This window comes from Platalea leucorodia (assembly GCF_965183815.1).
Source record: "Platalea leucorodia genome assembly, chromosome: 10".
Classification (NCBI taxonomy): Eukaryota; Metazoa; Chordata; class Aves; order Pelecaniformes; family Threskiornithidae; genus Platalea; species Platalea leucorodia.
In genome coordinates this window covers 22420295-22492383 of record NC_138832.1, presented here as the reverse complement: position 1 = coordinate 22492383, position 72089 = coordinate 22420295, and the positions used below count along the sequence as shown (strand labels likewise).

Sequence of the window (72089 nt, the reverse complement as noted above, 5' to 3'; positions counted from 1 at the left end):
CGGCCGGAGGGGCTGCCGCGGGGCAGAAGGGACCAGCGAACCGCCGAGGGGAAGCGGAGGAAAACCTCAGGAAAGACTGAAGAACCACAAAACCGTTTTGTTTTCACGCAAGAGGCTCATTCAGGCCCTGGCTCGCACAGGCGCACCGCTCCCCTCCGGCCGCACGCATCCACCCGCGACACCCATCCACGAATTCCCCAAATACGCACCCATCCTGCGCTTGTTCCGAGCGGGAGGCGAAACGCCGGCGAGCATCACGGAGAGAAAACGCGTAACCTTTGCTTTCATCGCCGGTCCCGTTCCAGCTTGTTTGGGTTAATATATCATAAACCGTATCGCTCGCTCGCAGCACAGTTCATTTCGGAGACGAGGATTTCATTATTCCCCCCCCCCCCCCTTCCCCGTCTCAGCATCATCCACGCACACACACAGGTCACATCTTACACTTAGTAAGCAAAACACATTACTGCTGCCACCGCTGCACGGGCGCACAAGCGGTTCAGAAATTAAAGAGACCGGAATAAAAACCGCACGAACCCAATTCTCCGCCGCTCGCTAGACAGATGGTTAATTATATTCACAGCCGCATTTTTCGCTGGGATAGAGTTTCAGACAATGAGCCAGTTTTATTTGATTAGCCAGTTTTCTAGTTTAATACGTGAAATGACAGTTACTTCCAGGGTTGGGGCTTTTTTTTTTTAATTAAAAAAAAATCCCACCCACCCACCCCCCCTTTATTATTTTTTTTGTTCTGGCCGAGGGTGAAGTAAGCGCAGCCCCCCCCGCTGTAAATAACCCCCCGCCGGGGCGTGAGGGGAGGCGCGGGAAGCACCGGCGGCGGCAGCGGAGCCGGGGGGGGGGCACGGGCTCCCCCCGGGGCCCCGCGGGCGGCGCCCCCGCCCAGCGCCGCACCTGCCCGGGGCGGGGGGAGGCGGCACCTTGCCCCGCCGCAGGCCGCTCGCCCCTCACGCACACACACACACGCACACACACGCACACACCGGCCGCCCCGCTCCTTCCGCCGCGCAACTTCCCCGCAGGCCTCCGCGCCCCGCACCGCCGCGCAGGCCGGCGCTGCCATCGGCATCCCCCCCACACTCCTCCTCCTCCTCCTCCTCCTCCTCCTCTCCTCCCCGCCCCGGCCTTCCTCCTCCTCCTCCTCCTCCTCCTCCCCCGCTCGCCTCACGCCGCCTCCCCTGCGGCTCCCGCGGTGTGTGTGTGTGTGTGTGTGTGTGTGTGTGTGGAGGCGGCGCGGGGGGGGGGGAAGCGCCGCCGCGGCGGGACTCACCTCAGCGCCGGGCCCGCGAGGGAGGCGGCCGCGCGGGGCCGGCGGGTCCCCCCGCCCGCCAGCGGCGTCGGTGGCGGCGGCGGCGGCGGCTGCGGCGCTCAGCGCTGCTCCATGCGCCCGGGGCCCCGGCGCGCGCAGGTGGACGCGCCCGCCCCCCCGCCCGCCCCGCGCGCGCCGGCCCCCGCCCCTCCCCCCGCGCGCCGGCCCCCGCCCCTCCTCCTCCTCCTCCTCCTCCCCCGCCGCCGCCGCCGCCGCCGCCGCCGCAGGGCCCTCGGCGGAGCCAGCGCTCCCGGCCCCCGCCGCGCCCGGCCCCGGCGCCCGCCGGATCACGGCCGCCCCCCCCAGCGGCGCGCAGCTCAGCCCCGCGCCCCCCGCCGAGGGAGGGGGGGCGGCTCCCGCCTCGCCCCGCCGCCGCCCCCGCCCCGGCCGGCGGTGCCCATTCAGGAGGTGCCGGCGAGCGCCGCCGCTGCCATTGTTCCTCAGCCGCGGGACCGGCGCCCGTTCGTTGCCCCCCGCACGCCCCCCCCCTCCCCCGCCGCCGCCCCGCCGCTCGGCGGGAGCGCGCACCGCGCCGCCACCGGGCATAAAGGGCGCGCCGCCGCGGCCCCGCAGAGCGGGCCCGGACCCCGGCGGGCGGGGCGGGGCGGGGCGGGGCGGCCTCACCTGCCGCCTCACCTGCCGCCGGGGCCCGGGGCAGGCCCGCCCGCCCCCGCGGGGGCAGCGAGCCGCCGGCGGGGCCGTGAGCCCGCCCGGCCCGGTGGCGGGGGGCAGCGTCCCCCGGGGCGGGGCGGGGGGGCAGCGGCCGCGGTGAGGAGGGAAGATGGGCGGCGGGAGGAAGGCCAGGCTGCGCCCGCGCCCCGCTCGGCGGCCGGCAGGGGATGGAGGGCAGGGGAGGCCGGGCCGCGGCGGCGGGCAGGGGCCGGGCTGGGGGGGGCGGCCCCCGGCCCTGCTCCCTCGGAGCCCGGCGGGGCCACCCGGGAGGCCGCCCCCAGCCCGCGGGGCTCCCGCTAGCGCAAGAGGGGCCAGAAGTGAACGGGGGAGAGGGGTGGGAAATCAGGTCAGGGGCTGCAACAGCTCTTCTGATCCATTTCCATTACCACGTTATTAATACATAGCAGCCGCCAAAACTATGCTTCACTTTCAGCTGTTCGTTAAAAGGAAGATTGCTGAGGTGCCAGGCCCCTGAAGGGGAAGGCAGGGACACACCGGGCGCTGCCTGTTGCAGAACAGGAGGGTGAGAGAAGGAGGCGAGGCCGGAATCTGCATCTATAAAATACATCCCTTCTCCCAGGACCCCCACAACGGCTTTTAGTATTGCGGCCCTATTTCTCCGTGACATCTGCAGCGCTGCCGGCCTCGCGCGTGCACCGTGTCCGGAGTTACTGCACTGGGAACTGGAGGAAAGTTTTGTTATCCTATCTTCTGAATCAACAGAAGTGTTTAGCAAACAGAAAGCAAACCAGACACAAGTATTTTAAGGGCAATTGAAGAAAAGCAAGACGAGCATTAGTCTTTTGGTTTAATTAAATTCACTGTGATATGTAACAGAGGTTCCTATTCTTAAGTTACCACTTGAGCTTACACAAAATTCTGCTGCCTTGTCATCCTAGACAGCACAACGCGTACAGTCTAAAAAGTTGATAAGGTAATACTGTGACTAAAATTTTAAAATATCGAGCACTTTAGTCCTTGTTCTCACAGCATCAGAGAGCCCCATGTGCATACGCAGTAATAAAAGAGGAATAAGCGTATAGCAACGTATGTAACGCTCCCAGAATTCAGAACGCTTTACGCATCAACTTTCACTACTGCAAAATAAGCAACTAATCTCCTGTGTTCTTCGTTAGCAGTGGTAGCCAGGAGATGCCATACATCACATGCAAATAAATTATTCATTCCCACTGCAGCAGGGCACATACTTGAAGCGTTATGCCCTTGCTGTAGAAACAGAGGCGAGCAGTAAGCGATTTGACTAAGGCCACGGAGCGAATCGTTGGCATAGCGGCAGCACCTCCCGGGCCCAGCCTCAGTTACGGTTTTCTCCTCCAGCGTCACCACGTTGCTGTGGAAATCGCAGTTTTGTCCCTACAGCTTTGCACGTTTGTAATCTCTACCACGATGCTGCATTTAATTTTGTAAACCCCCCCATTATTTTCGCGACAGGAAGAGTCAAGTAATATAAATGAGTAATTAATCAAGGTCAGGTGAGACAGCGGCAGCGCTCAGTAAAATAAACGTACACTTGGATGGTGTTCATTAACTGCTTTCAAAATTTCATGAACTCGGGGGAGGTTTTGCCCTCGGTCGCTCTGCCGCCAGCACGCTCGCGCGCAGGCGTGTGCCTTCGAAAGTGCCGCCGAAGGCACACAAGCAAATGCGGCACCCGGCAGCGAGCGGGACGCGCGTGGCTGGAAGCGCCGGGGCACCGACACCGAGTTTGTCAGGCCCACCCAGCTCCTCCTGGGGTCTTTGGAAAGGCGACGGCAGCGGTGCTGTCTGCGGGGAGGCTGGCGGCTACGGCCACCGGCAGAATATAATCACGTCGATAAGATTTGACGCAAGCGTGGGGAGAGCCATCCTGGAGATGAAAAGATATATTCAATTAAATAAGCGTTGCACCTGGATCCAGTTTAGAAGACGACAACCCAAGTATTTATTTAAATGCTGTCTTCCAGAGAGGACACAAACAGAAGGCTCAAAGACTTGTAGCTGCGATACAGTAGAATCCCTTAACTTTCCCTTATCCACACGCTACTCATTTAAGGTTTACTCAATTACAGAACCACCACAATACCAGGTGACCAGCAGCATAAAATTCTGCACAGCATCTTGGGCAATCTTAAAAATTAACAGTCTGTGCACTGCGATCTTTTTATGTACTGCCACAAACAGATGTAAAAAAGTGCGCTGACGTGATGGAAGTGCGCTACCCACCTTGGCTGGGTATTCATTTTCCAGGCTGTCAAATAAAGAGACTCACAGGTGCGAGAACAAGGTGCTAAGAAAACTCCTTTTGGCAGGCAGAGATCAACAAAACCCTGAGCGAGGAGCGATTGCGACGCCAGCCCGCGCCTCGCTCTGCCCCGCCGCACGCCCTCGCCGCTCTCCCGACCTCCCCAGTACGGCGCGGCTGCAACGTGCATCATAATCATTCGCTACAACCTGTAAGACGGAGCAGATCAGACATTTACATCTGTCCCATCCTCCCAGCTGTCTTTGCACAAAATCCGTGTGCCCAGGCACAGAGATGCCGGGAGCCTACGCTGGCTTGCCTGTCTGGGAAGCAGCAGTTGGAGCCTGAAATAGCAGAACCTGGCAATTATGGCAATAGGCCAATGCCACAGTGGTTTCCAGTTCTTCAGGCTCCTATTTCCTCATCGTTCCTGCTTTTCCTGATGCCTATTTTTCCAGAGTCATGGGAGCTTCTCTAAGTCATACCCAATAAAGGTTAAATCCTTCCTTTTGCCTGATTCGTTACGTGATTTTCAAAGATCTCAAATCCTACGCTCTTGGGTAAGCCTGGAAAACCATGGTTCACGCAGAAAGCTGCCCAGACGTTATGAACCTTAAAAAAACAGAGCAAAAGGCAGCGGGATAACAGGAGACATCACCCTCCTATTCCCACCCTGCCACAGAGAGCCAGAGAGGATTTCTTCCCCCTCTCTGTCAGACTTTCCGGACCAACTTCTGAACAAGAAGGTTGTAACGTGGACCACCACGGTGGCAGGACAGGAGGCACTCCATGCCGGGGGGGGCTTTGATTCAGGGGGGTGAGGGACTCACCCCGTCTCCTCCTTCCTTCCTAGGTCCTGATACACGATTCAAAACCGACTCTATGCTGCGGGAAATAACGCTGAGCCTGCAAGCAGGATTCATTCTTACTGAGGCTGAAGCAACTCCTGAAGAAGAAACAAAGCTGGAATCATGAACAGCCACATACGGAATTTCTCCTTTCCCGGCTGTCACACCTGGCAAGCCTTAGAGCTTTGCCAAAAAAACATCAAAACCCTACCCAAAACAGTTGTTCGTTATGAACCCCACTGGTTGCAGAAAGACTCCCTCAACACTCCTGTCTTTTTGCATCCCCCTTCCAGTGTGCTGGCAAAGAGGAGCTGGAGAACCAGCGCTGCTGTTCAGTCCACACCTTCCCTTTGCCCTGACGGGTGATGGTTCAGAAACACTCAGCAGAAACTCAAGGCTGTTGGTGACCTCTCTGGGCAAGACACATTTCCAATGTGCCCGATGGAGCTCCAGAAGAGAGGAAGGAGAGGAGGGTCCCAGATTAGTTTTCCAGGCTTCTCCGTTCCTTGATTTGCTCCTTGCTCCACCGGTCAACCCCCTCCACCCAAAAAAAACCCAACCCTCCCTTGCAACTCCTTCACAGGGCTGGAAAACCTCCTTATTCAGGTCAGAAAGCTCCAGTAAGGTGAACAGCCTCCGAGGGCTCCCATGGCCCAATACAACATTAAAGCTGTGCTGCTAACGGGCTCTGATCTCCCACACTAGTCCATACCTGTTTCTCCATGTCCCCCCACCTTCCTCCCAGCATTTCAACTTCAAATTATAAATCTTTGTTTAAATCATGCATTTGCCTTACCGCGTTTCCACGGCCAAACACCTCATTGTTGGTGGCTTCTGAACAGGAGGAAATGAAAGCTCACATTTGTGCCTTGGCCAAGACGAGTGCTCTGCGGACAGAAGGCTCTGTGTTCTCTCGTTTCCTTGGCAGGACTAACAACCTTGGCCACTTTAGGGGAGGCTACTGTATTAGCGGGGGGGGAAAGAAAAAAAAAAAAAAAAAAAAGAAAAAAGAAAAAAACAAGCAGCAACAACAAAAAAGGCTCCAGAACGGTCTGGTGTATTTGCAGTGAGCCAGAGCACAAGTTAGGACAGAGCCTGGAGAAGGCAAAAGGATCGGGATGTGTCCGAGTAGAGAGCTGAGCCGAAGGGAAGCGGGACCGAGACGCTGAACGACAGCTCCTGAGGCAGCACGGCCAACTGCAGCAGCAGAGCTGCGTTTGGCTCCTGAGAGCCCCCGGGCTGAAGCTCCCAACGCTGTATCACCCTCAGGGTCCCCGAGCCCCCTCCGCACTCCTGCCTCCCTCGGCCCTGGGGGGACGCAGTCGGACAAGGAACACGAAACGGGACGGACAGACGGTGTCGACTCCCTTGGTTGAAGGCTCTTGCGTTCCCGCGCAGAATTTCGGCACGTGTGCAGCGAGCCCCACGCAGCCTGTGCACACCTAATTACTGCTCAGGCATCGGTCCTTGCTCCAGCACACGCCTGGGAAAAAAATCAGACCTGCTGTGGATTCATCATAGATTTGATCTACTCCCGGGCGGTAGGTCTGGTGACCCAGCAGAGGTCTGGACGCCCCTGCTACGTGCGCTAGACTAACGAACTGCTGAGATGCAGTCGATGTTTCTGGATATCCCGCAGTCCAAACCCAGTTGCTGCTTTGGCCAAGCTGGCTGGCATCTAAAACTCCCGGATGAGGATGGCAGAGTGAAAAGAGCTGGCGAGGACCCTCTGTGCCCAGGTGGAAACTCCAATTTTGGTTAGCATTGCCATCTTTCCCATTACGCTGTTGTCTCTGTTTGGGGCGGGCTGCACGACAACAGAAGAAAGTTCAGTCCTGTTTATTGCTGATGGAGTTGTTACTTGTAGCGTTCCAATAAAGTATTTCATTTCTTTAGGAAGCACGAAGCTCCTTGTGCCTGGAGGCACCTTCTGCTTTACGCTCTCGCTTCAAGTGCAGAGGGTGCTCCAGGAGCAAGCGGAGGTTACAGAGAGCAGAGCCGATGGAAACGGTCGCTTTTAACGCGGACAGGGCAGCAACGTAACGCGGCCACGCAGGTCCGGCCATCCCGACAGATGGCTTCAAAACCAAACCCAACCTCAGAGAAATGCGTAAAGGTAAATGCATCTTCCCAGCAAATTGTTCTCTAAAATGAACGTTCATGAAAATGCTCGCTTCCTTTGAACCTAAACATCCTTAAACTATTTTCCCGAAGCGCTGAGAGCTATGAGTTAGCTTGCAATTCACCTCTGCACCAGCCTACAGAACCACGAGAGCTTAGCTCTCACCGCTTTTAAGCCCCGTCTAATTATGCAACTTAACTACAGCGAGAACAACGGTTTTGCTGAATATGCAGCAGTCTCCTCATCCTATTTTGATGTGGGGAGACAGAAGGAAAAGGCTATTCTGTTTAAAGTTCAAGCATTTCTACGGGGCTTGACTGATGTGGAAAAGACAGAGCCCTCTCCGGGATATCTGAAGTCAAATTCCTTTTTCTCCTGTCTCTCGGATGTGCCCACACCTACCTGAACAGAAAGGGATAAATCTTGGAGTCTTTCCTACCCGTTTTTCTTCAGGACCGTAGTTCATTAACCGCAAGAAACGCAGTTTCATTAATGGGCATTACCCAATGACTTCCCTATTACCGCTGCTGCCTCCAATCCAAGAATCATTTATGGAAAACAAGGGCAGAGGGAACAACACGCTTTGGCAGCTTTAAGATTATATGCCCAAAGCTTTATACCCTCTGTCTTATATTTTTATGTTAAAGTATCACGAGAGATTGCCATATTTTTCATTATTATTTGTGGCACTAAATACTGCAGCGCACAGTGCCAGATGGCTAATATTCAGAATAAAAATAATGCAAGGCCAATCTTAGAAAGACTCAATGCGAATGTAACAGCATGTATTCATCCTACTTTCCTAATGCACGGAGTTAAAATATTAGCAGACTTAAAATCTGGTTTTCCAATTTAGAAGAATAGCATATTATAGAATTATATGCATGCATATATACATATATTTAAATATGCATGTATACAAAATTTAAATTCCTTCCATTTTATTTGCATGTTTCAAGGGTCTTAACATAATACACGGGCGCATCTTCTTTCACTATTTAGAAGGTTATTTTGACCGGTAAAGAAAACCAAATAGTTTCGAAATGCATTAGGAGCATAAGCAAAAACCTTTTTCCAGAAACTGTTATTGGTACAAAATACTTTTTTTTTTTTTTTTTTTAATATATAAACAGCTTGAGTCCTAAACTTAACCAGATGGAAACGTGCCTACAAAGAGCTGGATCTAATTCAGAAGAGCCTGACAGCCAACAGATGAGCCAATTTAGACCGTCCTATGCCAAAAATGGTCAATCATGTTATCTTACGTGTGACTCTGCTCTGGCAGATGCCAACTCTATCCAAACAACTTCAAGCATCTTTTTGGAAGACATGATTATTTTACACACACTTTTAAAAAAATCATAATAATGCTTGATTTTTCTGGAAACATTCCACTTCGTTTCAGCATTTTCACAAGAGATTTTTATTAACTTATTTTAAGGATAAAACTTTTTTTTTTTATAGCCTCCTAACAGAATAAATGCTTTCCAATCCAACAAAGACTGATTAAAAAAATACTAAATTGCAGTTCAGTGACAGTCCCCAATTTACTTAAATATTAATAAAAGGAAAGCTTTACACCTGTGCAAACCAATTGAGCTTCTTTCTTAAGGCAAAATGTTTACTTTCAAAACCACAGAGAAACACGACAGTAAGTACAGATTAAACGTACTACCTGCATCCCTCACCATCTTCCCCCAAATTAAGACTGAAGTTAAAATTAAAGGATTTTTTTTTTTTTATGGTGAGTGATTACAACCAAGGCGCTGTTTTTAATTTGTAATTCATAATCTCTCAGTGAATTTTATTTTTTGTTTTTTACCTTCCAGAAGACATATTGACCGATACGCTGTGAATTTGCCTCGGACTGCAAGAGGAAAGGACCTCCTCCTCTGTCTCCGCTGAAACCTAAACACCCCCCTCTAGGGAACACGGCACTGGTACGCTTACGTTTTTTCCTTCTTGCCCCTAATTTGACTAAGAATAGCCAAAAAGGGGAAAAACACTTATTCAGTTATTAGTCCATCCTAACAGCACAGGACCATTCAATTCATTCTCCAATGCATCACCTAACCTGTATTTAAGCCCCGTATCTGCTGTCAGCTTGGCCTCTGTTTAAACTCAGTCTGAATTTTAGCGTCACACTAAAGCCCTAGGAGGTCTGAGGTGATGAGGTTTCTCTCTCTGTTAGACTGAAAGCTGCAGAAACTGGTGTAAACACTTAGTAGATCATCATCTTTCACAGGACACCTTGAAAGGCCACATTTAAGAAGATTAACATCTTCAAATCTATTGTTTCCAGAGAGAATAATGCAAGCTTTTCTTCCAAAGCAGAGGGCAGCAGTTCTGCTAGATAGCCTGTAGTTTGTGTGTCTTCTTGACAATCGCACACAAAGTTGCAATTTCATTTTCCATTTGTATAGCAGGTAATTGCGCTGCCTGTGCGAAGGAACCTTGCTTCGGATGGCGTGAGGGAGCCAGGCAATTATCTATAGGACTTACGGCAAGGTCTCAATTTCCAACCTTTTTATAGCGTCTTTTGAGATGACAGTCCCGAGATTTTGAGATCCACAGACATTAATCTAGACTGAAGGCTAGACATTTGGAAGGTTTTAGAGATCTTCCTTATACGACAAATATATATTCTCTGTTGTGCGATCGTTTTCTTACATTGTTCCTGCTTCTCTTCCAAAAAAAACGGCGTCGAGATGCGTACGACCGGAGAGCGTGACTGCAGATGCGGACTTTGCACTTGAGGCAACTCTCACAGAAAGTTCAGCCACGCTGAAAAGATTCACGCACGCGCTTCCCGGTCACACAACGTGCGTTTTGCGGCCGATGAGAACACCAGGGTTTAGGCAACCACACCCTGCTCACATCCAACTTTTCCCTAACTAGTCCTAGCTCGTTTGTCGATTATATTGTGCTTGTACCTTGGCAGCACGTTGGGCTCCGCTCTAGAACCACTCTAAGATGTTTCAGCTAATCCTTACGGAGCCGTAGCGGTTTTGACACGTCCAGAAGCAGTCCATCACATCAAACGGCGCGATACGCTGCAGGCTGATCCACAGAGATCCCTTCCCAGTCCGCGCCGGGGAGCAGCTTCAAGGTGACTCGTCGGCAGGGTCAGAGATGCTCTGTCCCAGCCTGACCCAAGGCTGGTGGGAAGGTACGGAGCCCTTGGAAAGAACCACAAATTGCTGGAGGAGCTCTTGGAAAGAAGGGAAAGTTAAATTTTATCACCTAGGTGGATTTGGGGTTTTTAATGAATTAGTTCATCTCCTCTGTGCATGGAGAGCTAGTCAATGGGTAAAGAAACGCGTCAGTCAGCCGCGGCCGGGCTGATCACAGCTTTGCTTCAGTTCCAGACAAACATCTGCCCGAACAGCAAGAGGCAGCTTAGCGCCGAGGGCTTCCCTTCACGTATTTGTCACCGTACTCGTAGCTGTTGCCCACCTCTGATCTGAGATTCAAAAACTGTGCTGGGAACAGCTGGGCGATTCAGCAAGTACATTTTTGTCCACGGCCATGTTCTTTTTTGCACCTATTTTAAAGAAGAGCGCTGGCTGAATTTAGTTGGCTACGTTGCCACTACCTGGTAAACCAATGTTTTCTTCAGTTTCTGTGCCGCCATTCCAACAGGTCTTAAAGCAGGCTCAGCGATGAGGACTTTAGGACAAGTGTGTATTCAACCAAGCAGGTGTTGCCTACAAGATATATCATAGAGGAAACTTCAGTCCACCGCGAGGGACCACCTACGTCAGCCACAGGGCACAGCAAACCAATCCAGCAAGGAGCCTTTTCTTGTAGAAAGGCGCAGCTCTTCTACTTGATCGGTCACGCTTCCGCGTCTTGCGCGTTCAAGGCCTTCTACGCTTAGATGACATACGTGCACCTGTGAGTTTACACCTCCTCTACGCTGCCCGTTTCTTTTTAACTTGTTGCCGAGTTGCTTTGAACCATAAAGCCATTAGGCTGCGCTCGCTCCCCACGTAGACAGCGCCGGTCGCGTCAAAGCACTCAGCGGCAAGGACTTCATGAGGTTCCTCTCACCTCCTCCTCTGTTCCCTGCAAAGTTCATAGGCTACCTACGTTCGCTTCATTATCTCCTGCGGTCAGAGAGAAATCATCTGTTGAGTAACTTCTTTTTAATCTGGCTCAAGCGTTAAGAACGCGTCATGGTCATTTATACAGAAATTCACCCCAATGCCACCATGGGTCCTTGAGGAAGGCTTTCGGCTCCCGCTTTGGAACACCACCACGCCATTTCCATGAAATACCACTCGCATCTCACCACAGTCAACGGGAATAAAACCAAGCGTGTTTAACAGATGTCACAGCTTCCAGATTGTCACAGCTTTCCAACATTTTCTAGTTGATTGTTATTACAAGATTCCTGTAAGCCACCAGCATCAATGCAGCCCGACGCTGCTCATCATGTTCCGACTGATGACGTGAGCTGTCAGACTGTAAACGCAAACTTGTCAAATAGCTATAATTTGCAGATTTAGTAAAAGAGCTTAACATTCCTTTGAGCAGAGTACTTAAGAGATGTGCGCAGTGGAATTTCAGGTCTGTGAAAGTCTCTGCAGTTTTCCAGTTAGAACAGGATCTCCGTCGCACAGCTCAAATGTCAGTAAAGCAGCTTTGGTCTAAATCAGAGACTGCCATTAGGCACGAGCTCATATTCCCACCGAATGAATTTCCACAGAGACTTCAATATCCAAGTCTAAAAACATAGCCATTTGTAGGATTTGCTTTTCTAGACACCTATTAGAATCGCTTGGACATTTATTTGCTAGAGCTTGACTACGTTCCAGTGGACTAAATAACAGCAGGGAAGTTTGCGGCCTTAAACTAAAATAAAACAAAACCCACAAAATAACAAAACCCACAAAATAACCAACAGAGAACACTTTTTGTCAGCTTCTGGAGCTGATCCTATATTGAAAAGTAGTTTTCTGTGTTTCCCTTTTGTTTTCACCAGCGTCACTTGCATTTGACTCGCTGTCAGTTACTCCTATGCTGTTTGTATTCGGTAATCCTTGCGGTATCGCGTCCCCCTCCCGTTGCTTCCCGCTCCTCCTTTCGTTAACTGTGGCCTCCGTGTTTATGGTCCGTACACACGTATGTGCTCAGGGCTCGACGGTGGGGCGTGACGCCTTCACCTGTGGGAAAGAGGAGCCGAGAGCGGTACTCCCTTGTGACTCCCATACCCATCTCCTACGGGAAGGTATTAGAAAGTGCTTTAAACCCCCCGCTCCAGGGCACGCTGTACACAAGGCACGCAGCACGGGCTGCTGTGCGGATAAACACTTCCCAGACTGTGGCTGAGAGCCGTCACCTCGCGGCAGCATCCAGCCACGCCTGACAGAATCACGGTAACTGATGTACAAACCTATGGCACAAAACGCACACAACAAAGGAAGTCTTCGAAATCTTTAAGCAACCTACAGCCACTTTTTGGTACAAAAAATACTTTGTGACTTGAGAATCGAACACCAGATGGAAATTCCAACCACCAATTCTGCTGGGAGCACAGCTCAGGCAACAGCAACCGCTTTCCAAAGACCCCATCCGCATGTTCTGCAAGCTGCTAGCACGTGCAGGAGACCTCTTGCTTAGTGACACCTAAATCTTGCCCACGCCGAGATTCAGGAGGTAAAATTTTAGCCGTGGAGCTGTACGTGTGGTGGAGGAGAGTTCTACTTTTGGCGGAGGAAGGTTTCTGTGGTCAGCTGGAGATTTCTAACATCCAAAATTCCAGGGGACTGATAAGAAAGCGTAAGGCTAACGGGGACGGAACTCACTTGCCTCCACGTATGACAGCGCCGCGGCACCCAAACACACATTTCCCCAGGCAGGTACGCTCTCTGCAGCAGCACCGCGGAGAAGCAGAGGGTTCTGGTAAGCAGTAATTTTCGGTGGACGTGACGTTCAACATCATCCTTTCCACACTGCGAGAATTGCGTGCACGTACCGCGCTCTGCAAAGCGCGCTCTGGCCCTTCTGGAAGCCCCGCTACGTAACACGGTCGCACACAGAGATGCTATTGAAAATCAGATGCCTGGACAACCCGAATGATACATAAGCCACAGCGGAGAGCACGGAGCAGGCTGTTGTTATCGGCTTCCTCGTATTTCAGGCTACTTGCCTGCCCGAACTGGCAAGAGCAGATGCTGTGGTGGAGCTCCCCAGGCAGCATTTCATAAAGCAAACCTCTCCCCGCAAGGCAGCCGCTACGGGAGAGGGCCAAAGGGAGCACAAGGGCCTCCGCTGTGCAGCTCCCATCCCCGGTGAGGCCCTCTGCGAGGCCGCGCTCCTCCAGAGCACGCGGGGGAAAAGCCCGGCCCTAAGACAGAAGCTGCTCATGTTCCCTCGAGTTTATAGACAGGAAATATTTTAGGGAGAATTACAGGAGAATTACAGGAGAATTACAGGAGAATTACAGGAGAATTACAGCCCAGATGTGGGGAGAGGGGAGGAAGAAGAGGCAACAGAGCAAAGTAAGGTCATGCCTAAGGAGAAGCGACCAGCTTGCCTCCAAACCTGCAAGGAAAACTTGATTAGCATTCAAAGTTTGCAGTCAAGGGATTGAATTTAGAAAATCTTCCTTCCCCAGCTAACCCAAGTTCACCTCTCCGAATTTCTCTTCCTCTGACATTTATATTTAAATACTGTCAAATATTGTAAAAAAAAAAAAAAAGAAGTCACTGCATTGTACAACTTAAGGTCATGAATTTCTTTTTACCCTAGAAACGTAGGAAACACCGCTTGCTCATGCCGTTTTCGGTACCATCCATGACAGTCACCCTATGGTCCACGCACACCGCACACCACTGAACGTGAACTGCTCCCCCCACGCCCTCAAAGACAACCTGCAGGTGTTCCACGACACCACGGTTCAGGTCACCAATCTTTTCCAATTCCTCCCAGTCTCCACTTGAAACAACGCTCAGACGTGTACACGCACTTTATGCGCGCACAGGAGTCTGGATTCAACCATTAAAAAGTCTAACGTCTGCCAAAAATCTCTCTCTCGTTAATGCTACAGGTATTTGAGATACCCAGCCCGCGGGAGGGCTGGCCAGATACACCAGACATTCATCTGCTTCATACAGCAGCTTCCCCACGTTAGCAGTAGTACGTTACCACTTCGTATTTTAGTTGTTTTGCTTAACTTGCTACCATTTAAGAAGCTGCTCCTGGGAGCTCCCTTCCTACAGGACCGTCAGAAGGCTCGGCCTGGTGCGTATTTCTTTGGCGAGGGCTCGCGACGCCGGGTCCAAACAGGCAAACCCCATCACCAGCGTCGTCCTTACAGAGGCCGTGAGGTTTGCGCAAGGCAGAAGGAACGGCTCCAGCCTCACACACTTCTGCCTCGTGCTCTCCCCCCTCCCTTGTATCCTGCCAAATATCCTAGATTACTCGACCCACGGAACAAGTAACAGTATGAACAAGCCGTGCCGCTCGTTACCTTTCACAAATGCTGCAAACAGCATTTCTTTTCCCCAGGAACCGATCCCTGCTTTTAATTGTGCGTAAGCTCCATCTTTTATCTGTGTTCTTCAAAAGCCAGGAATTTTTTTCACATCACTGAAGAAATACAGATTGGTACAGCCCTGTGTGAAATGACGTGAACATATATTTCCATTTTTTAAAAGCGGCCTAGCCTATTTCATAATTCATGCATCGACTGTACCCGAAATGCTCATTCCAAATTACAGACTGACCTTCACATCCCGTTTTCTCTAACTAGCGTAAAATGGAAACTTTCCACCTCTTCAGCCTCCACTTTTCTAAACATTTGTTGGCGTACGCACAAGGCCAGTGAAACCTTCAGAGGCTTGCAGAGCACTTTACAACGCGTTCAAAGGACACAACCCACGCCGACACACGGCGTTGCACCGCTTCTTCCTCTCCCTAACGGAGGTGAAAAACTTCTCCTTTTCCCCCTCTCCTCCCCAGGATAAGGCTGATACCTTCACAAGACACATCGTAAGTCGGTGTAACATAAATGCTTCACTCGACCATTTTATAAAGAGCTACAAAGCATTGAAAACTGGAAATGAAACGTGGGGGAGCCGAGATGTCACATTAGTCTTTCAGCTTTGGGGATGCTATTTTAAATTCTGCCCTAAGACACTACTAAAAATGCATTTTTCCTCTTTTTCTTTTTTTTTTTAAAGTAATAAATCCACTGTGCAACTTAGTACAAGTGACACTTCTCACCTGCGCGAGCTCCTGCACCGAAGCACTACGGCGGCCGCAGTCGTGACTACGTCGCAGCCGTGGGAAACTCACGCAAGCAGCTCTGCGAGTCGACAGATTTAATGAGGCACACAAACCATACGCCATCAGCCCTACTTTCACAAGTGCCCAGCGACCCAAAAGAAAGTGAATCATACTTTCCCCTCCCGGGAACGCGCCTCAGAGCCGACCCGGGAGGGAGCCTTCAGCCTCGCGGGCAGCCTGCCAGCATACCTAGCAACGCTTCGCCTGAAGCAACGGGGCCGGCCCCGCGTCCACCCCGACGAGCGCTCGGTGACGGACACCGCACACCCGTTTTTAGGCGCTTTCCTTAATCCTCCACGGGACAACACCCAGCAATGCCTCCCCTCGTGTCTATAGCAAGGTACGGCAATGCTGCCCTTGGCCGGCCGAGGCCTGGCTGTGGCAGAGCGTTTCTTGCTTTAGGTGCCGCTGATCGGCTCCGGCAGCGTCCCGGCGGGGGGCAAGGGGGGCTGGAACCTCCTCGGCCCGCAGACCTTCCTCGGTAGCACCGAGCCCTCGAGGCGTCTCGTGCTTGTCCAGGCTGCGTAAATGAAGCTCGTGTCTTTTCCCCCGAGTTTAGCCATAACATCTGCAGAAACTCATCAAAAGTCACATAGCAGGAATTTAAAAGGTATTTTTCAGGGGCTAACCATTTAAGGATTTTCTTAAAAAGAAATCAGGTTTTTACGCTGAAGTCAAGAGGTAGCTGAATTGTAGAATACCCGTTCTACAGGATGCTCGGATACCCACCATTTCCCTCCCTCACCATTTCATCCGTGACACCACCGTTTCATTGACAACTACACACCACAGTGCTGCCGCATCACTTCACAACACTTTTTTTAAAAAAATGTAGTTATTCTTCTGGAAAAACGCCCCGGCTCCTTCCAAGAAACACAGCAAACCCTGGAGCATGCAGTTAAGGACGGACCCACTCGCCATCACATCTCCCGTCCTGCGCACAGGACAAACTGTAAATCTCCAGCAGACGTCGGGACGAGAGGTGGGGAAGGCTGTTTAGATGCCCGACTAACCAAAATAAACCTAATTGGAATTTTTTCACTGGGAAGCAGCAGATAATCGATAGAACACTAAATTGTCACTTCTGCAACCGTTGTTTGAACACAGATGGGATGTTAAATGAGCATGGTAACCTCAAAATGATTCCGAATTTATGTGAAGATTATAAAATGCTGGATTTGTAATTACTGTTTTCCTCGATGCGTACATGCGACTCAAATCGGCACTAACAGAAGTTACACGTATACGTGAAGAAAACCCCCCCATACTCCCATTACAGCTCTTTCCCCTCAAAAATGACTCGCCAGTAAACATTTACGGAGCGCTCCTGCACAGTATCGTCACGACATTTAAAGATACAGCGAACGACCCTTTAGAAAGAAGAGCTGGACGTTCATCCAGCGGCACTTGACGGAACGCCGGCCTGCTCCAGGACCCGGCATTCCAGGATCCAGGACCCGGCATTCCAGGATCCAGGACCCAGGCGTTGGGCGCGCTCCGCGAGGCCGCGCAGGGCTCGGCGACAACCCCGGCGAGACGGCGCGACAGCAGGACCGGCGGCTGGCGCAGCTCGGATCAACACGGTGCAAGCGCGTTAGAAGAACTATCAAAATTACACGTAAATAAAAATAAATTCCCTGCTTTCTCATTTGATAACGAGAAACCAGAGTTACAGCTGCATAAAAAAGAAATCCAGTCAGTAATTAGACGCAACGTCATGTCAAGGGCGGAAACAAATTCTTAAAACGCATCTACTTGTTGTTCCCAAGTTAAGAGCTTACATTTATAAAAATACAGTGTTTTAAAGTAAGAAACAGTCAAGCTTTGAACAAGAATTTTCATTCTCATCAGCAAGATGCCTCTAACGCGAGCGCTCTTCACACGCTTTTGCAGCTCCGTACACGGAAAATGAAGGGGCTGTAAAAGCTGAGTGGGAGCAGAACTCGGGCGCGCTGCATGACCTCACCAGATATAGAATATAACACAGAATAGAATATAATTATCATAATATAATAGTATTATAATAATATAAGGATATAATAATTATATTCTATGATATATACGATACTATCGAGATCGATCACCTGGAATTTGGTTGCCGTACGCTACCCCCCCCCCCCCCCCATCTGTTCGCACCTTCGCTGCCGTGACCCAGCACTGCAAGCAACTGCTTTTCCAAAAAAAGCCAGTTCAGAGCTTCCCTCTGGAGTGGACGAGCCCCGCTCCCATCGCTGCTATTAAAATCACTGCTATTCAGATGCCATGCCAGTGCCTGGCTGCTCCCCCTGGAAATTGCTGCAAAGCTGGAAGAGCCATTTTGACAGGACACCCCTTTCTATTCACAAAGATAAATCCTTTATTGAGTAATAATTATCTATACACAGATGAACAACAGGAGTCAGGGGAAGAAGTCTTCCAGCAGAATGTTTACACAATATGATCTTAAACCAGCTTTTTTTGTTGTTCTTGAACATCCAGCATCTTACTGTACAATGAAAATTTTACATTTCCATTCTGAAAAGAAACTTGACCATAATTTAAAATCTCAGTGTTAAGAGATGTAGGTGACTACTAATCCACACAGCAGAACTGCCGAGTAAACCGAGGGATCACCTGCAAGTAGCAAATGATGAATTTCCATGTGTAAAAAGCAAAACCACCTCCCCGCCAACCACTAATTCAGTTTGCTAACCTGGAGATTAGAATGGCCAACATTTTGTGCGTTGTGTCTTTATATCCTGTGCCTAATAAGCTTCTACATGGGAATTAAAACTAAATTCTCTAAGTCCATAGTTAATAGATGACTAGACACCGCAAGCAGCAGCCCCTTTTTAACGTCCATTTTCCACAAACACATTTCCTTTAAAAACAGAGAAGGGGGGGGGGGGGGGGATTAAATGGCTTTTTCCACTGTAAAATTGCAGACAAAGATTTTATAATGGTAGTAGGTGACTTGAATTTTGAAAAACAACCAGCTAAAAGTCCAGAATATGAAAAGCTGCTGTTTAGAAAAGCGATGTTGCAGATTACAGAAGAGGAGAATTACCAAGATCCAAAAGAGAGCTCCAAAATAAACTCGTTTTCCCTAAGAAACGGTAAGGCTTTCTGAAGAGATGCCATATACGCTGTCTTCAGAGTCCGGGCACTACAGTGAGAGGCTCTCCGAAGCCCTGACTCCCATTCACTGTTTTAAACGCCTGCTTCAAATGGTGACATTTCGGAGTCATAGTATATGAGTAAAAATAAATAAAATAAAACCAAAAAGAAAGAGAGCGCAGGTTTTGCTTTCTAGCAGAGAAGAGACGGGCCAGGCACCGCTGCTGCCTCGCCGAGGAGCCCGCTCAAAGCGACGCGCAACGCTCCGCGTTCGCGCTTGCATCGCTGTGACAGAGCCGCGCCAGGCTGCGGCAGCGGAGGGTCCCGTTCACACCCCTTCGGCTTCGCAGTGCCGACTGCTGCTTTTCTAGGAAGTTCTTTCCATTGAACTTGGGAAAGTAACGGGGGGAGAAAAACCTTTCCGCTCTCGTTAGTACAGACGTTGGTTTTACTTTTTCTTCTTTTCTCCATTTCGTGTGCGTAGCTGCTGAATTCACAGCGGTAAAGCATATTCTTGTAACCTGCGTCCAAGCATGAGACAAGCAGGGAGAGCATTCATTCAAAGCCCCAAAGGAGTCAGGAATGTTTACCTGGCAACTCCATGACACAGGAAATTTTCAGTCATCTCCAAAAACTCACTGCAATTCTTTAAAACAAATATTCCGCTGCACGACTGGCCTCCTTTTTTAGGAAACGCTTTTGTTAAGGGCTCCCTCCCATCCTTCGGTTTGCTTAAAGCTGGACAAAGCTGCAGCACGTCGGCATCAAAACTGAGAGCAGAGATGGGCGACGGCCTCACAGCTACACCAAACCCTTTACAGACTTAAACAAACATCGATCAATTCTGCTATTTACCATCTACAACCCGTCCTCATTCCAAACCTACAGTGCCCGAAACTCTCGGAGTCCTTGCAAAGTCCATCCCCAGCGATAAAACGCATCAGCCTTGTACCATCACTTCTTCATCTGAAAACCTCCCTTCCCAAGCACCATCAAATTTGGCATTAAAACGGCTTTTGGCTTCAGGCATTTAGAAGACAACGCTAGCTTCGGCGCTCTCTGTAGGCAATTACTGGGATGGTCTAAGCCCTGCAACATGGAAAACTCTTCACTGCAAAAAAACCTTGCCTCTTTCAGACCAGTGACATTTCCAATACTTGTGTCAAAGGAAAAAAAAAAAAAATTCAGGGCTGAAATATTACTATTCCCAGCCTTTGCACATTACCTGCTGCATGCAACGGCAGACGTATTATTTAATTCCAAAAAGTAGCTCTGGCGGTGCGGGGAGGGCTTGCGGAGGGACGGCACACGGCTCGGTTTTTTATTAGCCACCATACAGGGAAGGGAGATGCCTCATAAAAAGGACTTTTTAATAAACCTTTGCTAACTGTTTCTGGCAGTTCGGAGATAACTGCACCTTTATAGTCAACCTTACCGCTGTCAGAAACTAAAAAAGGAGACAATTAGTGAAAATAAGAGGACGATTGTAAGCTAGAAGAATTCTGAACTGCCACTACATTAACAAGGCTTCACTTTGCTGCTGCACTCCAAGGATGAAAGTCCTTGCATTCGATATATAAAAATAATTTTTAACTGGAGATTGATGCCAGGTTGGTTTTTTTCACTCATCATTTTAATGGAGAGGAGATGAGTGACTGCAGAAAAGACAGCAAAGGTTTCACTCCCTTTAAGTTACTGTTCCTATATTTAGTTTCAGGGGAGGGTATAACAAAAAAACAAACACTATTTGCAACTAAATTTCCAAAAGCACCAAATTCAGTGCTTTGCTAGTGCCCACACTGAGAAACCTTGCATCTGATTTACAAACATAATTACATCAGTGTAATTATACTGCTATAATTCCCCAGGAAAAAAAAAAAACCAAAAAGGTCCTTTTTCAACATCCAAGATTTTTAAATTCAACACGAAGAATTATACCAGATTAACTGGTGACAAACAGATACGGTAAATCTCCCTGAAGAAGTAAAGCCTACAACTACGATCCAGTTGGGGTGGGTTGACCCTGGCTGGGCACCAGGTGCCCACCAAGCCGCTCTCGCTCCCCTCCTCAGCTGGACAGGGGAGAGAAAATACAACGAAAGGCTCCTGGGTCGAGATAAGGGCAGGGAGATCACTCAGCGATTACCATTCATGGGCAAAACAGACTCCATTTGGGGAAATTAATTTATTGCCAATTAGAAGTCAGAGTAGGGTAACGAGAAATTAAGACCAAATCTTAAACCCCCTTCCCCCCACCCCTCCCTTCTTCCCAGGCTCAACTTCACTCCCGATTTCTCTGCCTCCTCCCCGCCAGCGGCACAGGGGGACGGGGAATGGGGGCTGCGGTCAGTTCATCACGCGCTGTCTCTGCCGCTCCTTCCTCCTCAGCGGGAGGACTCCTCACACTCTTCCTCTGCTCCGGCGTGGGCTTCCCACAGGGTCGCAGCCTCCTTCGGGCATCCGCCTGCTCCGGCGAGGGGTCCTCCACGGGCTGCAGGTGGATCTCTGCCCCAGCGTTACCTCCGTGGCTGCAGGGGACGGCTGCCTCACCACGGGCTTCCCCAGGGGCTGCAGGGCAATCTCTGCTCCGGCGCCTGGAGCACCTCCTCCCCTCCTTCTGCACCGACCTGGCTGTCGGCAGGGCTGCTCCTCTCACGTATTCTCACTCCTCTCTCCGGCTGCAATTGCGCAGGACTGTTTTTCCCCTTCTTAACTATGCTATCCCAGAGGCGCTACCACCATCGCTGATGGGCTCGGCCTTGGCCAGCGGCGGGTCCGTCCTGGAGCCGGCTGGCGTTGGCTCTGTCGGACACGGGGGAAGCTTCGCAGCTTCTCACAGAGGCCACCCCCGTAGCCCCCCGCTACCAAAATCTTGCCACACAAACCCAATACACCTGTAGTGTCCTGCAAACTGCAAAGACTGAGGTTTCTTGACACTGAAAAAGTCTTGACTATTGAAATGAGGAGATTATTCTAGCAACGCTTTCAACATTATCCAGGTCATTTTCTCATACATTAATGACATAATAGAAATTTATGGAAGTCTTTATTGAATCTTAATTGCTCCCTAAGACCATGACTGAAATAGAAAAAGTGACTGCACTCTGCTTTGACTGCTACAGAAGATGTTGAGGATACAGAATCCTGACCTCGGATTTTTTCATTTAAGGGAAACTTCCGATTCTTCATGTTTACATACAGCATTTTGTATGTTTTCTGTAGTCACACAATACTTTGTCAATTCCAGATTTTTGCCAGCTCTTAAAAATACTGTTAGTTTTCTTTTAGAATAATACCGACACATTTCCTGATAGTCCAGTATGAAAGGTGTTTTTGAACAGCGAGATGGATAATTCGAATATTTAGTTTGCTACTGAAAGCCTCTAATACTTTGTTGAGACTTTTCTTATTCTTTACAAGGAAGAACATTTTAAACCAGAACACCACTGAACAATTTAAATTGCATCTTTCTCACTAGCAGATGAGTTCAAATTAGCCCAATTACAATTAAAACATGACATATTTATCAACCATTAATGATGAGAAATAATGTAAATCGAGGACAAATCTGTTTACAATTTAATAATCCACCTCAAGCGACTACCAGGAGAATTTACCAATGCCTAAAAATTGCCATAAATTACACTCTTAGTTGAGAAGTTTGAAGTTTTTGAAAAAGCTCAGCTCTTGAAGATGCCATTGAATATTAGAGATTTCTAAAGATGTAAAAATAGAACTCCTTTGGTTGAAATTATGTCCCTCTGAGAAAATGTAAAACCCAGAAACTGCAAAAGCCAGGAAGTTTTTGAATGCTGACTTAGAAACAAGAGCTGCACTTCATTGTAATCCTGTGCATTTTTAACCTGTTATAGAAGATTAATCCAGGATCATACTTAGCACGAACAGTTTCCACAGCCTTTCACACTATTGATAATTTCTTCTTCTAGTTTCTTCCTTTCCTCCTCTTTGGACATCCGGTTATTTCTCTCTTCCCAACTTGGATTGGTATGACTATTTAGTACTTTGCTGCTCTGTGTATGCCACATTTCATAATACAGATTGCTAGGACTTGCAAGGAGGTCTGCATGTCTACCCCGTTCCACAACTTTACCCTGTAAAAGAAGGGGAGTAAGTCAGTAACCAGTATTACCAGATCTTTAGGAATATAAATGCTGCCAACATATGGGCCACAGTTTTACAGTATAGATTACAGCAATTATTAATGAGGAGGAGCTTGGGCCAGCAATGAAAAACTGAGTATGTGGTGGTGCACTGAATTGTGCGTTACGCTGCAAGCTGAAAACAAGGAGCTGTGTTCTTCTCAGTCTTACATAAATGGGAACGTAGATGCCTTTTGTCCATCTGGACAAAATTTAAAGCCCACCAAAATGGAAAAGTTTTACTGTCTAAACTGCAAGAGCTATTTAAAGTACATGTAGACCTCTACATGAGGAGCAAGGTGTTAAAATACTAGTGCAAAAGTCGCATGAATGTACCAAAACAAACATGTATTTGTCTTTGCTTGGTAACAAACACACTTACGCTAAGAAGCTAAAAGAAAAGAGCATGCAGAGGGATTTGTACTAGATAAGCAAAACATTTACAAATCAAATCCTAAAAACAATTAGTGTAAATTGTGCTTTTCGACGGGTGCTCAGTAACTTGTGTCATTGCAATTGCCGTCATGAAGATCGAGCGAGCAGTTCAGTTCATCTGTGCTGTTCTCAAGAGCAAAGATGATTTATTGACTATCACTGTGGAAATGGGAAGGAAGAGTTGGAGAGAACTCAAATCCTACAGACAGTGAAACAACACCACTCTTCAAAAAAAAAACCACTCATCTTTTTACTTTGAGATATGCATTTACATTCACTGACTCCAAATTAAAATAATGTATTCATTCTCCAGCTAGTCTTTCTTTTGGGAAAAGACAGCAATATACGGACAACTACATGGATTTTATATTAGTTCTAAATTCTGATCTACAATTAAATCTACCACCTTGTGACAGCTGCTGATGAACATGCTGAGAAAAAAATTGGGTCTTGTCACTTCTATTACTAGTCGTGCTGGTGGAATCTGAACAAATATACACTTGACCAACATAACTGCAGAATTTATTTAAAATCTTTCAGCGGTAATTTAGAGACTTCATTGTCGTATAGACTAGGCTTTTGAATTATGGCCTTTTTTAATAACTCTCGAACAATCGTAAAAAATGTAACTTCTCCGTTCAGCTTCACAGCATTAAGATCAATATCATTAATACAGTGTTTGTTTACTCACTCAAGCATTATTCTGATTTTACCTAGGCAAAGGTGCTGAAATGGTGATGCCGTATTTCCATTGCTAAGCAAAACCAGCCACAATCATCTTGTCTCATCTCCGCGACTGAGCCTTATTTATCTGGTTGCTAACACAGCGCTCATCAATCAAGCTGGGATGACAAGAGGCAACTTTCTGCTGAGCAAACGTCAATGATGCCTCACATGAAGCAGTCGGGCACTAGAAGTGATGCACCACGCTGCCTTACTCATTCACAATCTTTATTACACTAACATCATTCATGAAAGTGAGCACCCTAGCTGTTTTACAGTTTTAGGTTGTGCTTTTATTTTTAATTTAACAGTTACACTATAACACAAAACGCACTCTTAGTAAGCTGTGAAAACTTGCATCGAAAACAAAAAGTCGCAGATTGCCTTATAACATGTTAAAAAACATTTGCAAGATGTTTTAACGTGCAGTTACATAAAGGATACACCTTAGGAAATGATTTTTCAGCAAAAGCTGAAAAACAAGCAGTTCAAAAACAAATAAAAACTCCACAGAGCAGTATGAGTGATTTATTCCACTGCCTCATATGAAGCTGAGATTTGTATAGCAAAGATAGTCACGAATGTCACCATTTCATAAAATTTTGTTCTAATTCCCCATGAAATCATTTAACATACTGCAGGAATAATTTATTTTCTTTTAGATACGCATATTTTAGTCACTAAATACACCTATGATCACAAGCATATAAATAGTAACTGAACAAAATGAATGCAGAGATAAATTTAACATCTATTATCAGCAGATTAGAGCACTATATTTTCAGCATTATCAGTTAAAAGAGTAACTACGAAGTTACAGTAAGGACATTTGTTTATTTTAAATCTATAGCCAGATATGGGTAATAGAGAAGAAAATGGACTTAGGATAGACTGAATATGAGGTAACGGCTGAATACTGACATTAGTAAATCAAATGTTGAAACTTTTTTTTTTTCTTCCCAAGAGAAGCATTCAGAAAGGGAATAATCACACTTTTCTACAGGTACAATAGAGAATGGTGTTCAGATTTATAACATAGACTGAACAATCCTACAACAGTTTTATCTGCATGGAAACAGAACATGCTGTCCTCTCTCTTTCCATTGAAAGAAAAAAAACCAATGGATGTATGTGAAAAATAAACACTCGCTGAGTAATGAGAATGAAGCATAAATGGGGGGAACACGTTAGGAAACCTCATCTGACAGAAGCATGTAATAGATTAAAAACATGCAACATCAAGCCAGTCCCAGAGCACGAAGAGACATTTGTCATAATCCATATAAAGAACATGTAACTAAATAAACTATGCAAATGAAGTAAAAATACAACATACAAGAGAGCCACACATGCAAGTTTCTGCAACTGAAAAACTGTTAGCTGCAAAGAAGAGAAATATGTAAAAAGCAAAGCCTGAGCTAGAATTTTCTAACATGGTTCATTTCCAAAGAAAGAACTTTCAGTAGCTCGGTGGGAGTATAATATTTGAAAATGGACACACAGACTCTCTAAAACAAACGCTGACGTTATGTCAAAATTACACATCGTAGGGTGATCACCTCACCTGATCCAGCACAATGATTTCATCTGCATCAACTACTGTTGACAGCCTGTGAGCAATGAAAACTGATGTTCGGTGTTTCACCATGTCCCTCATGGCACTGAGAATATTCTGCAAGATTAAAACAGAGACACACTCTTACACACTCCTAGGTCGTATGAAGAGAAATAAAATGCTGTCTGGAAAGATGCAAATTACTGTAAGTGTTGAGAAACACCTCCAGTACTGCTACAGCTTCACAATAAGAAACGGCTACAAGCATCTACAGAAGTGTCGTGGTTTAACCCCAGCCAGCAACCAAGCACCACACCGCTGCTTGCTCACCCTCCCCCTGCGCAGCAGGATGGGGGAGAGAATCGGGGAAAAAATGTAAAACCTGTGGATTGAGATAAAGACAGTTTAATAGGACAGCAGAAGACAAAATAACATTAACAACAATAAGAGAATATACAAGTGATGCACAATGCAACTGCTCACCACCCGCAGGCTGATGCCCAGCCCGTCGCCGAGCAGCCCCCCTGGCCAACTCCCCCAGTTTCTATACTGGGCATGATGTCGTATGGTGTGGTATAGCCCTCTGGCCAGCCTGGGTCAGCCGTCCTGGCTGTGCCCCCTCCCAGCTCCTCTCTGGCAGGGCATGAGAAGCTGAGAAGTCCTTGACTACTGCAAGCACTGCTCAGCAACAACCAAACCATCAGTGTGTTATCAACATTATTCTCACACTAAATCCAAAACACAGCACTATACCAGCTACTAGGGAGAAAATTAACTCTATCCCAGCCGAAACCAGGACAAGAAGAAACAGAAGAATCCAAGCATGAAATATCTGTGGCTCTGATAAAGTCCTCAAACTGCAAAAAAACCTTTATTCATAGAATAACGCGGCTATCCCAAGGGACAAAGGAAGAGAAATGTTACTTGATTTCAGGAAAAACGTCCCCATGCAGCCATGCTACAAAAGCAACATAAACAGCAGTAAAGGCACGTGAAAATAATGAATCATAATAATATGTTCCAAACAATGAAAGTTAAAGAAAAAATCCCTCTCAGTATCATGCCAATGTGGAACACAAAGTTAAAGCAATCCTGGGAATTGTCTATCCATCCGCTGCCTCCTTTGTGAGCAGTCTCCCACCTTCCCAAACTGCATTCAGATGCAAGCAGCACTAATTGGGAATTTGTACCCTCGCTACAGTAAATGAAACGTCCGCTTTATTTTCCTGAAAAACACTTGCCTTTGTCAAAAACCATTTTGATTACCAGGCATACTTTTGTGGAAAGGAATCATTTTCATTTGCTGTCTTTAAAGCGCAGTTCTGCTGTGAAACTTTCAGCTTTGCTTACGATTCTTGCAATAAATACAGCAAAACAAAAGAGAGAAAGAATCCAAGCAGTGTTCTGTAGAACTGCATGTATTATGAACATTTCTGGTCCAATGAGGAAGCTGTACTATATTTGAATGCTGTACTATATAGATGTACAGTTTGTACTCCGATTTCTCTGTATCTGGAAAATGAAAGCAATTTAGTGATTACAGGTCAATAAATTCGCTCAATAATCTGCATAAGTGAACACAAACATAGCTCCAGCGCTAGGTTTTTTTTTTGACATTAGTTTGTGAAATTACTGCTGGTGCTGAGAGTTTGGTGTTTAAGCAAAGATGTAGTTATGAAGCCTGATGCAGTTACTGTGGTAGTGTCATGACATCTATGTCACAACGCCCTGATGTTTTACAGCCCTTCCTGTGAAATGAATACAAATTAATACCAGCACTGCAGGTTACACCTACCTGATTTGCATCTCAGAAAGATGCTGCACAACAAACGAGACGTTTTCTGTGCTGCATTACATCACAATTATTTATAAGACATTTTTAACGAATGCTAGATGTCATCTAAACACCTTTTAAAGCGGATTGGAAAGCTTCACTCTTCATGAGCACATGAGGTATTTGCAACAGCTTCAAGAGATGAATGTGTAATGGTGAATGGGACCTCAAGAGTGTAAAACAGAAAATACACCCAGAGACGGAGCTGATATTCTTCACTATGTCTCAAGGCAGACAGAGACTCAGTATCTCTGCTCTGGCCTTTAGGAAAAGGGCTTAGCCATAGGATCTCTGAATAATAACATCAGGAAAACACATGATAGCCATCTGGCAAAAAGAATTCTTTCTGAGAGGAAAAGAACAAGGAAAACGTATCAGAACCAGACATCATTACACCACTTAAGTTTTATATTTTTTTATCGCAATTTACCTCTTCCGTAATTGAATCTAAAGATGATGTGGCTTCATCATAGAGAAAAATAAGTGGCTCCTTTAACATCGCTCTAGCAATTGCAACTCTTTGCTTTTCTCCTCCTGAATGGGGGGACAGGGGAAGAGGGGAAGAAAAAAAATGATGAAGTTACAATCGTGATATTCTAAATTCAACAGCAGACCTGACTGTTTGGGGTTTTTTGTTTGTTTGGGTTTTTTTGGTTTTTTGTTTGTTTGTTTATTTAACATACATCATAGTTGCTCCTGATAAAGGTCTGTGTATGTTACAGAAGATATCACACAAGTTCCTGCTCCCTGGTAAATCCAAAGTGATTCAAGATTGCTTATCCTTTTAGAAAAGGAGAGAGGACTATTTTGTATATGCTACAAGGCAAGAGCAGGTAACTGACGATGATGTACAGTAACACTCTCTACACACCAGGGAGTACGAGCTCATTTACCTGGTCTAAACTATGCTCCGTACAGTAACTTCGCATATATACATCCTGTTTTCTCTTGCAAATAAACAATGCTCTGTCCATGCCTGCTGTATTTGATTTCATGCATCTTGCACACACATTTTTTTCTTCCAGGTCTCTCCTTGAAATTCATCTACCTTTCCACTCCATAATGGCCCAGATTTAAAGTGTCCATACCTAACAGCTTTAACCAGCAAATTTCATTAAAGAACACAATTAATATGGTACCGAAACCCACCTTCATTAGGCAATCTACCGCCTGTTGGTTTCTGATGTAACTAAGTTTCAGACTAGTTTCCTTCCTTCACAATTCTTACAGCCAACGTCTGCCCAAGAATAACTTAGGACAACTTTTACAGACAGGAAAAGAGGTGCATTTGAGAACTTAAAATGTGCTAAACATTTGGTATGCAATGCAAACATTTCACATTTGTGCACTCGTCCTCCTTTGTTTTATTCAAGACTTCAAAACATTCCATTTAATACCATTATATTCTTGTTAATTTTCCATTCCTATCAGGAGAGAACATGCTTTAATAAACCATTTAAACGGCTGATAATAATGCCGCAGTTCAAATTTTAAACTGTCTTTGGCAGAACTCAGAAGCAATTAGAACTGTACAATTTACTCAGTCTATTCTAATATACTCTCTCTCCTTTAAAGCACGCTCAAAACTCACAGCTTGACAATATCCATGTTTGAAAGACACACTACAATAACAAAATCCGAGGTCTTTCCTTACATTTGTAACTTATAGACTTGTTTCACATTCTTCTCCATTCATATTCAGGACAGTAGCACGTTAACCATTTCGCTCACAAGTCAGGGTTTTGGGCTGCTACAGCTCTGTCTCTTACACATTTATTAGTAAACACTGAAATGGATTCTACTTGAAAAAGCCAAAATAGCTTGTTTTTCATTATTTACTCTTCATGAATCAATCATTGAAACCAGTAAGAAGTGCACTAAATGCTTACTTCACCATTTCAATTGATAAAGTTCTCATTGCAATTAAGACTTCCTTATGCCCATTTTCGTACCTCACAAGCAAGGAAAACCACCCTAGGGGAGAGAAACTGAGATACTGAGGCTTGTTATCCATGCTACCGTACTGCCATTAGGGAGTTTTGTTTGTGTCAACATTCTTGTCGGCTATAAAAAAAATCCACCCGTTTTAAAATATCAAGACAGCGCTTCCAACATACAGTTTTCCAATGTCAGTCCTCAAAGTAGTAAAACTGTTCAATTACTGGAAGAAAGGAATCCATAATATACCAAATTTTTGCATACAGGGAGAATACAATCTACTTATTATTTTCTAAACTAATCATTTGCTGCACTCAACAGATTTAGCTATTCACAGAACCAGGGCCCCAAATTAAGATCACCGCCTGTACTGGCCCCACACGTTACTACCACTGCTCACGCATTCGGGACCCATGGTAATTGCCGTTCTGCCTTTCGCTGAGACACCCATCACGTCAGTGGTCCCAAAAACTTCGCTATTTCCATCATGCATATAAAACGCCTGGATTTCAAAGGGGACCACTCAAATTCACAGAGCTTTCACTCCCCCCATTTCTCCCACAAAATTATTATTTAAAAAACGCAAAACAAGTCAGGACTTTGTGTTTTTCTTAGACTAGAAGTATAAGAAGCCTCACTCAACTTAAAAAAAAATATTTAACAGATTCAGAAATGAATCTAATATATATCTTTATAACAATTTAGGGAGCCATTCTACTATTCAGAAAACTACAGAAATTCAAAGTAACAGATGCCGTATTTTTACAGAGCTACCGAAGGAACTCGGAGATATGCATTTGACATCTCCAATCCATTAAACAACTAAACCATTTCTGGCCATTACAACTCTCATGATCAATTAAAATATTGATCTAACAAAAGCACATGGGATACAGTGGACACATGAGCTCCACATTTCAACCTAAAACCACAAATTGGCACCTGCAAGCGCAAGCACACAGAATCAAGTTCCCCAAGAGCTGAGCACACACCTGCGTTTAAGATCAATTCAATGCGCAATCTGAGGAAGCCCAAGACGAGCAGACATTTCTGAGAGCGTCAGCCTAAGAATTGTAAAAGTTACTGAAGCTTGTTTATTACTATTGTTTGCCAATGCTCATCTCATTTGTTGAAAATAAGAAACTGAAGCTGCTACTTCAATGGCAGATGCCTACTCTGAGCTTTTTCTATCACCTCAGAAATCCAGTGTCTTTCTCCTGAGAAGTATTTTGCATACTCTTTTTTCTTTAAATACAAACAGAACAGGAAAAGAACACACTTCCCTTCACTTTCTAAGCACCACTTTTGTTAAAGCACTGTTAGATGGGTGCTTATGACCATCACAGTGGTAGCACAAAACGAAGGATGGAGTAAGGCATAACCCATTTTCAGAAAGGACAGAAGGAAACTTCAACACGCCCGCACACACTTCTCCAGATTTAGAACGGGACACAGAATCACAGAATCGTTCGGGTTGGAAAAGACCTTTAAGATCATCGAGTCCAACCGTAAACCTAACACTACCAAGTCCCACTAAACCACGTCCCTGAGCACCACATCTACACATCTATTAAACACCTCCAGGGATGGGGACTCAACCCCTTCCCTGGGCAGTCTGTGCCAGGGCCTGACAACCCTTTTGGTGAATAAATTCTTCCTAACATCCAGTCTAAACCTCCACATAAGGCTAAGGCTTTGAGCAACCTGATCTAGTGAAAGATGCCCCTGCTCACGGCAGGGGGGTTGGACTAGATGATCTTTAGAAGGTCCCTTGTTACCCAAACCATTCCATGCTTCTGTAAAGGCCAAGGCATTTCAAACCTATTGTTAGTCAAATCCTCTTTCTAGAAATTACTAGTTTGGGGAGACAGGCAGCACAAGAGAAATCTTTCATCGTTATCACAGTTCTCTACAGTTCTGCCAGTACTTATTTTGTACCTTCTACTCACTCACCCAGATCTGTGCTTCACATATTTTATTTCCCTTCTAACCTTCTCTGTATTCCCCTTTCGCAAATGTACATGCTTCCTCCTGCACGTACATTCGGGATACAGAATGTAACCTCTGATCCTCTGTTTCAAAGAGACCAGGACTCCCGACTTCAGCAGCTGCATAGTAAGAAATACCACATATAGCTTGCTGTCTTTGCAACAGGCAGCATCTCTGCCTGAACATGCTGCATTCCTGCGCTCCTGCCTCTGGATCCCCACCAGCCCCACAACCCCCGAAGATCTGTACATCTCAGTACCTTCAAGTTTCCAAACTCAAACTTCTCTCCCCTGTAGGGCCCTACCTCAATTCCCAATAGAGCAGGGCAGTCTGCCCTCTGCCACTCCATCCTACATGCAGATGAGAACAGCTGACCGCTTCTTTAGTCTACCAATAAATGGTGTCTTGTACATGGAGTCAGAGGGGAGGAAAATTAAGCTCTGCCACGCATGCTTAGCGTTTGCCAAACAGTAAGGACTTGTGTTCAGGAGAAGTTGTTCAGAAAGACACGTCCTACATGTAACCACAGCGATACGGCCTCTCCTCAAGCAGAAGAGTAGTTAAGCTGTGTATGTATCACAGGTTCTCCACTACTACGCTCCGCACGCAATTCAGCATTTTGCTACCTACCTTGTCAAAATCCTTCCAAATATTTCCAATGAGCTCACACTTACCTAAGCACCTTTAAGACTGTATTAGAAAAAGATACCAAACCAATATGAAAAACTGTGCCCCACCACTGCTCGTATTGGCTAGCAATTTTAAGCAAAACTATAGTGTGTTTTGCTTTTTCAAAGCAGGAGATGGTTTTAATGAACTGTGCAAATACACCTTCTACTTCTCGTAATATCCACCAAGGAGGGGAAACAAACCCATCAGTGAATTAAATGGGGAAACCTCATGAAATGAGTATCCCATTTTATCTTGCATCAAATATCTATTAAAAAAAACTGCAAGAGCTATAAGAAGATAAAGACTTATTTAAAATATAATAAAATAACCTAACAATAATATATCCTTCAACCAAAACAGTAATTTCATTTTTGTTTCATTCAATGTACATTTAGTGTTACATTTATGTGATGGACACCATTATTAGCTTTGCCTCAATGCAACTTCAACCTAAGAGATTTGAGACCGAAAGCATTCCAGTGGAATCTAGCTACTACCTAAAAAGTTATACTTAAACTCTGTATTTTTAAAATCCTATGTCCCCTCAAGAAAAAAAAACAGAAAAAGGGCATGGGAAATGATTTAGACATTTTCCCACTTGCACGTGATCCCTCATCTTACATTGTAACTCTGCCACGGGAAGAATGTTTGCTTTCAAGCATCACCTTCCCTACAAACAAGTCTATGTAATTTTAATATTACAGGCAGCTATAGAGAAGGAGTAAAGGGATTTTTTTTGTAAGAGTGGCCCCAAAAGGCTAGCATGCCCAGCAAAGCCCGCCTAATGCCATGATACGATCCTCCTAGTCTAGAAGAGTTATGCTGTTTTGCAGAGTGCATACCCAAATACGGAGGGACTTCGAGAACCTAAACTCACGCTTTTTTTGTTTCAGTGCCAAGGCTGTGTAATATAAATCCATAGCTTGCAGATACGCAGACACCATTTTGATGTTGTCTCTTACACAATTCGTGGGTAAGCAACATGTAAGACATGAAGGAGCTTTCGTTATGAACAGGGTCCAAAATGACCTCCCTGCAACAACATATCCCATTGCCTTACTTACTATCAACAGCAAAAACAAAACATCACCTAACTTTCAGCCGCTACAAGTTTAGATTTAAGAACTCAAATCTGGAAGGTCTATGCATACATATAAGCCTATCACATCCTACATGCAAAGCACACGTAAATTCCCAATTCTATTCACACGCATTCCACTACCCAAATAGATTACGAGAAAGATCATTGTTACTTAGATGCATCTGCATGCTTATGTATCAACTCATTTAACACTATCCCCTGAAAATACATTCCTTTAAATATCTTGTAGACTACAGTTGCCTTAAACTACAGATCTTCGTATTAATATTTAGCCTTACAATTATGTTATAATGTAAATAAACTAAAAACAAGCCTGACTGAGGAAGAAGCTATGCATTGAGCTTGGAGGTAGCAGAAGGGATACAAAGAACTTGTGCGCTTAAGAACCCACCTGAGAGCTTGAGTCCTCGTTCGCCAACCTGAGTGTTGTAACCATTTGGCATTCGAAGAATAGCGTCGTGGATTCCTGCCAACTTTGCCACTGCGTACACCTCTTCTGGTGTTGCACCAATATTGCCGTAGAGCAGATTGTAATAGATAGTATTATGGAAGAGAACAGCATCCTACATTTATGGAAAGAATATTTTAAACAAGAAACTATGAACAATAGTTTAAAAGCTGCCCCCAATCCATGAAAGAAATCAATATAGACTAGCTTATATTTTTCTACAAAGCCTGAAGGTAAAAGTATTTGGGGAAATGTCTTTTCCCAACAATGAGATTAATACATTTTATGTCCTAAAACATATAATGTCATGCACACTTTTACCACTTTGCTAACTCATTATGGGTGGTAACCATAAAGATAAATCATTTAAAGCTGGAGGCAGTTTCTCATGAAGGGGCTTAAACACATTTCAGAAATTGGATCTATATGATGATGCACGTAAAAACATTATATTTCCTGGGGAGGGGCGGGGGGGGGGAGCAGCATGGTGACTTTCAAAGGAACTAGACAATAGCACTGCATCAGGATCGGCCTTCGCTGAACCACAGTGTCAGACTACTGAGAATTACTATTACGATGGACTGTTTGGGGAGAATGAAACATGGTATACCTGAGGTACGACGCCTATTGCCCTCCTCAGGCTTTCCAAACTGACATCTTGTATGTTCTGTCCAGCAACGTAAATATTTCCTTTCTGAGGTTCATAGAAACGAAATAATAATCTCACAATTGTGCTTTTCCTGAAATTGAAAAGAAGCGAAGCTCATGTTACACTCCTGGTTTGCCATTTACAATCTCCAAACAGAACTGATGTCACAAACAAAAATAATAAAAAGTGAAACACAAGAACAAACACATTTAAGAAACAAAATTCTGCATAGTTGATTGGTGTATTTAGTCCATTTACCCACCCTGACCCACTACCTCCTACAATGGCCACTTTCTTTCCTGCAGGGACTTCAAAAGACACTCCAGCAAGGACTTTCTGCCCCTCAAGATATTCAAAATGCACATTATCAAAGGCGATGGCAGCAGTCTGTGGTGTGATCTGCAGGGGTGGAGCCAGCTCTTTGTCCTATTAAAAGAAGAGTGCCACTTTATATGCTGCCCAGAAAGTATCCCAAGCAGTTCAACAAGCTGAACAGTCCATTTCCTAGCTCAGAAAAAGGCAAATAGACACTCCAGCTTGGATATGTTGAAAATCATTATAATCCGCCACACAAGTGAAATTGGTTTGTTCCTCCTTTTCCCCAAAGAAGGTAAAAATTTCTGCTGTAAACACTCTGCTTCTCAACTTCTTTTGCAGCAATAAATTCTGCATCATTAATTACAAATAAAAATTCAAGCACAAGGCATTAGTACTTAAATAAAAATATCTCAATACAAACACAGCTTCCGTGAAGCAACTTTTGCTGTCACAAAAAGGTTCTGCAAGAAAAAAAAACCAGCTGCTATTGCACTAACTGCACTTAAAGAGGAGGCAGAACAGCATCCTTACACAACATCTCTTTCTTGTATAGAAATTAAACCTAGAAGGTAATAAACAGGGTGAAATGATGGCATTGCCGGAAAACAGCCCTATTAAATACCCAGATACTTTAGGAAAATAAGCTACTACTTACTTTAATTTTGGTATCTACACTGAGAAGTGTAAACAAGGTATTCATATCTATAAGTGCTTGTCTTGTCTCTCTGTATACTGTTCCCAGGAAGTTTAGGGGAAGAGAAAGCTGGAACAGCAATCCATTCACCATTACTAGATCTCCAACAGAAAGGCTGCCTTAAGACAAAATGGATGTGAGAGAAGAAGACTTGAAGGGTTGTCTTGTTAGGAAGCACCAAAAGATTTAAAAAAAAAAAATAATCAAGTCAATCAAGTCTAATTTCTTTTATCCCATTTCTAAACCCAGACGCTTAAATAGTAAACAAAATTAATTCCCAGAAGATCAGATTTTATATAGGAAGGTGCCTGAAACGTATGGCAATGTTTGTGTGGATTTCACATTTAAAAAAAAAAAAAAAAGATATAATAGCACCTGGAAAATAAGACAAGCAGCATATCAGGAAATTCACAGAAAACATCAGATTGTAAAGTTGTGAATTCCAGAGAGAGAAGCATAAAGGGGCCTAAATAAGTTAGAAGGGGAGGAACTAATATATGAAAGCAAGAATCAGGAAAGACAACCTGAAGTACAATTACAGACAAATCCAAATGATAGAATTTGTCACGATCAAGATAGAGGACTTCCATACCATATACAACAGAGCTGCTAAAACATACAGTGAGAACCTCTGGGCAGCTTAATATCAAATACGCTGATCCAGGGAAAACTCAGGATGACACACTAGCTAAAGGTAAGTGCCGGGTCAGTTCAGCTGAAACAGGTCCAGAAAGATGATTTAAAGCTGTATTTCTACCATCCTGCCTAAAGGCTATTCTAAATTTTCTTAGGGACAGCCATAAACTGCACCTACTGACTTCCATTCACAGTGTAACTCTTCCCTGTCCTGGCATCTCTTAAAAAGAGCAAAGCAGAGGCAAGAAAGACAACATGATATAAAGGTCCACCCTTCAAACACATCTGGATGCTAACAGTGTCTAAAGCATCATTACTTTTAGTCTAAAACCACCTTACTTTAGCTGAGCCTCATCCCCATACTACATTCATCTACTGTATCTGAAGCTTTACTGTGTCTTCCTAAACAAGCAGGCTTTACTTTAGGTAGTAAATTAGACAAATAGAGATGAAAAACTGTAACATATGGAAACAATTATTTTAATAATGTGCCCTTATCAATCTAAGGGAAGTGAAGGACACTGGTAATAAAACTACTAGAGACAAAGCACACGGGTATATACGTGTTGGGGAAAAGTTCTGAATCTTGCCAACATGGGAAGGAAGAAGGGTAAAAGGAAAGGACATTTGTAGAAGGTCCACAGAAGTATTTGTATTTATAGAAGTGTCTTTCACAATCCTTCAACAGAAACTTCTCAAAGGTACATTTTCTTAGGCTCTAACTGCTAAACTTTAGTGTTTCTAATAAAATCATACTAATTACTGATATATATATATATATCAGTAAGGTATATAAAATGGATATAAATAAATATATAAATATAATAACTATAATAAATATAATAAATATATAAATATAATATATTATATATAATATAATATATAATATAATATATAATATAATATATAATATAATATATATAATATAATATATAATATTATATATAATAAATATATAAATAATAAATATAATAAATATATAAATAACTATAATAAATATATAAATATATTATAAATAAATGGATATAAATAATTTATATATATATATAATATATATATATATATATAAAACGGAATTAACAATACTCCAAGAAGCAGAAATACCCAAAACTCACAAGCAAAAACTCTCAAAATGAACTATCATATCAACCATAAGTTAATTTTAATTAACACCTCTATTATGGATGAATTAAGGTAAAGGAGAGTCATTTTTAGCTTATAGACAGATGAGTTACCTGCAACAATGCCCTGGCTAGCAAGCACCATGATGGCCGTCAAGCCAATGCTAAATATAGCACTCTGTCCAAAGTTCAGGAGAGCTAAAGTAGAGGTAGTCTTCAGGGAGGCATTTTCATAGATCTTCAAGAACTCATCATACCGTTGGGCTTCGTATTTTTCATTATTGAAATACTGATATACACAAAAATAATAAATGTCATATTCTCAAACATACTAGACGGTATATTTAACTAGTTGTAAAGTTCAGTATAAACATACTACATGCACAGATATACACACAACCCTTCTTCAACACTTCTAACAGCTAAAGAGAAAAGAAGACAACATTAGTGTGTGAAGACAAAAACAATGAGCAAACCCCAGAATGTTCTGCACTGGGAAAGGAGACACTATGGAGATCCCCACCATACTCATATTCTCGTAACACTGGGTGTCTGTCTGGCAGAACTTCTACCCGGTTAACACCAAAACCAAACACCAGCTGCCGCTAGATACTAAAAAGAAGAAAAAGTTACTGTCCTCTATGTACTAGAACATTCTTGTTACTGTGATGATGGCAAATTCGCCAGAACACTACTTCTCACACAATGTCTACTTCTGGGTCCTTCTTCACAGCTAACTTCACTGCTTATCTTTCCAGTTCTAGCTCTCCAATTACAAGAAGCATAAAACAAGCATGAGCCTGGACAATTTCAAAGCTGTCCGCAGGATTTTTTAATAGCGGCAGTAGAAGAGCCAACAGAGACCTGTTCTTTCACGCAAACATTGCAATGGAGTGCTACAAACTGCAACAGGTAATGAAAACAGTACACACGGTCATTTGAGAAGACAATATGTCGCAGGCTGACATTCAGAAGACTTCTTTCAGACTCTAAGTTTCCATTTTCCAGAAACTGATGGTCAAGGTGATTCAGTCATGAAAGAAACTTCTCATTCTTTATTAGCCAATAGATTTTTTCAAGCCCCACCAACAACTTTCATGCTACCCTGTCAATATCATGTAGTACTCTTGAAATGAATAATGTTTTAAAAATATGCTGTTGCTCCAAATACGTAGCTCTATAAAAGATGAATTTTATGACTCACTTTCCTTAGGCTGACAGAACTAAGACAAAGAGCCTAGTAGTAAAGATTGGTCTTACCTTCACAGTCTCATAATTCAGTAAGGAGTCAATTGCAGCATTACCCGCATCATTATCTGCTTTGTTCATTTCTATTCGAAACTTTGTCCTGTAAAATGAAGGCTTAATACAGTCAAGAGTTCAGGCTGAGGCAACGCTAGGTACGACGAATCTGAGGGCATGCCTTACCTCCACTGTGTAATTCCTATTGTGAATGCTGCATAGGCTCCTAGCGTCCCCAGGGTTACTAAAGCAAATTCCGCACCACACTTGTAATACTAGAATATTTAAAAGAAAAAAGAAGTTGTAATCATTTTCAAAACTTCACTGTGGTCTCAAAATTATGATAGCTTAGCCCGAGACAAGAACTCTGAAGGTCCCTCCCAACATACTCCCTGCTCTGAACAGCTTAAGACTAAATACAGGCATAAATTCAAAAGGAAAGTAGCAAGGAAGTTATAGATAAAAAGGCAGGAGGAGATAACCAAGAGCTAGTGCATAAGATAATGCTGGAAAGTTATTTTCGCCATTATAAAACACAAAAGTTGCTGATGTTTGTGCTGTTATCACAAATAAGTATTTGTTTACATGCTTTTTGGGTGCACTTTGAAAGAAAGCTGAAGACTGCAGAAGAAGAAATAAATGGCATTGCAAAACAATTTATGAAGCATTTTCTCTACTTCAGGGTGCATCAGGAGAGAAAAGCCCTAACAGGAAAAATTAAAGCATCACGGCAGGTTGGCGGACAGCCAGCTTGATTTGCAACTTTCAAAAGTTATAAATTTAACTCAGTATCAACAAGGGTTTTAACTCATATTTTTACATTCAGATTTGATTAAGTCCTTCTAAAAAGAAGGGGAATAAACAAAACAAGATTCTTGCTTTTAATTTAGTCTAAGCTACATAACTCAGATTTAGATTTTAGCATATAAATATCCAAAGATCCTGATTTCAAAGACAGTTAAGTGTGATTTATAAAAGAAAAGTTTGAAATTGAGCTTATTAAGCTTAAAACCTGCAAGAAGGAGAAGCCTATTTTCCAAAAGATAATTTTCACTTTTAAGTTCTGGATAAGAAAAGACCAGTATTCAGAAGAGAGCCAATAATCACTCCCTCCTCTGTCCTCAACACACTAAGACACAACATTCCCAGAAATTTGTATTCTGCTTCTTCAGTGTTTACCCAGATGTGTTTGACACTTGTGTGCACAGTTTACTTTTCTGATTTCATTTTTTCAATGCTTCTGAAGAAAAACATTAAAAACTATCCACATAAATACCACTGGCTGAAGACAGGCATTAAATGTGAAATGAATTTCAAATGAGGTGACTTAAAGTAACTAATATTTGAAAATTATGGTTTACTCTCCTATACAGTAGTTGCTTTCCCGACCACCCTGTGAATTCAATTATTACTATTCTTAATACTCAGCAAACTTTGGTAAAAGGAAATCAGTGTATTATTCCTAAATGAGACAATTCCAACTCATGAATAAACAACACTCACCAGAATTCCACTGACTAGTGCCACTTCAAACATCGTAGGTCCCAGATTAAACACTAAAGCGCTAAGAACAAAACTGATGCCTCTTGTTCCTCTGTCGATGGTTTTTGACAGAGCTCCGGTTTGCCTACTTAGATGGAATGCCAAATCCAGGTTATGAAGGTGCAGAAAAACATTCTTCGCTATCCTTCTGATTGAATTTTGAGCTACTTTGCCAAATACTGCATTTCTAGCTTCATTAAATAACGCTGCCCCAGCTCTTGAGATACCATCTAAAAAAGATGAAGAAGTTTACAAATGAAAATAATTATATTTCCAACTTCCCTTCATGCATGAAATTACATTAGACTCATTCTTCATATATTTTCACCATTTTTAGTTCAAAGGTAATTTATACTTCATTGGTCCAAAACTTTATGCTATTTTTCATTTATAAACCATTGCGCACACATTTTAAATCAGTTTCTTTGGCAGCTGGTTATAAGAAAGGGTAGGATTTATAATCAAGAATCATTTCTGTAAGTATTATTTCATTTTTTAGTTGGAATACCAGAAGCAAGGTCACAGAACATTGGAAACGGACGTCAACACAGACGTAACTATGAAATAACCATCCTAGATGCTGAGCAGTGCAAAGAGCAGAAGCTCTGCCATCCCACGCCCTTACTGAATAAAGCTAACGCTTGTCAACAGATTCGGGAATACCACTTACAGCCAATGAGAACGGCAGTTGCCACAGTTGCCACTGTGTTTGGTGTATCACTGAGGTTCAGCATGTTTCCAGATACCTGGTTGAGGTTGTCTACTGCATATTTAAACATGAAGGGAACCAATATATTCATGGCCTAAAAGCGTAAGAACAACAATTAGTCCGTATGCATTAAAACATATACCTGTGTAGCATGACTATTTTTTCTGAAATTGCTCTACTGTTCTATTTAGTTCTTAACCCCTTAGTGCGGGTGAGATGGGTCTCTTGATTCCAAGCACAGTATCCTCCATACTATTAAGTCTTTACTCCTGGGACTGCAGGGTTCATTTCTCTCTCTCACTGGCTCCTTTTAAATATCAATTTCTATCCTAAACAAACTGTACACTGCAAAGGCAACTGAGGTTGAGCACGCAGTACAGCAATGGCAAGACTAGGAAATGAATCAAGTAGCGGACGCTGCATGATGCATACTCACAATGCTACTAAATTATGTCGTCATTACAGGTTGTTTGCTCTTTGTGATACCGGCAATATTCAGTATGAAGAACTACTGCTACAAAAGAAACAACTCACCCATGTATTGCTAACACTGGGCCAATCAAGATGTAGTAAACCAACTGTAGTGAAGTCAAAGGAAAGAAGTTAACCTATCCTTTGTCTCTTCTGACTGTTAATACTACCTTAATATTTAAATAATGCTTTCCATTTACAACATCACTATCAATATTAATTTCATATCTACATTAACGCTAGCGTTTGGCACAGCAGCACAAGACTTTCTGCGCAGTCTAAAAGACACTACAAATTACTTTAACAATATGAGCTTTCAAGCAAAATACTGAAGTCATATCCACAACCTAACACATAGTATGTCACTAGGTGTTTTTCTAAGAGCACCAAAACCCAAGTGCATCTCCTCTAACAGTGGTGTCTCCTCTACATGCAAAAAGCAAGACAGCTAGATATGTAAACAGACCAACTTCAGGATTTTTTATTTGCACAAAAATACTGAAAATCTTAAAGAAAACATAAAATTCTTAAGTCTTGTTAATGTTCCACGGTTGCTTCACTCATTCGTACCAACAAGAAAAAAAATTTACTGTCAAACTTCATATAATTAATACAATTCATTAATTCAAACTGCTTCTAACTGTGAAGATTTGAAAAGAAGGTATACAAGTTTTTTAGCAGTTGAACAAGTATGTTAAGACCTACAATCTTATAATCATAGCAGATATTAAAATACAGTGAGCTGACTTTGCTTAAAGTTGGGGGCTTTTTTCAATATTTGGAAAAAAAGATTGTGGATAAATGACAAATCATTTTACATGAGAAGAAACAAATAACCAAAACAGATTGACAAAGATATTTCAGCGCTCTCCACCAAATGTTTTCTATACCCACTTAGATCTCGACTGTATTTGGGGACGTCTGCCAGAGCTGAAAACCCAGTGAAAAAACTGTAAATTAACTGGAGAAAACTAGGTTTCAAGTGAAAAGAGTGGTGAAGTCTTTCATGACTTCAGTCCAAATTCAAGCTGGAAGACAGGCTTTTAGTAATTATAATAACTATCCCAGTATCAAATATTCCCAGTGTTACAAATTACTGTAGGTAGTGGAAGACAGGTACTTCACCAAGAGGGGAAACGGGAGTTTTGAAAAGACTTCTTTTAAATATAGGATTAAAGAAAAATTTTTAAGTTAATTTTTTGCATCTGTTCTGTTTATTTTTTTTTTAAACACTGTTTTAGGCAAAAGTTTTAAATGCAAATGAGGAAGGAATCCATCTTCTCCTCTTCCCTCCTGTGTCTCCCCTATGAAATACACTAAGCAGGGGGGGGAAGACTACCAAATTCTCAATACAGCACAATCTAGACAGCTCCTGAGAGGGGACAGCTGAGATCTGAGAGCATCTAGTGGAGATTATTACTGGTTAGTTTGGGACCGAAAAAAGAAAACGGCTGAAAGACCAGGTCCTACTTCAAACACATTCTTCTGAAATTTATCCAGTGCAAGCCTGAGAGTCGTTCAGCAACAGCTCCCCTTTTAATAGATCGGAATTGTGGAAAACTCCATTAAAAAACCAAAGACCTGAGGTTAGCATTATCTGCAGAAAGCCAACAAATACCATCAAAGCAGCAGTATACACTAACGTCTCATAACTTCAATTATACACAGCAGACGAACAGGTTACTGCCGTTACATGCTTAAACCTTAAGCACAAAGCCCCACAAAGAACTGAGGATGCGTTAACAGAGATTTTGAATCTTTACAATACTGAAATTCAAATCCCCCCCTCCCTTCCCCGGTATAATAAAAAAACCTGACTTTCCCTTCAGAGTTACTGAAACTCAATTTTTGGGTGGCATTTTGTTCTTAATAAAGACAAATACCCTACCATGTGTGTTACAGTGATGACCAACATGACAAAGTGCAGGTTTTCCTGCGAGGGACTACTCAGTAGAAAATAAGAGTAATGTAATGCAGATTGTCTTGATTTGCTGCAGATTCTCACAAATCCTTCTGCAGGGATTTTATTCTTCAGTAGACTATGCTACACTACTGGTAGTTTAGAAATAGAACTACAGATATATTTTAAAGTCCATTTAAAGAAAAGAGATGTATTCTTTAAACTGCAGTTCTCCACTCACAATTAATTTAACCGGTAACAGCCTACAATTTTGCAGAAATGTCTTCTTTTACATCAATATAATTCCACTCAATAGAGTTTTAAATGAAATTTAAAGCCTGGTCTCAGGTTATAGTTGTTCTGACTCCTGGAGGGTAAAGCCTGAATAAGAACAAGGCAGCATGGTATTGCATTTCATTAGCAATCAAGACAGTCTGCTTTCCAGTAATTTAAAAAAAAAAAAAGTTAATCTTACAAAGTTTATAGCAAGAGAGATGAGAGGCCATTATTAGAAACAGGCCTTTCCCACTCAATTTGTTAAGTCAATGAGATCACGTTCACATTAATGGCAACAAAATTTCAGCCTTCTACATGAACTCACAGCTCTCTCTTTAGTAGCCTAGATTTGCTGGCACAGAACAAAAAGCTTTAAGCACACCTAGGTACACTATGAAAAGCTACCATGCAAAACAATTGTCTTACGCCATATATCTACACAGGTTTCCCTCCTCTTCCTAATGCCTGAAAGCTTGATAACAATTCCCATTAAAAGACCCTTTTAATATAAATTTGTACATTTTCTATTTATAATTTTGATTTAATAGCTTATCCCTGCCTGAATTTATTGGAAAGCAAGCACAGCACCCATGAAGTCATCCCAACTCAATTGCCCACATTTAACAGCACGTTATACTGTAATGCATCATGCTTAAATGAGTTTAAACATTTTTTTAAATGACTGCACTGTTTTAAGCTGACAATGCATCATCATCTCTATTCCCTTGTGGGACTACGCTACTTTTAAGGCAAACAGTCTTATCTTTCATTTTGCTCTTCCCAGTGTTTCTTGTTTAATAAAGATGATGAATTAGTGACAGGCTGAGCCCCAAAAAGATAAAACTGGTCTGCAGTGAACTCTTCTTTTGCCAATAATTCAATGAGAAACGTTGACATGAAGATGACTGAATTTATCTCTGGACCAATACAAACGTACACATCCAACAACTCCATTGGTGGAAATATAAACAGAAAACTCCATCCCTTACGGAGGTAAGGCTGCTAAAGACGCTACAAAATGTGGTCCGAAAGAGGGAAGAAGCATCTGGCTTCATGCCTTCTTCAAATTTAATGATGACCTGAAATCTACTTTTTCCAGTAAGAGGGGAAAAAAAAAAGAAAAATTAAACCCACTTTTCACCTGAAGCTTCTCAAAAAGCTAACAGTTTCTAAAGGTTTATTGAAATTTCTAACTCCATCTGAGCCCCCATAAAGGGCTCAGACACCAAGATCATAGGTGCATACTTAACCGATCAGATAGATATCATTATCTTTGCACGCAGACAAAATTTACAATACTAAACTTGTGTCTTGCCTCCTTAGCCAAACAATTTCTTCGCCTGACACTTACAGAATTAGCAGTCAGCAGAAATACAGATAGTCTGAAAGATTTCTCTGGCTCATGAATAACACATGCTTGGTCTGTGACCAAAAGGCCAAAAACCATTACAGGCTGACAAAGGTGACAAGCGATTTTGTCATATTCATGTGTTTAATCCAGCTTCTCAGAAGCCCGAGCACTTTTTCTTCTTGTGCCACAGAAGGAAAAGGGAAGAAACAGAAAAGTAAAGAAGCATTTACTATACATACCCCAGTAGAGATGACAAAAAATGGGAGAGGGAATGTAGAAGAAGAAAAACCAGGTATGCAGAACCCGAGCAAGCTAACCTGTGTGTAATAATGCCTTGTGTACTCCTCTCGCCTACCTTCCCGTTGCATCTTTCAGATCACACATGTCTAGATAGGCTATAAATATTTAAGATAAAAATTTAAAGCGTGTCATAACACAACAAATCTTCCAAGGAAAAAAAGACCTTACTAGCCCTAGAGCAGACTCCATCCTGTCAGCTCCGAGTCATAAACAGCCATACAAACAGCTCACTTTGAAGGCTAACAATACTACTAGCGGTTATGTGTAGACAAAAAGGAACCAAAAATCACAATAATTTGTTCAATGACAGGCAACTGGGCCCCACAAAAGGAGCCAAGACGGACTGTAACTGCAGGCTCTTCAGTAGCTCCACACAAACTGGCTTTTGTTTTGAAACTGAATTTTACTGAACCTGAGGATTTAAAGAGAGAAATTATTTCTCAGGCAACAGGACAAGCAAGTATGATCTCCAGCTTTTTTGTGTTTTGTGGATAAGTAAGCCCAATCAAACTAGGGGTGAACTCCTAATTTTTTTCCTGTGACTGAGGATTTCATAACCTGCATCCCCTCTGTGATTTCTCTAGAGTTTTCTTAGAATAAAATTGAGGCCACCCTACAGCCTCTGTCTCGGAGAGTCACTGTTTGGATCTCTTCTTCTAACTGGAAACTTAACTTTGTAAGTATAGATGCGTAAAACCTCACCAAACTCTTTTGTCAAACTCAGAAAAAAATTGGCCAAAAGGCTTACAAAAGTATTATTACTGGGGAAGGTGACTGGTGGCAGGCATCACGATCATATAGTTCTCTATGCAAAACCCCTAAGAATGAGCAGTCGTTAGACAAAATCCATAATAAGGATGCAAATCCTTCAGATGCAGACAAGTTCATAGTGAACAAAGAAATCGGGCCAGGACTGCAGCGAGGAGAAAGGTATGCTGACACAACTATATAGCAGAGACACTTGAACAAACTGCTTGTGTGGTCTATCAAGCACATTGTAATTAACCTCAACCTCACAAGCAGCAGAACAAAGGGCTCCCAAATGGGATGATGAGGAAACTGCACAGGATTACACATGGTCCAGGCAAGCTACAGGTTAACTAATTTGTATTTAATTTTCTCTAGGACAAAGTGACCCTTAGTTTACTCTGGAAGAAAAGGAAATGTTCAGGGCTTAAAGATATGACAGACTCACTACAGCTCTGTAACAAACTATTGCATGCCAGTTGTGCCACAATAACTACGTGCATATTTAGCACGTGTAAAGTATGAAGCAATTTAAGAAAATTTACCCCATACACTAAGAGTGAACATACCTCATGATGAGGGGTAACTTATTAAACTGCAGTTATTCAAAAATGTTTGAGTTCTAACACAATTTCGTTATGACAGAAACAGAACAAAACAAAGAACACTAGCAAAGGATAACTAGAAGACATCCGTGGAATTTTTCACCCCAGCCAGTTATAACATATATTCTGTAGAGAGCTTGCTGTGTGTTTTCCCAATGAAATCCTTGTTTGCCAAAACAAACAAACGTTCTCACAAAACACTTCTGCCTTAACAGGCATCTCCTAAAACCTGGGCAAAGCTCAACAGGTTTTCTGCTCTGCTTCTGGGAATCTGCTCTGGACATCAGGGCTTCCAGGCTGCCTTGTACAGAATCTGAAGTAGGAAATTTAAGAGAACGCTTAAGAGAGATCCAAACATCCAGTTACTTCCCCAAAGCGCAATTAAGCATCTGATTTTCTGACAGGGGGAAACATCTCTCTCTCCAGGCAGAAATCGAATAGCTCTGTATTACACCAAAATCAGAGCTATTTGCAAGAGTCAGGCATTCTGGCTATCAATTTTGTTTTCATTACAGCCCAGAAAGCTGCTTAAAACATTAATAGATTTCCTAAAAGCAAGGTACAATGCTGCCACATGCAGGATTAGATTCTGGATTCACATTCTCCATCGTATTCTTGTAACCCTACAAATTAGGAAGCGGGGGGAAGAGCAGAAGAGAAAAAGAAAAAAAATACTTCAAACTTATTTCAAAATTGCCTTCAGATTATTATCCACATTACTAATAAGAGGCTTTAAAAAGAAATTGAGTTAGAAGAATTTTTATATCCGTCTGGTAAATGGGGTATTCTTAAATATACATCACAAACTCTCAATGAACCAAGCATATGATCAGTTAAATATTATTGTAAGGGCAACTGCACAGTATACAAGGCAACATGCTCCTCGCATCCGCATTTTAAGCGGACAGTTTCCCAGATAGTTTTTAAAGTGCCGTCAAAAGCATTGCTGTGTATTTTGCACAGGCATACAAAAAGGCTGGCAGTGTACTTGTACAGACATGCCGTATTCCGCATGCTGTCACCTGCATTATCAGCAGCGTCCTGAACAGCAGCACAAACCAAAATATCTGCTGTCGACAGCAGCAGCTAGCACCTGAGAGATTGCTCGTGAGAAAGAGCTGTAGACCAAATGATTGGCCTTTCCTCTTCAGCTCAAATAAATGAGCACATTTCTCCTCCAAGTACTCTTATCACCTACACAGCCGAAATTTGTTTCTTCTCTCTTTTCATAACATGGCAATGTTGCTGAATGCCAGCAAGTTGCTAGTGCAATTAGCTTAAGTGTTAAAACTCATTGCTAAGTAGTACCTACTTTAGCTTACCCCAGCAAGATACTAATATTAGCTTTATGTCTGGTAAAAATTGCCATACTTAGAAGAAACCCAGTTGAGCGATACGTCTCAATAAAACTTAAAAAATTTACTTCCAATATTTTGCAATCAAATATTTTTTTTTTCCAAAAGCAAAAGATTTTTTGCTAAAGTTAACATTTGCTCTTCTGAACTATTTCTACAAGGTTTGCACAAAATTTGAATTGTATTCTCTGTTAACCTGCAGAAAGCTTTTGCATGCCTATTTCTTTCTAAGAACGAATAAACACTAATTTTGCTGCAGGCAAGAGTACAAGAGATCCTTTCACACAATGAAGTAAAGGTAAGAGCAACCCTCCATTTCACAATCAAAAGACTACAAGAAAAATCATTTGAATGAAAGCATGGTTCAATATAAAAATAAGTTATACAGCTCCTTTCATATTAGGACACCAGAGGAGACCCTGAAACAACAGAAATTCCACTGTCATCTCACAGAGAAATATCAAGAACAGACTGGAGCTCAAACCCCCTTTTCCATAGCACAGCAAGAGCTGTGAGTAGGTACCACCACACTGCTCAAGTTCCAAGTTGAGAACGGGCACAGAGCCTTGAAGAAATCCTGTTTGGCAGATACAGCACCACACAAGAGAAGATCTGTAAGCAACCTTTAACTCACATTTCCTGTAACTTATGATGTAAATGATTAATTGGCATTGGAAAATACTGGACTAAACTAATGTGAGCAATGGAAATAAAAATTCTGGTCATCATCATCGTCTCCCCGACCACACACATGCATATCACATGCATACACACTCCGTTAAAAAAATCCAAGCTATTATTTCTAATACTATACGCTCCTCAAACAGGAAACAGACATCTTAAGATTATAAAAGCCCTTAAATAATAAAAAAAGAAAATTATTCTTTGTACGAACTCCAGATGAATAGTAACTACCACAGTACAGCGAAGCATCTGTTCTTACCTTCGCACTTGCTAAAAACCCCAGAGATATGGCTACTCTGGCTCGCAGGTCTGGTCTGTCTTTGGGCCACACGTAAGACAACATGGCTCTGATAATCTTTTTGGCATCTATCTCTTTCAGCTATTGGAAAGAACAAACAAAGGCATCGCATTATAAAGAGACCCCAGGAAGCAAAATAACAGTATAAATAAGAATGAATTTTATACGTTTGGATCACTTCTGTATTTTATTTGATAAGCAACAGGCATTTCACAATGTTTGAGACTAGGACTGCATATTAAAATTTCAAGTTGTAAGTTTTTAGGTTTATATCCATGACACGCTGTTAAAACAGATGAATTGTTCTTATTTCACATGTCCTCAAGAGTGCAAGTATTTCTAGCTGTAAATGGAATACAGAGAAAGCCACAATTCACTGTAGTTGAAATACTTTGCACAACAAATAAACCGACCCTTCTTTTTCATCTTCTCGAGGTTTCTGTACAAAATGCAAGGGCTTGGTATTTCTTCTTTGGAAGCTGTTTTAACATAGCAGAGAAACAATGGGTGGGAAAATAAAAAAAAAAAAAAAAAAGAAAAAGAAGTAACAAAAAACCAAGGCAAGAAGGACGTCTGAAAGGTCTACAATAAACTTAAGTAGTTTGGAGAACATTCAGTGAGTCACAATAGAATATAGTAGTTAAAAAAAATCGCTAGCATTATAGCAACTCAAATGAATCTCTGAAACGGAACACTTATGCTGATATATAAATTGAACGGAATATAAATTTTAGCTCAGATGATTGGGTTGCATTACTACAAATTTAAGCATTTCCAACAATCACTTTCACAGTTTTTTGGTCATCTTACAACCTTTGCAGAGAAGTGAGAAATACTCTTATTGCTTAACTGATTGCGTCAATCTTTCATGAATTCTTCAAATAGCTTCTCCTTCCCCAAACCTCAAATTTTGCTCTAAACAAGACCACCATTCAGTTAACAAGTCTAATTGACAAATATTAAGGGTTTTGGTTTGGTTTTTTTTGTTTTGTTTTGGTTGGTTGTTTTGTTGGGGTTTTTATTGGTTGCTTCCCCTCCACCCCCCCAAAAACACAGGTTATTTTACAGATGGATAGATGGCTGTATCACTTACACTTGAGATATATTCCACTACACTCCCAAGCTAAATATATTATCTGAAGCCTAAACCCTGCTACACAATTGAGAATAACAGCACATGCAGTAACATACAGCACAAGTATCAACAACTTGTTTTTCTGTGTTGGCTCTCCTGGGGTTAATTGGAAAGACATGCAGGTTATCTAAAGCTGAAGGGAGGGCAGCAAGTAGCAGCTAATCTCTCCATTTCAGGCAATATTTTGTAGTCGGGGAGGAGAGGAAACAAAAAGTTAGTCCACACCTTTTAAAGATGACTTTTCAGTAGAAAGGGGGAGTTTTACAATTTATTTTAATGTTTACCTCACCAGACTGTGTATTTTAAATGCCCCCTCCTCGACTTTGAGGATAAAACAAATTAGAATAGAAATTCTCTGCTAAGGTCCAGTGTGAATGAGCACAGAAAGGAGAGTTCTGTTAAAAGGTAAAAATGCTGAGGCAACCAGGGAAGCCAATCCTATAAATGTAAGCTTTTAAAAGCACTGGAAAATTCATCTCAGTGTTTCTAGTCATAGCTTCAAAGAAAACCAAAGGGTAAGAGATACTGCATTTTGTCAACAATTGCAACTGTATTGGAGCATTACAGAGTATAAGCACATTTCAAATGACTTTTAAAAAATGGATCTATGGAAGATTCGTAAGTGAAAAGAAGATGCAAAACTGTTTCTGTTGTGTCCTACCCAGGCAGGAGACGGAGGTATCTGCTGCAGCATATATGTGAATCTTTCCATTTGAGCCAAGGATACACATAAATAGCAGTTCAAACATTTGGAAAATATCTTTGATCAGCACTTACAGGTTAAAAGGAAGTTAAAAAAAATGGTATCACATTAATAGAAAAGATACTAGTGCAACCAGAGCAGTTCTAATTATATGTTGCTATTGGCTAGTCAGACTTTGCACAGAAAAGCTATTAAAAAGAATGAAATACAGTGGCTGCAAACAAGGAATCTATTTCCGTTTCTCCATGGCTCTGAATGGTGACAGAAGTAAATCCGTTTAAAAAAAAAAAGTCAGAAGGCAGCCAGTCATTTGCCAAAGGCCTTTCAAAGGAACAAGAAGAAATATCAAAGGAGATGCAAAACGCACACATATCACATCAAATTTTACCATGAAATAAATGTTACCGCTGTACAGAAACATGAGTTGAAAATGGCTTAAATATGCAAGCGGCAACATTAAGAATTAAAATGAGCAACCTGTTTAATGGACTTGGGCCCTTTTTTGATTCTCTGTGGTATATAAAAAGGTTAAGAGATGCATTTATTTTACCTCCTTTTAAGTGGCAGTAATGTTTTATATTGTTTTCCAAGGCCTACTTCTGCAGAAATGGAAGGAATGGAAGGAAAAGTATTATAAATCTAATATAGCAGGGAGCAAAGAAGAAAAGCCTTTTCTTCTTTTTGAATGCAGCATGTTTTTAAAACACGCTACCAAATACTGAAGAGTATTTGCAAAGGAATGAGCATTGACCATTTCCCTGTCCCGCCCACCCACCCCATCCAGGTTCTGGACCTTTTAAAATACCTAAAGAGGGGGAAAAAAAAGGAAGTTGTCATTCCCCTTCACAATCTCCAAGATTACTGAGTATTGCAAAGCATTCACTGGGCTGACCCTGTGACTTTATGGATAAAGCCTATGCCAGGATGATGAGCTATCAGACGCATAATGGAAGAAAATGGTAGTTTGACTTGTATTTAAGCTGTCACTGCTGATGGAGAAAAGGAAGACCCAGTTCTGGCTCCCTGTGTACTCACTCACGAAGCTGTGTCCTGCTCTTTATTGTACGGCACAAGTTGTCTTACATCTGCACAAGGTTATTCTGCAAAGCGCTAGCAGCCTGCTTCCTCCCCTGCTTTCTCCTCTCTTTGCAGCACCCAACTGCACAGTCCCAGCCCATTTCTCGCACCACCTCTGGAGCTCATCAAACACCTTGATGAACTGATTCAGCTTATGAAACTGGCAGAAGACTCTTCAGTGTTTGTTGCAGGGTTTCATCTCAGTACAGAGAGTCAGATAACCCTACAAAGTCAGTAGCATGAGATAAAGCATGGCTGAGAACAGAACTCACTTTTTTTTTTTTTTAATAGCAGGAGGCATTTAGATTGTTTCAGTCCATGCAGCTTACTGTGAGCGAAGCAGCAGTAGTTGTTTGGGGAGGAAGGGGGCGTTCCCGCCATTCGGACATGTTATTTTTCAGCTAGAGCACTTCGCACTAGCTCACTATCTGATCACGCAGTGACTTATGCAGCAAAACACCAAGGTGAGGAAAGGCAACTGAAAAAAGAATCTTATCAGCTTAAATAAATGTCAAATGAGGGCCTGAATTTTCCTTCCAAACTTTGGGAAAAAAGTACTTAGTCTTCTGTCTTTGTACTATCCATCCCTCCACAGAAGGCAAGCAATGACTAGCAAACTAAATAGCGACTGAGTGAAATGGTGGTAGGGGAAGGCTAATTATCAGAGCTCCATTGTGACTGTCAGTCTTTCCATAAGAAAGTAATATATGTCTGCTTAGCAACAAGTCAGGCACCGCAGTTTTTATTCCTGTCTATTCTGTGTACAAAAGACTAACAAACAAAAACCCCCAAAGGTGGTAAAGAACAATACTGTTTTCAGTTTCAGTATTCAGCACATCAGCCACTGCTGCAAGTAAAAATTATTTTGTAAAAATACAGATGTGTAAGCTTCTCTCCTAGTTACTTGCGAGATGAAGGTAACGGGCCCTTCATACTCTGTGTTTATCCTTAATATTCAGTTCTGCATCCTCTGAAGCTGCTATAAAAGGGGCAATTTAAAACATCAGTTCCAAAGTCAGTTTCCAGAACGAACAGGCTGGCTTGTCAAAAAAATTTTGGAAGAGAGAAAGGTGTAATATAGCTGACATGTATATCACCCGCGGTTTTCCTAAAAGCATAATCCTAGGGGAAAAAATTCTCATGTGGTAAACTGGGTGCCAGTACTTTTACACACTGAATACAAACGCGTGTATACACAAGTGCAAGAAGTGCACTTGTAACATCAGATTTCCTTCCCTTCATTTTTGCTGAGAACCTCTTGGCTTTCGCACCCAATGTTACTCCTGTTTTTTCCACTCTTCACGCATTTCACCTCATCTACAGCTAGTTCTTGCTGCTTTCCCCTGGACAGTCCTTAACAGCTGACATTTGTTTAGGTAGACAACAGCCTTAACTGACAATGTGCTATATTAATTAAATTATACTCCATTTATTGGAATAAAAAAAGTCAGGGGACTGGCTTAGACAGGAATAGCTGTAAGTAATGGGTGAACAGAGAATGCTACTGGAATATTTACACTGCCTAGCAGACTAAAACAGCATCAGCTGGCATCAAAACTTTTGGCTAACATATTCCTAGTGAGTTGTAATGCTAAAGAACATCCACCATTCCTTAACATTACTAGCGTTTTGGTAAACAGAACCTTCCATTTCCTTTCTGACCAGAGAAAACCCTGAAATTTAAATTTTTGAATGATGCCAAACCATAGATCTTTGAAAAGTAGTTAACTCCAAAGAAAACACATGATGATTAAACAGAAAATACCTACAATGATTAAACAGATTTGTCCTGGAAGTTGCCCATCACATGAGAAGGGGTTCAGCTGAAAAATGTCTGCGTTTCAGGCAATAGCTTTTTAAAGAAAGAATAAACAGCCCCTCGTGGTATTTTTGAAGATAGGTCAGTTCTGAAGCTGAGTCTGTGAAATGGATTTGCGACCAAATCATATGAGGGCGAGTTCATTCTATGCATGTACAAAAAAATCTTTTCCATGGAGTTGTGAAAAACGAAGTTATGACAGCAAACAGGAAACATTCAGCCAATCAACATACCCAGGCGAACAGAAATTCTAGCAGGAAAAAACCCCCAAGAACAAATAATTAAGCCCAACAGATGCATGATCACCAAAGTGACAACACAGGGATAATACCCTCCTCCCATTCGCAGGAGAAATACAATTCACAATAATTAGTTTCTATAACATATATGATCAGGGTAAACACAGAAAAGGATAGTCTGCTAGCTTTAAGTCTGCTTTGCCTAGGAAGTCTTTGAAAGAGCCTATATCTGTTGCAAGGAGGGTCTTAAAATTAGTCTAAAGTTAATGTTACATGCAGAGCCAGTAGTACTACCGACCGAAGACGTCCGATTATTGTTTCCCCTGTGCCTTATGCAGAAACGATGACAGATGTTTGGTAAAACAAGCTGGCTACACTTTAGGTTATGAAATTCCCTCTTACTACCAAAGCATTAATTTTGGTAGCGTCTGTCCTGACTTCTGCCTGTAGCACAAACAGGTTTGGATTCAATGAAGGGATAACTCTCAGATCAAAATTTAAGAGGAAATCCTAGGTTTAACTCTTCAGTTTCTTTACAGATGAGGCTGTAGGAAATACATCGTCAGAACAGTTAAGCACGAGCAAACCAGCCCTGAAAGGTCTGGATTCTGCACTGAAACCTCAGTTTGTCACCAACATGGTTTTCACTAGGTTTAGGAAGATCCCAGCCAAGTTTAACAAGTTATAATCATCACACAGAATCGTTCTGCAAACACACAAAGCATCAGGAATAAGTTTGCACAGGAAGTGAGAAAATGGAAGTTACATAAACTCAAGAGCTCCGATTTCGCAATTTTAATCATGCAAAGTTTATATTATTTTAACCAAAAGCTTGCCTCATTTTCTAACTGTAATCATTTGGTCTAATAAAAGATACTGCTGCTTCTTATATACCTATTATAATTATTTTAACATGCGCTTCCTGAATATAAATACAGTCAAAATATATCAGATACATTAACATTAAATGCAAGTAAAAATACATGCAGTTTAATTACTTCTTTCCCCCCTCCCCACCCTGCTTCAAGTGCAATTTTACCAACTGATGCACTAACTTGTATCCACAAGCTGATCTCTACTATCCTGAATGTCGAACACAGGGAAATACCAGCCACAAACAAGAATAACAAACCACAATAAATTACGATGGAACATACTTACCATGAAAAAACCCTAACATAACGCAGGCCAATTGCAAAGGAGCATGTGACACGAAGGCTGCATTTTTAATAAAACAACTGAAGCACTTCAACACAGTAATTACAAACATTTGGTGATTTAAGAGCTAGTAAGCCTACATTAACAATTGAACAGTAGCTACTCCGCTACAGTATTCACACATCTACCAATACATTTTTTCACAAATTGTTGCTTGGGGTCTTCAGCTTTTTTTTTTTTTGGGGAAGCTGATCACATTTTTTATTTAAAAAGCAATACTAATTAAGCAATTTTTTACCCCTTCCTTTGGATCTGTGTGAAGCCCTCCACCTGCATGACCATGCCAACACATTCTTTTTTCTATCAGTCGCCAACTCGGGAGGATCTGCGTGAAAATGAAAAGTCAATTTGCAAGAACCTCAGGAAACATGCAAGTAAAAGCCAACAAAAAGAACTACTGGTCTGTTTTCCCTCCCTCATCCTCCAACTGTATCAGCTTGCTTTAATAAAAGATATTACCTCTCTCTAAAAACCTTGCCTTGCTTAAGGAAACAATAGTAAGAAAGGGACTATAAATCTAGCAGTATAGTACAAAGCATGTTCCAAGCAGCCAGGAGGTAAAGATAACAGATCCTTAAATATTTCAGTTAAAAGGACACCTAAAAACTGAAAAGTGGACTAAAGAACATAGAAAAGAAATTAAGGTTTTGGAGGATAACCGTACTCGAGCACATTAATAAGTAAAGTGGAACACACTTAAGCAATAATACTCCTTCCATGTACGTAAAGAGTAACTTTACTTGGGGGCAAAATAAATAGATAAATCCGCTTCACAGTTCTCTTTCCTGTCAGGATGAGAATGGCCTACTGGTGCCATACGACAGGTACAAGTTAAGCCGGACCAGAGCCCCTGCTGCAATCCATGTACAGCAGGTACAGGTGCAGTTAGGAAAAGCACCTGCTTTTTAAAAACAAATGCTCACTTCTCTGAGCACACGGTCAAGATTCTCTGCTAAATAAATACAGAGAAAATGTCTGAATTTATACCTACCTCTGAAGCCTCTAATAATGGCCTTGAATAATCTCCCCCCAGACTGTGCCATGATCTCTGCTTGCAGATTGGTGGAATCTACAGAATAAAAAGGGGGAAAAAAAAAAAAGTGAAAATGGAGTCATGCAGAACATGCACTTCACATTCAGAGAATATTCATCTAGTTTATGTAAACAAGCATAACATGAAAACGAGGCAGATGGCTTTTTTTTTTAACAACTGACCACAGAAAAAGAAAACTGGTGGGGAGCAGCTGTAAAATAAATTACATTCAACCATTAAAAATGCTAAGCGACGATGAACCTTTCCCTTCCCTGAATCACCACTCCCATCAGACTTTCTTCTTTTGTACCATGAAAGCCCAAAGTTTTCCCTTTCCTCTCATTTTAATTTTCTCCTAGGTTGTCTTCTGATTTCTTTCAAATATTCTTTTGTTCTGCTTTTCATTATGAATTGTTATTCTTATGCTTATAGGTTCTGCCATTTCCAATTCCTCTTAGCTCCGCTCATGCCACGCTTGTCTCACAGACCACAAGGCTAATGAAAGCTACGGCTCTTGACTGGGAAGCACTGGGACTACCAGAAAGTAGAGCATGGCTGACTACCAGCTTTAGGTAGGCAGGACACAAGATACACAATATTCACACATCCATCAATGCATCGTTAATAGATATACTGCTAGGCACCAACTGTAGCATGCTTTGCATGTTACGTTGAAAGCAATTCATTTTCCAGAAGAGTTTCAAAGGACCATTTATTCTCCTTAGACGGACGAGCTGCCAGTGCTTCCCCAGTGACAAAACAGGGCCCTCTCTTTTGGTTAGCAACCGGTGCCACATCATCTTTGACACATTCAATATTAAATCTTTTACTGCCCTGTTGCAATATTAACCATACACCTCACGCTATATAAAAATCACTACCACAGAGCAAAATAACGAAAGAACTGCTCATCAGCCCAAGGCAAAGGACAAATGTCAAAAAGGAAAAAAAAAGAACTTGATCATAAAAAAGGGTATTTTTAACCTTGACAAACAGCAGCACCGTCATATATTTTATACCTTGCCTTAAACATTCCTTTGCTCTTGTCCTAAGACACATACCATAAGTTACAATTTAGTCAGTCATTTTTAAGAAAATGAAGATCATTCCCCCACAAGTCACCACATGGGACCTGCTCATTTCCAACATTTCCATTATATGACATTACATACAGAGAAAGAGTAAACATTAGAATTATACATTTTACACTTAGTAGAGCTAACTGGCCTGGGTGAACTGCCCTGATGCTTCCAAGACCTGGGTTAAATGAAGGAGCTGAATTTATAAGACACTTCACTGTAGATAAACTCATAACTTTACAGTTTCATGTCAGCACATAGGATTCCATCTAAACTAATGTGCTCGCCATATGAACAGTGACAGTTTCATAAACAGAAAATGCAATGGAAAAAGAAAAGGAGTTCAAGACGCCTCAGCACATTCCGGGTTACTGCAAATTAATGTAACTATTAGAAAGGCATGGTTATTTTGGATAAAAGTTCCCACCAACACGCAGGAGGAGGAGCAAGCACTGCTAGCAGTAACCACTATCGTGGCACCCGGGAAGTACCTAGAATCCAACACCAAATTAAGTTGTACAACCAATACAAAAGGCAGCAGTGTTCTCTAATTCAGCAAAGGCCGTTACATCAATACAACTCCATCTGCTTCACCAGTCAGAGGCCATTCAGGAGTACGGATTAAACTATGACAAGTTAGAATTTATAGCGGAGACATGATCCAGGGTGAGAGGCTTAATACCAACAAGTCCTGCATTCACAGCAACGCCACTGAGTTCCTGTCTCCTACAGCCTCGACTGCAGTCAGTATATTGAAACCTGCCAGCATTTATACTTCTTTAAACACATGATGCTGATAAAAGACTGTTAAGACACCATGCCAAAGAGAGGTTTAGGGGCTGATGAACCGCTGCTCACAACTATGCTTTGGCTTCTCTTAACACAGCTGGAATCTCTCCTGAGCAGTACCATTCTCTCCTGCTTGGCCCTGCAAGAAAAAAAATCTTGAGTACTGTAAGAACTGAAATCCAGATATTTAACTCTGAATGCATTTTTTGTTGTTGTTGCACATTCCTAGTATGTGGGAGTAGACAACTGATGCTCCAACAGCTGTTGGAAAGAAGCTCGTTACTGTTCTAGAGTGTACTGATAGGACATCATAACAATATTTTACTAATAATTCATATCCTTTGACCCCAAAGTTCGCAAAGTTCTCTTCTGACCGACCTATGAGACAAACAACGTGACGGAAACAACTTCTATTGAAACACCAGCAGATCTGGTCTCAATTACTGCATTAGATAGGCTGCTTACTTGACTGAAGCTATAAACTGTCACGGGGTTAAGAGACGAATACAGCAAAAAGATGAAAAGATTTGCACAAGTTACACAGGAAAATTTAAGTTCTTCTTTTCAGTCTTGAGCCTGGAAGACTGGAGGTTTCAATCCTCTCTCAAGCTCCTGCTAAAAACCAAGTCCCAGCAGAGAAATAACGAATTAAACAAGGTGAACAATTTACTTCACTGGTAAGTTCTCCAGCCATCAGAATATTATTAGCAAAGCTGCCCAAATGAGTGAGACTGCAGCTTACCCTGTCACCCGCCGCACATCCTGCCGGCAGACTCGAGACTCCACTTTCCCTCACTACAACTCTTTCCTGATAAATTTAAGACTACAAAGGAAAGGCATACTTGAACCTTATTGCAACAGATCAAAGTAGCAGGTTATTGCTTTAAAGGAGCAGAAGCAAGTCCTGCTTATTTCTGAATTTAAGAAATTATGCAGGGAACTTTAATTCTGGCATTTCCTAACTTTTGAATGCTTGACTCTGCACCATTATGTTCTTTTAATGTCTTTTTGGATATGATTCTATATACTCTAAAGGATGAAACAGATGTCTAGTACTGATTGCACATAAAAGTCATATTGCTGAAGTGTCATGACTGTTGGTAGTAGTTTAAATACTATAAATGCAAACAAACAACAGGGATTAAACACATTTGCGCAAGGTCAAATCCACACTTAGAAGCTTCTCTCTGGAGTATGTTACGTACTGTACTAATCTAACGGGGATTTTTTTTTTTTTTAACTGTAACAGAAAAGATAACTGAAGGTAGGATTCCCTGGGCAGTATTCAAGTCCCACTGTTAATTTTGCTGAGTTTGCAGAGCAAGAAAAGAAGATGAATGGGAAAGAGCGGAGGACGATGAGAGAAAAGGTGAAAATAGTCTGGTATAAATATAGACTAAGCTGTTACCAATATGAACAATATAAACTTAACTGGAGTTCCGTTTCACAATGGCCAACATGTAATTGCTCTGTACACATATCCAGAGCAAATGAAACCAAGAAGGTTAAAATAAAAGATACCTTAAGGAGTTTCCCCCGTCACATCTTACTAATATACCCGCACATCTGGCTTGGTTTGGTAAAACACGCCTCAATGGCAGAACGGAAAACCCACAGAGCATCACAGCAGGCACCCCACCATACAGCACAGCACCCCCTGCTACAGGGAGTGTTGCTTACCCTGCGTCCCCCCCGTATCCCCCAAATGACTTTCAGATCAAGTTCCCATACTTCCATCTCTTCATTATATATCCTTCCTCACAACAATTCTCAGTATTATTAGACGTCCATTTTTACAGATAGACATATGGGATTGGTGATCTGCTCAGCAGCAATACTTCCTCTATAAAGGGATTTTGAAAAGTCAAGGAATTTCAAATACTCTGTTACAAAGCGTGCATCTGTCAGTAAAGACTGCTGACTAACAGAGACCATTGATTAATAGTTCCCATGCATCAAGCTATTCAACTACACCATCAAAGTCTAGAGAAGAGAATTTAGCAATGCACATAAACATGTGAAATGACATCTGGACAATAAACATCAGTATAATTTTACTGAACAGACCAGGCTTCAGGTAAAAAAAAAAAAAAAAGGCAAAATATAAATAAATTTAATGAAAACACCTGAAACTTCTCTTACAACCACTTCCAGAGCAAGGGATATTATTAAATTATGCAGAAGAACACGCTGTTTATCGCATGTTGTGTAGCAGCTGGAAGGGCAAGATAATGCAAGAAAAAAAAAAAAGTATCTTCTATTTTTTACCGTTACACTTGGAATAATTTGCAAAGCCCTGCTTTCCACAACTGCCAAAGTCCTCTCTGAAAGAAACCCCTCAGTGTACTTCTTGACTTATACAGATTCCTAGTAAAATAATTATCCCTAGTTAAAGGCTGTTGGACCTTTTCAGTCAAATGCTATTTTCCTTCCATTCAAGTTTTAGATTGAATAGAATTTGCCATTGCTTTTATTTTGGATGTGGGCAAACCCGTTCTACAAAAAAACCCCAAGCTTCCTAGTAAAAAAATAGTCTTTGGTTACTTTTCAAAGTTTACCAAGCAGGCCACACCCAACATGCCCATTCTCTCTAGTGCTACTCAGCAGAGATCCTAAATTCAAAACACGAGTTTTGACACGATGAACCCCTGCCGACTCCAACCGCAGGAGGGGGAACTGAAGGAGCTACATTTACAGAAATACAAACTGATCTCAATAGCAAGAAATGCAGTCAGAACACAGTTCCACAATATTTTTGACACCTGATTTTCCCCTCCATAAATTTAGCTATTTTCCTCTCCAGGATACGAATGTTACATGTCTTACTACTCAGAAAAGCAAGACTCTAATCAAAACTACTGAAAAATGTTAAATGTGAGGGAAGAAAGACACGGTCTGTAACGCAACAGCACTCAAACAACTCTACTGCATTTGAATCTCATTGTACTAAGTGCCATAGAAAATACATACATTGCATTGTAATATTACTAAGCTTAAAAAAAGCTTACGACTGACATGAAACAATGAAGACGAGGGGTCAAGTACTGCATGGATGCAAAGCAGAGTAGAAGGATGACGAGCAAGCATCTGAAATAATCTTTTTCAAGAAGAATGGTTAGTAATTTTGCTTTTATGGGCATATTTCACCAGAGCTTTTTCCTTCCTTTAACCACGTTTTTCTCATGAATTAAGCTATGGCCACACTGTTCAGCAGTCTGAGCTGTAAAAGGCACAACTCTTGACTGACACAGCTATGCTGTCACAAACCTCTGCTATTTGTGTAGTTATACCAATAAAAGCAGAACTGGGGTCGTACAGTTGATTTTACTCACAAAAGTGATTTCACTACAGCAGCGAGAAGCACTGCGCTGCTGGTACGACCTTCTCGCAGCAGGGGCCCGGGAAGGCCCTTGCTCTTTAGGAACACTTTGGGGAAGACCTGCCATTAAAGCCAACTACCTGGATTTCACAAGTGGTTGGGTCCTGCCAGCCTCCCATCCCATGCGAGATTAAGAGGCTGAATCACAGGCATTTATTTCACATTTACTGCCCTTAGTGATACTCAACAAGCTACTGCAAAACCTAACCCATATTTGATACCTAGAATATAGCAATAAAGGTAATATAAGAGCTTTCCTATGCACTAAAGTATACATACTAAGATGTCTCATCACACAGTAGCCTGCAGGCTTTCACGAGAACACGCGCTATAAAACACTACTTTCATTAAACCTTATTCCCAGATGACTGTGAAGCATGCAGCTCAGGACCACGGCAAACCAGTTTAAGTTGTTTTAAATGCAAAACCAGGTGTGTTTCTTCAATTTTTTAATATACAGAAAAGGTTTCAAAATCAGCCCATTAAAAATATTTACAGTCCTCATTAGTGTATAAACATAGGAAAATAATTAAATAACTGAAACTAAAATAGGTTGCATATACTTGCTCCCAGAAGATTTTTTAATGCTAAATTACCTAATTTATAAAAATCAATGGCTAATCACTCTGAAATACAACCTGCTGAAGCGCCTAGCCAACTTCTGACAGTCACTCCTATTGCTGCAGGCACAATATTTCTTGAACTAGCTGAAAAATGAGAAGAAGAAAAAAGAAAAGGAAATGGAAATGGCAGGACAGTGCATTTTCCTCTGTCAGCAGATTTAATTAAATGTTAAAAAAATAACGTCAACTAGTCCCAAAATTTTAAAGGACATTATAACCAAAAACTCCAGGACACTAAGTTTGAGCCTCCTGCTAGACAATAATCAAATAAATTTGCACAACACACTTACATAAAATGTGTTGCCTATTTGTCATAATGTGGCACAAGGTCTTTATTTAACAAAATATAAGATCTTGCTCGTGCATTTAATGAATTCTAGTTTTCATCCAAATAGAGCTTGATGCAGAAGTAAAGTAAAAATTAATCACCAGACTGTAAAAAAAGAAATGCCTAACTGACCACTTTCTAACGCAGAAATGCCTAGAAACTAGAAGGGCAAGGAGATGAATACATATATATATATACTACAGACATCACTTTAGCTTTATAGTTCTGAAAATCTAGTGCAAATCAACATTTAGCAACATGCGGCAATTAAAACTTGTCAGCAAGAATTGGCATTTCTTACATGAAAATAAAAACATTCAAAAGGAAAACAGGATTAAAATTAATACTTCTATACATCACCATGATAACGTTGTTGTTTATTTACTAACATCTGAAATAAGATTCCAGGAACACTGGACAATACTGAGTACTCGATATATTTTAACGTATCCAAGTATATTTGGTCTGCATCAACTTCAACTCTCAGCTTCTCGTCTTGCACAAGTTTCAAAACTAAAACCCCCCAAAATTTACTACTTCAGTCCTGCCCATCTCATCTACTAAGTAACATGAACTTGACTGTAGTCCATGACAGAATTCTGCCTGTCAGAGGCAACTGGTGAAGGCAGGTGACAATGAGAAGCTACTCATAAATAGCAGTACTCTGAGGTGGGGGAGAAAAGGGTTATTATCCAACAGAAATAATAGCTACCCGAGAGTTTACGGAAAGTTCATTCACTCAATCTTTGATACGCTTCCTCCACTCACTTTGAAAAATGCATATGCATTATTGAAAGCTGGGCTCATTCGAGATACGTACTCAATTCTTTACTTGTAAAAAAAAAATCATTCGCTGGAACATGTTACAGCCTTCCACTGCTGACAGAAAGAGCTCCAATTCCAATTTCCTTTCCCTACATAACGGTGAAATTTGCTGTCAGCATAAATTATTCTCTATACAAATGCTGAGCATCCGTTCAAAGGCATTGGGTTTTAATGTTTAGAGACGTTAAAGAGACGATCAAATGCCCGAACGCACCGTAGACAGACAGAACGGCCACCTAAACACCACCACACCGGAGGGAGAGGTTCAGCCTGAAGTTGCCTGGGCCCAAACTCGCCCAGGACTTTTATCAGTCGCGACCAAACCCCTCTGCGCGCCCGCTGCAAAGCCAGCACCGCGCCGTGCCCCCCCAGCCCCTCTGCAAGGGGCTCCCCCGCCGGGGCGGCTTCCGAGGGCGAGGCGGCGGCCCCGGCCCCCCCGCCGCCCCGCTGCCGGGCGGCGAGCGCTGGCAGCCGGGCAAGGCAAGGACGAAGCAGGCCGTCCCCGGGGGCGGCACCGCGGGGCCCGGCGCCCCTCCTCAGCCCCTCACCGCCCGGCGTCCCCACGCACCTGGCCGCTCCCCGGGGCCGCCTGGGCCCGCTGCCGCCCGCTCCCCGCAAGCCAGCCGTGCGCGCAGGCGGCGGCGGCCGCCGGAGGCCGCAGCAGGGCGAGGGCGAGCAGCCGCCGCTTGCGGAAGGCGGCCGCCGCCAGGCTCCGCGGAGCCCCGAGCAGCGCCATCTTGCGCGGGCAGGAGAAGAGAGGATTGTGGGAGGGCGGCGGACTCGCGGGGCGGGAGGGGCGGCGGGGCGGGCGGAGCCCCGCTCCCGGCCCGGCCGCCCTGAGGGGAAGGCGGGGCACGTCGCCACGGCAGCGCCCCGCTCGGCGCCCGGAGCCCGCCCAGGCCGAGCCCTCGCCCTGCCGCCCGGACCGGTCGGTCTGGCCGGCGGGCAGCGGCGAGGCGGGAGCGCGCCGAGGTTGCCCCCGGCCCTGCCACGGCGCCCCGAGGGGGACGGACCCTGCCCCGCCGGGCCGGGGAGCCGCCGAGCCCTTCCCGAGCCGTCACCTCCTCAAGAGGATTTTTGTTCTGACCGCACCGATAAAGGCGTCCTTTCTGAGAAACCGGACTGTCGAAATATGGGGGTCCTCAAGGCCGAACCACGCTCACATGGGTCACCAGCTCCATTAACACGGCGGTACTTCGTAATAAAGCCTCTCGGGCGTTCTCCACGCGCAGCCGGACACCGATGTCGCCGCCAGACCAGGAGAGGGGCCCGAGGTGGCAGACGCCTCCCTCCCGGCAGAGTTTGGGGACCCCGCAGAGCAGCCGCCCCGGCGCCTTCCTCGGCTCGGGGGGAAGGCGTCAGCCCGGCGGCAGGTCCCCCCGCAGACCTCGGCCTGTATTCCACACCCTTCCCGGGGTCAAGCTGTGAGCTGCCTCGGACAACTCCTCCGGCTCACACCGCCGTGATCCCAGCTCAGCCATAGTTCCTTTGAGACCAGAATAACGCAGCAATAGCACGGCTCCTAATTAAACACCGGTTTAGGGAGACAGAGATAGGCCATGGGCTGCATTCACAGCGCCCTGTATGCTCTCATCTGATCGGCATGCAGAGCCACGAGGAAGCTGTAACTCTGTGTGGCATTTTTAATCACGTAAAGATTTCTTCAAAGCTACCAGAGCTTGATTACTGATGCTCTTGCCTTGAGGGAGAGCTGTAAGCCCATTGGCGGGGGAGACAGACAGACAGACAGACAGACAAGAAGAAGAAGACAACTGGCGTAAAGCGGATTTTTATTGAGTCAGGCCTTCTCTGGCCTGCGCCTTGATACGCAACTTTGCTGCTGACCAAGATTCACTTTAAAGAACAGAGGTGACATTTCTCTGTCACTAATCTAATTCTTCACCATAATTGCATCTGGCAGAGCCTGGCCTGAGCAGTACCACCCAACGGCATCACTTAGAAAGATAAACAGAAATTCCAGGCCTACGGCTTCCATACACCCCCTTCCCTAGGAGTCACCTTCTCAACATGGAGGTTCGACCAGGCAAAATGCGATAACTGTGACTCTTTGTCTAGGGCAGCTGGGACACACGGGCTGCCCACGCTGCAGCATCTTCCCAGTGATTTCAAATGTTTCTGCAATGCCTCCACACGCGTTGCCGAAACAGCCTTCCTACAGACAGCGTATGCAGGCAGATACAGCGCATTCTGGATGGCTCAGCCCTGCAGCACCGGCTCTCGGCCGTACGATGTGTGTCCACTGTTTCCACCAGTATCAAGCTCTTTGGGTGGGCGCTACAGGCAATATCCTGCCTGTGGAGAGAAGAACCCTGACCTGTGGCAGCGCAGCAGAGGCTCCACGGCCTCTCAGAAGGAGATTTACAAAAGCGCTCCACAAACACCTATTGCTAAACCTCACAACTCTCCATTCTGAGACAACTGCATTATTCCAGTCTCTTTGGCAAATACGGAGAGCAGAGCAGCTGCCCGATGCCTGGACGCTGTGACAGAAACTGTCACACGCTTCCAGTAAGAGCCTGCAACTGAAGGTGGAAAACACGCGTTGGATCCCTCCGTTCATACTCCCCAGGACAGACGAGCACTGGTTTCTTGCCTAACGTCGTTTTCAAGTTCTGAAGCAAGCACCAGCTGCGTAAGAAAGAAATATATTCCTCCCATGAAATGCGAGGAGCCATGGTTAGTGTTCTGGGGGAATACTGAAAATGCCGTTCTGTCACTCCTCTAGCACTGAAAAAGCCCATCAGCAGACGGGCGGCGAGGAGGCGATTAATTTTGAAGAAGGGATTAAGAGCGCTAAATGCTGGCGGCTTAGTTTACAGATAACTAAGGGGTGACCGTGCCCCATGCTGTAAACATTTAAGAAGGGCGAGAAATTATTAATGAAGATGGAAGGAAGGAGGACTGGAAGTAATGGGATCAAATTAAATACCGGAAAGCGACGGATAAATATCTGGCAAATAATTGCCATAGCGGAAACGTGCTAGGGTAGTTGGCATCCCCTCATTTCGGCTCTTTAGAATTAAAACGGCTACGGCAGGGGAACGTTTTCTGCACCGAAAAACCTGGCATGACACACATATCGAGATACTTACAAGATCCAACGGCTACGTGGTATTTGATGGAAAATTGCATAATTAATCATTTTAATGTGCCGTTAGCAGGAACTGAGCAAAAACTCAGAATTTCCGTGTTTTCTGCTATCATTTTATTTTCTCTACACGTCTAAGGCTAATAAGGTACTTAACCGATTTGATCTTAATATTTTCCCTGCCAATTTTGCCTTTACCTGCTCTTCCTTCTCCAGTGACTCCCCAGTGCTGCTGGTTTCATTTCCTCCCACAACCAGTCCAGGCTTTTTTCCAGTTCCACTCTTCCCTTTCTCCTTTGGACACCAGCTTATTTACATGACACCAGATTATCGATGCCGGCACAAGGCGCTGCACAAACCCCGAGAGGGCCACAGAAAGGAAAAGAGGCCGCACGCCCGTACGGTCAGAAACGCGACAGCCCTCGCTCAAAGCCAACCAACCAGGAGAGCAAAGCTCCTGCTACAGACGCAGAAAGCTAACCGGCGAGTTTTGTAAACTTACGCTGTTTAAAGTAGCTTGCCGCCAAGGGAAAAAAAAAAAAAAACGACTGTTTCTCTGCAGACTTAGCTGTAGAAGCAGAGGATCTCCTTGGACAAGCCAGGCAGAAACCACGGCACGCTCCAGAGCTGGCAGTCAGAAAAGGCGACAGATGCAGCTGGGTAGAAGAATCAGACGCTCTGGGAAGGGAAATAACTCACCGCAGAGGAGATCTGCGACTAGAATCCCAAAAGGGGTCTAGGCTGGACTTTTTCTGCACCACCTCCCAAAGCACCATGAAATACTCTGCTGCCAGTACCAAAACACAAAAATATTAAATGCTAAAATCCTGGGGCAGACTGCTGTCGCACTAATCGGAGGGGTGCCCGGGGTGACTCTGCAGCAGGGCCACCCGTCCTTCCCCGCGCCGGGCAGACGGCAGCCGGGGCTGGAGAACGAGGTCAGCGTGCGGGACGACAGCCCGCGGTACCCCAGCCCGCTGTACGGCTGCCTCGGGGGTGTCTCGCTGTCCCCAACAGCAACACGAAGACAAAAAACGAAGGCAGCCCTGCCCTGCGGGGTGTTGGCACGAAGGCTCATTTCCTCACGTTCCCTCGACGCTTTGAAGGCATCGTCTGGCCGACAGAAGATACTGGCAGTGGGGACTTGGGCAGTTTTTTCCTGTAGGAGCCGTACATCAGGCTGTAGTGCAGCAGCACAGCCAGTCCAGTGTGGCGGTATCACAGGCCTCATAAAATCAAGGCATTTCAGAGGCAATGAACTGGAATGAATTTATTCTGTTGATTTCAAAAGGGATGAATGGGGAAAATGCAGTCAGAATGGACCAAAAAAACGACACTTGCAGATGGAGGTGAACTGTGAAATACAGGGCAGAATGAAAGAACGAACTGCAGTAAAACATGGGGTTTTATAAAAAGCTACAAAAATGGGCTCAGGTGATTCCCATAGGTGTATTAATTCAGGCCTTTTGAAGCATCAGTTTTTATCACAGAATCCTCAAAGCCGAGGTTGATGTTGGTCCTTAGAAACCCACTCTCATCCCGAATACGTTTGATTATGAGCGTGTTTAATCCTGATCGAGAAATAGCAAGAAGCCACCTGCTTATTTATAGCCTGGTAAGGAGCAGAGCTGGCAACGGACGTGCTGACGTGAAGCCGGCTTCGCCGTGCAAAGAACGTGCCCGAGCGGAGGAGCGTTGCTAACAGCTCGCAGGTGCGGTGCTGACGGGTCTGTGACCGCGTTCTGCTGAAGGACCGGAGGAACTATGGAGAAATCCCATTCATTGTACGGGCAGAAGATGGTTCCAACTCACTCCGTCCAAGGAAACGACTGAGAACGAGTGACAGCGCAGAGGGTGTAACTCTTTCTTTGCAAGCAGACTGGTTTAGTGCCTGTACCGAAGGAATTACTGCACTAAGTAACGAGTACACTTTGTCTGCACCGTGCACTTGGTCCGTCCGTACTGCACTAAGAAATGACTTTTGGAGAGGAGGGGCAATACTGAAGAAAACGCTTAGGAGCTTTTTGGTTGTTGTATTTGCCTGTAGCATGAATGGATTTGTCTTCCCACCTTTTCCTAACTGCCCCCATCTCTGTGTTGTCTTGCTTCCCTTCTCCTTTTCTTGTCCTCAGGGGACTACAAGTATTAGCTTTAAATACGAAGCAGACAGTTAAAGTCTGATCTAAGACGTTTCTTACTGGCCAGGCAGCGTCAGCCAGCTAACAGCGTGAATTGTGGAAGTTTCAGTATTTGGTTAAAAACAAGCACTCAGAGAGCAGTAACTAGGATACCGCACAATTCGCAGGAGGGTGAAATGGGACCCTTGGCAGTTAACAAGCCTAAAGACAAAACAGAATTAAAAAATAAAACTCAACTGACCTGTCCGTATGAACGTCACAAAGATGGAGATAAATAAATCAGCTTGTTGATGCCATAAACCAGTCATTTTATAAATAATACTGCACCTAGCGTACAACTGCTGATAGTCCTGTACTATGGAGAGAGCGTCTTTCTGGTTTGACTTCTAGACACATTGCACTGATTAAGTCAGGTTTCCCAACTCAATAATCTCTCGTTTCTAGTAACGTATGGCCTGATCCTTCACAGCACCTCTAGCACAGTCCCCTGTATCCCAGCAAAGTCACCTCTTTTCCCTCTGACCTCTGTTCGGCAGGGCTGGCACAGCACTGGGGTCCTGGAAGGCGCTTCCTTAGGCGGCCGCAGTCGAGGCACGCATGGTTCTGACCTAGAGGAGGCAGCAACGGGATAAGCATCAACACCTCAGCTGAGAGTCCTTTCTTGAAGGGAAAACTGTACAGATCAACCCAGTTGTGTGTTTTACTCCTCATGCAACTCAACTCATGCCTTGCAGATACCAATAACAACCTCTCACTGAATTCAGTGAAAATGGGATTGGTCTTCAATTAGCACAGGCCTTGCAGTTTGTTTGCATTCTGGGAGCAACTCAAGGCCCCTACCAGGGATGAAACCCCAAGGGGGCCAGGTGTTATAATAAACTATCTCTAGTCCTGGTCTTAACAAGTTCATACCTACTCAGTTAGAGGTAAAGCAGGCACGGTGGAAAGGACAAACGTTCAGGCTGTTAGATGTTTCCTTCGCGCACACCGGCTGGCAGATTGCCACGCTGCCATGAGGCGACACCAGCACAGAACCTGCCGTGCTTGGAGCTTCATGGCACCGAGCCGAGACTGGGCACTCTGCGCAGACACCTCTGCCGGCATTAGGGACTTTGCAGTTGCAATGCCTGCGTTTGCAGATGAGTGTCCAGTCCTCCCACCCTTTACTTAAGTAATAAAGCACAAATGGGTTGAAAACCCCAAAACATACTGCAAAATGCTTCTCGCTCAGGCTCACCTTTCCTCTGGGGGTCTCTCTGTTTCGCTAGGCTGGATGTTTCCCTACTTGAGACTTCATCAGCGAGTTTTCTCAGCTTGGATCGCAAACACCGTCACGCCAGAGCACAGGGGAAACGGCCCTTCTTTCGGTTTTGTCTCCAGACAGCTGCTGTAGATGAATTCTCCCCTCCTCCTTCCTCCTCTGTCAAACAAAACTAAAAATCACATACATTTCCCAAATATATCTTAAAGAACAAAAGAGGACGAATTGTGTCTGACACCTGACTTCTGGGGAGGGGGAAAAAAAGAATGATTCACATAAATGTGACAGCCGGGCACTTGCACCCCGCAGAAACAACCAGTCACACCCCCAGGCCCGCTCCGAGCTCAGGCCCGCTCCGAGCTCACCTCAGCGGCGGCCGGCCCCGGCCCCGGCCCCGGCCCCGGCCCCGCGCTCACTTGTCCCCGACGACGGTCTGCAGCTCCCGCAGCTGCTCGTTCGTGGGCAGCAGCTTCAGCTGCGGCCCCATCGCCGCCGCGACGCCCGCCCCCGCCGGGACCGGGACCGGGACCGGGACCGAGACCGAGACCGAGACCGGGACCGGCACCGCCGCGGCTCCGTTGCTGCTGCTGTCGGGGCTGGGGCAGCCGCTGTCCTCGCCGGGCTCCGCGAAGCGGATCAGCCGCCAGCCGCCCTCCGCTCCTCCTGCGGCCGCTGGTTGTGGCAGGGCATCGCCTCCACGCGCCGGGGCGCCCTCGCTCTATTGGCTGCCGGCGCCGCCACTCAAGGCCGCGGCGGGAGCGCAGGCACGGCGGGCGGGGCGGGGCGGGGCGGGGCGGGGCGGGGCGTTCCTGCCGGCGCCTCCCGCCGCGGTGACGTCGCGCCCCGCCGCCCTCCCGCGCTTCGCGCCTCTCCCTCGGCCCCTCAGGGTGCCCTGAGGCGGCGGCAGCCGCGCCCCGGCCGCCGGCCGCTTCCCCCGCCTGCTCCGGAGGGGCCAGCGAGAAAATGTCACAGACGTTTGCTCAACAGAAGAAATACAAGCCCCGGCGCGTGGAGGCGAAATAACACCTTATTTATATTAAAGTTTTTAAGTTCTTCCTCATCAAAGGTGTTTCATATGATTATAACATTGTAATGAACTTCACTTACAGCGACAAGTACTTATTTCTTCCAGCTGTAAAAAGGTGGAGTACAATTTCCTAAAGACTATTTATAGAACTAAGATTTATAATTATTAAACATTCCTATAAAATGGAAAAAAATCAGCACTGAATGCCAGATAATGAGTATGCCCAGGGGAGACTCAAACCTGTATTTCGTATGGTAACGTCGACAATTCCAGTTATGAAAATGGAAGTGCCCCCAGAGCTGTGGAAATCAAAATGAATTCAGGAGTCAGGCCAGAGGATAAAGAAAAGTGACAATGCTCAATCATAATTTAGAATCAACAGCACTGGAAGGGTATGAACACAAGGAGGGGAATGCTTCACCAAAGTATACGAAGAAGGAGGGAAAACGAATGGGAAGAAATGAAGGCAAAGAGATTAAAAATGGGAAAACAGGACAAGGTTGGAGGGGGGATAGAACCCCTCACTCAGAGGTACAGAATTTGTTTTGGCAAGTACAATATGTGCCAAAAGGCACAGTGCTGATTTGGAGATGTACTTATTGGACTGTTGTACTTATGTCTAGAAAAATACAAACTATTCATCCTCAGACCTTACATTTAAGAACAGAGCAGCTACACACACATTTCAAGTGCAGTGTGAATTATATTTCATAGGCAATTAAATAACTAGCATAAATGAGCTGTATTTTAAAATGTCTGACTGCGTTACAAAAATGGCATTTTGATTTTCTTCTTACAAAAACATGTTCCTGCCCACCTTAACACTAAGCAAGACTTGTCCTGTATTTTGTTACGGCAAACAGGTTACCTGTTGTATGAACGTACTGCTGGCTGTTTTACAAATCATTTTAAATTTATCGTGTCAGTTAGTTCTGTTACAGATAACACACAGCTACAAAACTATCTAAAATCCTAACTAGAATGCTTGAAAAATCCTAACCAGAATGGCAGCCGCTGGAAAAGGCTGTTTAACCTCTCACGTTATAGCCACAAGCCATCCTAATTACAAGTGACTAATGTGTTGGAGTGGTTTTTTCGGGGGGGGTTGGGGTGTTTTTTTTTATATTCCAGGCCTTTAGCTGTGGTGTTTTGCAAAAGTTTTAGGCCCTCTAGGGCAGAAAGCATTTTCATTTCTTTTTCTCTTGCAGAGTACCAAGGGCATTGGTTGATCTTGAAAAAGTAATAAATGTTCCATCTTAAAATGATAGCTACCTTAAAAAGTTCAAAGAGACAGTATCCTCTTGAGTTTGTGTCATGTAGAAATCTCACAAAAACCAGAGGCGTTTGCTATTGCTCTGCGGTTGGCAATTAAGTACCAAATAAAAACCTTCCATTTTTCTGTCTTGTCCTTTTGCAGATGCGTGCTAAAAATGGATCATCACTGTCCATGGTATGTCCTAGATACTGGCTTGCAGTTTTCGGAAAAGAGAGGGGGTTTAAACACATTTCTTCCACAGAATAGTGCCTGTATGCCTCTTTCATTTTAGACCACGCACCTCTTTATGTTGGGAAATTTATAAATGGATTACGCTTTGAAATTGCCTGAAATGTTTGGTATTTGGAAAGACAGATTGTTCGTGTTTGTTCCATAAACTATGTGTAAAAAAGCTGTCGTAGCGCTAGAATTGAAAACCCAACTGCTACTTCACTCTTGGACTATTACTCAGATTTTAAAGGGACTTCACCTTAGCCTGTAGTTTTGGGCATATAACCGTTTCAGCATGCAGCTGGTGGTTGCTTTCAGTAATGAGATTTGCACGCAGATTGTTTCTGAAATGATGCCTGCCACCTGTGCATGGTCAGAGACAGGTTGTGTGGGATGGTGCATGGATGAATTCAGCTTTATCCTTTTTTGAGAATTGCTGCCGCTAAATTTCTTAAACTCCATTTT

At 43.6% G+C, this 72089-nt stretch overlaps 1 protein-coding gene across 2 annotated transcripts; it reads right to left on the bottom strand.

Annotated features, from left to right (window-relative positions):
* Positions 1-21633: 21633 nt before the first annotated feature.
* On the bottom strand, positions 21634-63339 carry ABCB7 (ATP binding cassette subfamily B member 7; the record flags this gene model as incomplete). 2 transcript variants are annotated; one of them, XM_082323002.1, is made up of 16 exons in its annotated part: positions 21634-22714; positions 25485-25592; positions 27740-27843; positions 33402-33573; positions 34069-34198; positions 34370-34533; positions 35081-35238; positions 36991-37165; positions 38137-38224; positions 38305-38393; positions 39622-39890; positions 40331-40463; positions 48318-48437; positions 54786-54872; positions 55539-55616; positions 63172-63339. In XM_082323002.1, the coding sequence occupies 16 exons, from the start codon at positions 63337-63339 to the stop codon at positions 22496-22498; spliced, it is 2262 nt and encodes a 753-aa protein (XP_082179128.1). In that variant the 3' UTR covers positions 21634-22495. The 2 variants fall into 2 exon arrangements, with proteins under 2 accessions (XP_082179128.1, XP_082179129.1); XM_082323003.1 differs by lacking the exon at positions 63172-63339 and adding an exon at positions 62818-62889.
* Positions 63340-72089: the final 8750 nt, after the last annotated feature.